The 60,948-nt window shown below is 35.5% G+C and overlaps 3 protein-coding genes across 5 annotated transcripts; 2 read left to right on the top strand and 1 right to left on the bottom strand.

The window, feature by feature from the left end:
• Positions 1–43,071: 43,071 nt before the first annotated feature.
• On the bottom strand, positions 43,072–51,142 carry LOC128207358 (N-alpha-acetyltransferase 20-like). The gene is made up of 6 exons (XM_052910235.1): positions 51,037–51,142; positions 50,780–50,804; positions 48,890–48,980; positions 48,412–48,541; positions 47,866–48,002; positions 43,072–43,856 (listed from the first exon to the last, which is right to left on the bottom strand). The coding sequence occupies exons 1-6, from the start codon at positions 51,087–51,089 to the stop codon at positions 43,771–43,773; spliced, it is 522 nt and encodes a 173-aa protein (XP_052766195.1). The 5' UTR covers positions 51,090–51,142; the 3' UTR covers positions 43,072–43,770.
• A 72-nt stretch (positions 51,143–51,214) lies between these two features.
• Positions 51,215–56,147, top strand: LOC128207601 (esterase LipI-like). Of its 2 annotated transcripts, none has more exons than XM_052910638.1 (8): positions 51,215–51,484; positions 51,711–51,849; positions 52,099–52,220; positions 53,788–53,888; positions 54,093–54,187; positions 54,957–55,096; positions 55,360–55,446; positions 55,998–56,147. In XM_052910638.1, exons 1-8 carry the CDS (start codon positions 51,265–51,267, stop codon positions 56,066–56,068), a joined length of 975 nt encoding a protein of 324 aa, XP_052766598.1. In that variant the 5' UTR covers positions 51,215–51,264; the 3' UTR covers positions 56,069–56,147. The 2 variants fall into 2 exon arrangements, with proteins under 2 accessions (XP_052766598.1, XP_052766599.1); XM_052910639.1 differs by lacking the exon at positions 54,093–54,187 and adding an exon at positions 54,454–54,548.
• On the top strand, positions 56,146–60,696 carry LOC128207599 (uncharacterized). 2 transcript variants are annotated; one of them, XM_052910637.1, is made up of 11 exons: positions 56,146–56,859; positions 57,009–57,116; positions 57,450–57,563; positions 57,776–57,934; positions 58,129–58,256; positions 58,403–58,502; positions 58,673–58,773; positions 58,953–59,113; positions 59,226–59,366; positions 60,271–60,409; positions 60,618–60,696. In XM_052910637.1, the coding sequence occupies exons 2-10, from the start codon at positions 57,030–57,032 to the stop codon at positions 60,405–60,407; spliced, it is 1,128 nt and encodes a 375-aa protein (XP_052766597.1). In that variant the 5' UTR covers positions 56,146–56,859; positions 57,009–57,029; the 3' UTR covers positions 60,408–60,409; positions 60,618–60,696. The 2 variants fall into 2 exon arrangements, with proteins under 2 accessions (XP_052766597.1, XP_052766596.1); XM_052910636.1 differs by lacking the exon at positions 60,618–60,696 and having other exon boundaries at positions 60,271–60,588.
• Positions 60,697–60,948: the final 252 nt, after the last annotated feature.

Genomic DNA, 60,948 nt, shown 5'->3' on the forward strand with positions numbered 1-60,948 from the left:
GCTGATTTTGAATTATTTTCTTTCAACCACAACATCATTATAGAATGCACTTCCGGAAACTGTTCGTTCTTCGACATGCCTGTCCTCCAAAAAATACAATCTTAACAAGAATAAACAATCAGTTTCAAATTTCTACTTTGAGGGCGATCGCAATGGAGCATCACACATGCAAGGCTGCGGATGCATTGTATAATAATCTTAATAAACACTTGTTCTCTAAAACATTATCAATAGCTCAAATTGTCAATGTGGTGAAATCGAGGATACCTACCATTTCTTTTTCACCTTTCCCCTTTATCGTGCTCAAGGCATCATCTATTCGACCAACTGTCTACTAGTATGCCTATGTCACTGCAAGTACTACTGTTTGGTTCAAAAATGCCACGGACCTGACCAACTCAACGATATTCAATCACGTTCAGCACTACATTCGCCAAACTAAACGCTTTTGATCTTCTTAAGATAATAAGAACAAACCAGATTCTACACCTGACCTAACCTGTATATGCGCTGGCCCGTCTTCCTGCTTCTTGACGTTTCTCTGTCCTTTGCTTCTATCATACTTCTAACGCATTTTGCTAATTCCTTAATTTGTCATTCACCTTTCACCTTATCCATCAAATTATAACGGTAACGAAAATATAAAAATCCTAACAATATTTACACCATAACAAGCAGCTTGAAAATGTGACAGAAGCGAGGCATATTATAAGCTTATAAGCTTCCTTCTCAATTCTGTCGTGATTTATTTTGTTTTGTGCAGATATCGTTTTATTACTTTGCCTGTATTATCATGTAAGCCAACTTTTTTATTATTGATTATGCTCTATCCTTGTGTATTCCTTAAAATGTATCGTTTGAAATAAATATTGTTTAATATTTATGCAAAAAGCTGCAGTAACAAGCTCAGTAGCAAAAAATTAAAACATAAACCCGGTTTAATGGCATTGGGTAAACGCCAAAGACATAGAACATAAAATCAATACAATATTTTCCATAATAGATAAGAAAATTGTGTTTTTTAACAATAATCCATTAGCCCTCCCCCTCAGTCTACTCCAAAACTGCTAATGGATATCATATTCCTACATAAAAATTGGTCTGCGATTCAGCTGACAAAGTAGCTATTACTGTTATTATAGGTTGACGTTTATATTATGGAAATACTATCATTGATGAGTTAAAATCCTAATAAAAGTAATATTGATTCTAATGTTTAATTTTAAGTGGTGTTGAATGATGATCATAACAACATTCCAAAAATACACTGGTAACCTAAAATGCAAAAAAAACCCGTATGAATCACGATTATTAGTTAATTCCATTCCTCGTCCTACTAAACAAATTTCGATTTTACTTACATCCCGATTAACTTCGATTAAAATGCATGTGAAAATACAGTAATAAAGTTTGTTAGAACTCTGGAATTAACCTCTTTTAGTCCATCAACAAAGTAGTTAATAATATTGAGAGTAAAATATATAAGTCATTTGTGCTTAATACTTATGACTTTTCAACGCTTTAAAAATCTATTCCACAGTATTTAGTAACAATCAAATTGACTCATCTCATCGAAAAAAACATTTGCTAGGGAGAAAACTACTTATATGGCAGTCAATGATGAAACAAGCTTTTTTACAGATCGGATAGATATATCTATTGGACATGCCCAGATGTTATTGAAGTATAAACATTTGTTCTGAATAATTATTTTCTAAAACTTGGTTCATGTTTATATAAACAAACAATAGGCATCTTTACTTGCCGATCTCTTTTTATACTGATATGAAAGTGACTGTATGTTGAAAATATCTAATTCTTGCTCTTGTTGATTAACTCAATAATACTTTTAGATATATTGACGATATTCTGAGTTTGGATAATCCGGTATTTACAGATAATATTAAATCGATATACCCTTCTCAATTGCAACTTTATAAATCTAATACATCCAATCAACGTAAATAAATCCTATTAAGATCTGCAACTAGAAGTAATGGAAGATAAATTGAATATCAATCTTTATGATAAGCGTGATGATTTTAATTTCAAAATTATTAATTACCCTTCTTTAGATGGGGATGTTCCTAGTTCACAATCATATGCTGTTTTATTGCACAGTTGATAAGATCCGCTAGAATATGCAGATATGTAAAAACAATTCAGCTCTCGCAGTAAACTTATGACGGAAAAAAACTTCTTAAAAAGGGTTTTTTAAATACCATAAATTAAAGAAAACTTCCTCAAATTTTGTTTCTGTTCATTAAAATATAATAGTAAAGTACAATAGTAGCCTTAAATTGCTGATTGCTTACAGATAACAGTTAAAAAAATCGTAAAATTAAAATGTTTCCAGCAACTGGTTGGGAAATATACTCAATGAATTGCTGATATCTTATTTAAGCCGTGGATATAATGGCAATACTTTGAAGAGTACTTGCATTCTGTTTTTTGTGAATTAATTTCTTATAAAAATATCAAGTTGAATATGGCATCCTTACATAACTAGGCTTTCAGTCCGTTGAGTTAATTAAAGATTTGCAGACTCGTGTTTTCTTTAAAACCGTTTTTCATCGTATGACGTCACTTTATTTCAAAATGTCAAAAGGGATCTTATTTGGAAGATGATTTTAGAAAATAAATATTTTTTATCATATCTTTGAAAAGTTTTTGCATTAGGTAATCTGAATTGTATTCCTTCGTCTGCCGATAGAGTTGGGGCCCCTATTCAAAGAAGTAGATGGAAGGATATCATAGATATGTATTAGTTTATTATTATTTGTTTTATTCTAAAGTATAAGATGTTGAGTTAGTTAGTTTATTTGATTTTTATGCCCAGATCTCTAAAATGTGCAAAATAGCAGCTAAGCAATTGAATATTCTTTAAAGACTAAGCGAATTGACAACCAATACTAACCTTATTATCTTTCAATCTTTTTATCAGATCCAATTTCAACTACTGTCCTGTCCTTTGGCATTTTTGTAGCAAGACCAACACATAAAAAAGGAAAAGATTTAATACAGAGCTTTAAAATTGTTTTTAATGAGTACACCTCCACTTCTTCATAGAGTTCAATTGTCAACATTACATTTCAGCAGGTTAATATACATTGCTATTGAAACTTACAAATGTCTGAGTGGTAGCTCACCACTATGTTTAAAACCTTGTTATTTTGAAGACATTTTAATCTAAGATACGAAAACTGTTAAGATGTTTTCATTAAGAACAACTAAATATGGGAAAAACTCTTTCAGCTTTGAGGCCAATCAGGTTTGGAAGGGCCTCCCAAAGAAAATAAGGTGCTCTCAAAGCTTCCCAGAATTAAGAAGGCTGATCCGCACCTGGACAGGTCCCTCTTGTAAATGTTCAATGTGCAAATAATACCTTTTTGCTTTAAAAAGAAGATGAAATTGAGAATTATAATATGTTTCACTGAATATATTTTGTCCTTTGTCTTAACGGAAAAGGAGTTTTGTTTTCAGTAGGATGGCTTACACCCACTTGACAAGATATTGCATTCAGATATCAGAAAAGATTTCAGCGGATTTCCTGAATATGGGATGGTTTCAAATATATATAACATCTTTCGAACACATACAACTACTTGTGTTTTTCTTTCGGCAAGTATTTTGTTAAGGTGTTACGACTTTACTTTTTCAATTAACATTATTTTACAGTGCTAGGTGTAATATCAAAATAACATGATAAATATAATACCTCCTCTAAGCAATACTTTCAAAGGATTTTTCCTATCATGCTAGATTAATAATTAAGGTTTTTTACCCACTACACATCGATGTACAAAGCTGTTATTCCCGTGTATATTTTGCTGCTTACTATTTTGGCATATGTATATGACTCCCCTTAGTTATACTTTTGAAAGAACTAACCATGTTACAGTGGTATATCAACTAGTGGAACCGTGCGCGTGTTGACTGGCCGTACAGCCGGAAAAACTTGTTGATAATATCACTGTTTTCAATGCTCTAATAAAATTCTACTATTTGAATTTTGAATTTTGTATGCATGGATATGATAACGAACTCCTTTTGTAAATACTTGCTCTAATAGGTGTTCATTTTAACATATATGCTTTTATTTCCAGGTCACAAGCTCATGGTTAGTTTATGTTTTGATATGGTATGTATGTCTGTTATTCATGTCGGTAAATAGCTCATTGAGCTTTTGTTGCTTGTTAACATACCCGACTTCTTGTTAACACATACCCGACTTGAAATAAAGATAGTTGTATCTTGTATCTTGTTTCCTCATGTTAATGCACATACTTAATATTTTAACCATTTACGTTTTTACTTTATTCGGGACTGTTGGGAAAAGAGTGTTGTTGTGCCTACACACACTAGTTTAACCCCCAGAATTTTTACATGTTTCTGACCGTTCCAAGGCGATACCTAACAATGCTCGATAACACCCTTAGTTTTATATATTATATATGTAGTGTGCTGTTTGTTGAGTTTTGTGTTGTTGTGTTTCTTGTTTGCAATTGTTTGTTTTTGTGTTCTGTGTCATTGGCGTTGACCCTGTGCCATTAAACAGGGGTTTATGTTTAAACTTCGACTATTGGATTGTTTCTGTAGTTTTTCATATAAATATTGATGGGCCGAAGTAAAACAAGAACAATCAACCCATTTGGATAATTCTAAAATAGTTTTGCATGGGGAAAAGAGTGCACACGCAGCAATATGGCTCGGTGACTATTTAAATGTACTATGCGCGTAACAGCGGTTACCTTACACTTATCGAGGACTACTTGGATGATTTATCACGGTTTTACTCTTGAAATTGCAGTCTTACACGAAACGCTGAATCCAGTTAGTAATTGTGATTATTAAAGACGAGTTTGAGCAAATATCAACATTTGCTGAAAGGTTCCAGCTGTCAGTATTCTAGTTTCAACACTCGTTATACAATTTATTTTCCTAAAGCGATTCCGTTTTACATTGAATTTTATACGAAAACCGAAAATATCTTTAAACGATTGTTTTCCATGCACAATAGATGCGGTTTCTGTTTGCACATACAGTAGAAACTACTTGTAGTTACCATGGACACAGACACGCATGCAAACGAACCAAATGTTTATCTTCGTGCAAAAACACGGTACTGTTACGTTCGATTTTCTCAGTTTGATAAATGGTTGCCCATTCATTTCATAGCTCACGTGGTCCTGTGTGGACGATTTACCCATGTGTTTTAATGATAACGTGCAATAATGTAAAACGGAAAAATAATAGTAATGTATTTACTTTGTTTTACCAATATAATATCCATATAGAAAATACATGTTAATCAACCGTTAATAATTTTGCTAATTTTAGATTTGTTTAGATTCACTTTCCATTTAGTCAAAAAATAGAAGTAATTCGATTTAAGATGAAATATCGAATGAGATGAAAACACAAAATCTCAATATATGCTTAAAGGTAGCCCTTTACACAATCACAAACTGATTTATAACCGAAATGAACATTCACAGACCTTACCAGATTATTCAGTATTGAACAAAATATAAATTATATGAAAAAAAACACACACAAAAAAACACATACCAATATCAATATTTGAGTAATATCTATATAGCAGACACTTTTACACTTATATCTATTGACATCTTATCAATTATTTTTTCAATGATGGTGTAAAACGTATGATATGCATCATACCGAAATAAAACTTTATCAGACAAAATGAATAATGACTATTCAGATGTGAACATTTTATATTCAGAAAATGTATCACATTAAGAGTATACCAACATGAAACACTAATATTAAAATCACTTACAAATTCAATTCCAATGCTATAAACTGCAAAGGTGATCAGAACTGGAAACATGATAAAAATGAATAACATTTCAGCAATTGTGACGCCTCTTTTCGTAGTAGTCATGGTAATTGTATCATGATATCTGTTGACACACAGAAAAATAATATAAATTCCATTAAGATTAAAAAGGTCACCTTTTATTTCAACCGATGTCATCGCTCTAGGGTTTTTATCAGCATTTTAAAGTTATTAGTTTAACAGTTTTTGAAACCACTTCTCAAACGTGATCATTGCGAAGTAAGTTTTATGTGATGTGAATGGATTGAGCGTGTAACGTTATGGATGAATATCAGTTTCTGTATGATATCGAACACAGCGACTTTGAAAATGCGTATATGAAAACCTACAGAAACAAGCCCAGTACCGAAAGTTTAAACATAAACCCCGTTTAATGGCACAGGGTAAATGCCAAAGACAAAGAACACAAAAACAAACAATCACAAACCAGAAACATTAACAACAGCAATGTATACGATATTAAAAGAACTAGGTATGTTTATCAAGGATTGTTAGGTACCGCCTTGGAACGGTCAGTAAAATATATAAAAATTTACTGGGGGTTTAAAACATGTTGTGTGGACAACCTCGTTCTTATCCCAACACTCCTGAATTAAGTAAAAACGTTAATGGTAAATCTAGTACGAGAGTTGTTTTTCCTCAACATGACCATACAAGTTGTGTTTTCTGTGTCAGTCAACGATTCATTAACTAAACATATCATACATATGTATCGTGTTACGTAAAGTTAATGTTGATTATTTTGGTAAATGTTTCAACCTTTTTAATTTCACATTTCTGTGTTTCACACAAAAAAATAATTCACATTGGTAATACATCAAATAGAAGTACTTCTTCTAATTGAAGTTAATCAATTACTGGCATAATGAAATACATAATCTAAAACATGCAATGCACATATATCTTTATTTTAAACCTACAAATGGCCGTAAATCTTGAACCCGCATTCACATTTTATGACGTGCAGACACATTTTACCAATAAAAAATGTTGAAACGTGTATTTAAACAATTCAAAGTATCTATTTTGAACTTGGGTTCCCTTTATTAAGCAATTACATACGTAATGGAAAGCAGATATAAGTTAGTTCAGCGTTGCACGTGCACGGGTAACCGGTAGCACATGTCAGCCTGCCATAACTCCAACTGCCTGGTACAAGTGAGACTTGAACTGCTTCTGTAGGTTATTATCACTATCTAGGAGCAACACACACAACCAACTTACGTACAGAAGTTGAATTCGCAATTCAAACAGGTTCTCTTTCTTAAGGGAGGATGTCAAAATAAACAGCTTTACAGGAAGAACGACAGTAATTTGTTTCAGAAAACAAAGATATTTGAGTTGTGAAACAGATGACCACTTGTTTATCGATGTAAATATTGAAAAATTTCATGATTGGTACTGATAACCTCGGAAACGTGAGGTGAAGTTGAGACATTGACTACTATGAACTACTAACCTTCATTTCAATCTTAGGAAGGAGCCTGTACAAACACTGAGATAGTTTTCAGTCTCACCTGCATTATTTGAGGTAGAAATGGCTTGTGACATGAACTCCAGAAATGAAATGGTAGTATTGTGCACATAGTAGATATGACCTTTACCTTGGATACAGTCAAACACAGTCTCAGAAAATATCATAACGCGAAAGTTATTCACCTTTCTCTTTAACACAGGCACTAAAAATGATTCTTGTTCAGTGTATTACTCAACCATACGCACTGTGGCACTAGCCAAAGTTTCAAATTGGGCGCTCGGAATACTCTATGACCAGATAAGGGATTGATTAAGGTAACATCATTGAAAGTCATCCAAGGTCAAGTTCATTTTTTTGCGCTGATGAAACAATAACAACTATGATAAAAGTAATCATATCAATTGGAGCTGCATGGAGAATGTCGATACTTGAATGAAGGAAATAGAAAGACAACTGTGCAACTCTGAAACCCTTAACATGCATGAATATCGTACATGTCATAGGAACGAGTGCCATGCAGGGCAAATCAACTTCTAAACAGAGAAGATACGGGATAAAGAAGTCCGTCTGTTACATAAAGGTTGACGTTTGCGATGGTAAATCTGCACTTTTCTCTTCCAATTATTTTGTCCAAATATTGCCATGTTTGCCATTTATGAAGCATTGCTAAACGCGTTGTACTCATACATTAACATTTCATTAAATATGAGAGAACTTATTTTCATAACATATTACAAAAAAACGTTTTTGGGCGCTTGTTTTAGTGTAAGAATATAGAAAAGACATTTCTATGTACGACCACCTATCTTATATATTGCAGTGCTTGACCAACATTTGTGAACACTCGTCGGTACGTGTTTCCTTACCTTTTTCTATGTCAGCAACTCGAAGAACTTCACCAATTTTAACGACGTTAGATTCTACTAATTGGTGCAATTATCATTAAAATGCTTCCGACGCAGACGGAACTAATTACAGAAAATCCTCCAAGGGATCATTAAATTCAATATTCAATTAATCGGGGTATGTTGTTCCATATGTTCCAATAGAAGTGTTATCATGAGGAATTAAGCGGAATTTAGTGTTATGCGGGTCTCTTCCTTTAAATACAAACTGTAAAGGTCTCAAAATGCGGAAAGGGCAAATATATGCGAAATTAAAGAAATATATGGCAATTATATATAGCTGAATATAAAAACTACAACAATATATACATGTGGACTTCGAGGAGTCTCGCGCGACAAGTCTTAAACGGTAAATCATTGATAAACATGAAAGGTTATTATACAATTTTGCTTAAAGTCGAAACCATATTCTGATATTATCAAAATATGTCGTATTACCAAATTGCTGGTAAGAAGTGACGCATGCACTATAATTTAAACTAGGATTTTGGTAAATAGTTCCTTATTTAACTGCAATTTCAAGGGATATCATGGTAAGTACTGTGAAGTCATGCATGCTCTATTTTTTAATTTTTTGCCGTTATCATTTTCCATTCAGTTGCATTCCCATTCAATATTTCTAAACCATGAACAGTCAGATATATTTATAAAAATGATTTGGAAAGAGAGTAAATTTACAACTACCGACTTGTTGTCATTGCTGGTCATCGTTGGTTGTAAAATGCATAAGACACCCATTATATCAGAAGCTGTGGGCTCTAGACAAATTTACTCGGCTTATGCCTCGCCTTGCAACTTAGTACGTATACACAGTCGAAAAGGAAATGGCAATTTGATATGCAGAATTAGTGTTCTTCGTAATAAATATGGCGACGGTTCCGTACTTTTTCATTTTAAAGAGAATATAGTTCGGTATGAAGTATTGAACCGAACCTAGACACAAGGTATCAATATACAATAGCCGTGTCATTTCATGTTGCAATATTAACAATCAAAACATGTTTGCTCATTTATAATACTTACTCTTAAAACAAATCGTTGAGGGAACACGTCGGCCTTCTTGTTAATCATGTTTCAAGATAGCAAGAGTTAATGTTCTCCACAATTCGATTTCACTTGCTGCATAATGGCTCTACCGGGATATTAGTGAGAACTTACGACAATACAGGTCCCTATATTAAACGGGGAAAATGTCTGTCAATTGAGGCAGAACTTCGTTGAACTTGACCTTGTACAAATGTAAGTAAGTTTTAGACATTGTGGTTCATTAATTCCATATTATTCAATTTAAGAGATCGAAAGGACGCAAGGACAGTTATCACACCTAAAACAAATAGTTTTGCATAGAGAAAAGCGAGCTCACGCAGCGATGGAGACATTGTAACTACACTCCATCTCATACACCGTTTTAGGTTTATCTGTTCACCGCATACATTTAACATGTGTACATATATAATACATGTTTTCATATAAAGAGAATGGATACAGAAAGAGAAAATAGCGTAAGATTCATGACTCATCAAAATACAATGGTTTTGACCTTATTTGCAAGGTGCAAGTTGCTTTAAGTGTCCATTACAACTACATGGAAACTGTTTAAATTGGGTTTATTTGGTACAGCTGATAGTTCTATAAGCAATAAATAATAAATATCCACATCTTATAGTTTGACAGTTAATAAAAAGGAGGTAATCGTTGGCATGTAAAAATAGGATGACGCATTCCATTCCATTAAAAGACAGTTTTTCAAGACATAAGATAAGTACAAAGTCTGTCTTAGAATCGGATTTTAGGGAAATTAACCACGGAAGATGGCTTTTACATGGCGAATGGTACCAATCAACTGGGGGGATCAGAGTCTGTAAACTACATTAATGGGCAGTTTCTAAATGCAAGAATGGTAGTCTTTCGTGATAAAACTAATCATTTTTAATTTCGAAATCAATATTTATGCGCGTGTAGACTTGTTTTTGGTTCACCTTTGGTAGAAGGACACAAGCAAACTGGTTCTTATTTAACCGTCAAATACAAGAAAATTGCACTTGCCTTGCTGATATAAATTTTATCTATGGTTGAATAAAAATATATGTTGTCTTATCTTAATGGGATTTGACTGGTTTGGCAACATACTCGGCCTGTATCCACTATGAAGAAGCATTGTACTTGGCCAGTATCCTCTATTAAAAAGCATTGGAATTTGGTCTGTATCCTCCGTGAAGATGAATTGAATTTAACCTGTATCATCCATGAAGAAGCAATGAACTTGTCCTTTATCATCTATGAAGAAGCATTTAACTTGGCCTGTTTCCTCCATTAAGAATCATTGAATTTGGCCTGTATCATCCATGAAGAAGCATTGAACTTGGCCTGTATCATCTATGAAGAAGTATTGAACTTGGCCAGTATCATCCATGGAGAAACATTGAACTTGGCCTGTATCATCCATAAAGACGCATTGAACTTGGACTGTATCCTCCATGAAGAAGCATTGAACTCGGCCTGTATCCTCCAAGAAGAAGCATTGAACTCGGCCTGTTTCCTCCATGAAGTATTGAACTCGGCCTGTATCATCCATGAAGAAGCATTGAACTCGGCCTGTATCCTCCAAGAAGAAGCATTGAACTCGGCCTGTTTCCTCCATGAAGAAGTATTGAACTCGGCCTGTATCATCCATGAAGAAACATTGAAATTGGCCTGTATTATCCATGAAGACGTATTGAACTTGGCCTGTATCATCCATGAAGAAATATTGAACTTGGCCAGTATCATCCATGAAGAAGCATTGAACTTGGCCAGTATCATCCGTGAAGAAGCATAGAACTTCGCCTGTATCTTCCACGAAGAAGTATTGAACTTGTCCAGTATCATCCATGAAGAAGTATTGAACTTGGCCTGTATCATCCGTGAAGTAGTGAGAAGCATATAACTTGGCCTGTATCATCCATGAAGAAACATTGAACTTGGCCTGTATCATCCATGAAGAAGTATTGAACTTTGCAAGTATCATCCGTGAAGAAGCATAGAACTTGGCCTGTATCCTCCACGAAGAAGTATTGAACTTTGCAAGTATCATCCATGAAGAAGTATTGTACTTGGCCTGTATCATCCATGAAAAAGCATTGAACTCGGCCTGTATCCTCAAAGAAGAAGCATTGAACTTGGTGTGTATCATCCATGGAGAAGTATTGAACTTGGCCAATATCATCCATGAAGAAGTATTGAACTCGGCCTGTACCACCCATGAAATAGCATTGAACATGGCCTGTATCATCCATGAGGAAGCATTGAACTTGGCCTGTTTCAACCAAAGAGAAGCATTGAACTTGGCATGTATCCTCCATGCAATAGTATTGAACTTTGCCAGTATCATCAATTAAGTAGTATTGAACTTGGCCTGAAGAAACATTGAACTCGGCATGTATCCTCCATGAAGTATTGAACTCGGCCTGTATCATCCATGAAGAAACATTGAAATTGGCCTGAATCATCTATGAAGAAACATTGACTTTGGCCTGTATTATCCACGAAGAAGCATTGAACTTGGCCTATATCAACAATGAAGAAGGATAGAACTTCGCCTGTATCATCCATGAAGAAGCATTGAACTCGACCTGTATCCTCCATGAAGAAGTATTGAACTTGGCTTGTATTATCAATGAAGAAACATTGAACTCGGCCTGTATCATCTATGGAGAAACATTGAACTCGGCCTGTATCCTCCAAGAAGAAGCATTGAACTTGGCCTATATCATCCGTGAAGTAGTATTAACTTGGCCTGTATCAACCGTGAAGAAGCATATAACTTGGCCTGTATCATCCATGAAGAAACATTGAACTTGTCCAGTATCATCCATGAAGAAGTATTGAACTTGGCCTGTATCCTCCACGAAGAAGTATTAAACTTTGCCAGTATCATCCTTTGCAGGCCAAGTTCATTGCTTCTCCATGGATGATACACGTGTAGATCTGATATACAATGTATCTGATGTATATGTCATGTAGACAGTACACATAGTATGTTATGTATATATCTGATATATGCGTAATTTAAGGAGACATGGTATTCTTGCATACCGGACATGTGTTTCCGGTCATGTGACCGGTGCTGGAAAAACTGATCTTACACCTTCATGTAAGATAAGTCACGGGCGACAACGCGCCACTTCTTATTTCTTTTATTGTATGGTTTAAGAAAAGTATGTTATGCAATTTCAATAAAGCGGATTCAAAAATATAAGTTTACAATACTTTTAATTGAATTTGAAAATAAATAATCGTAAAAGCGCGATTTTTAAAGGAACTATTGGACGTCGATAATGATTTAAAATTACTGCGCTTCATGACGTCAGTAAACAACGTCGCACGCGCTTTTTGGTGAACTGTACAAAAGTGCGCTTTCTACGTCAGTTTTTCCACAAATTCATAATTTTAGGTATGCAAGAAAAAATATCAATCATGTTTTTCCGGTCCAGATCGAAAAATCCGACCCTCAGGCACGCTGCGTGACAGGTAACTCGGCAAGCCTCGTTACCGGCTTACGCGCGTGCCTCCGGTCGGATTTTTCTATCCGTACCGGAAACACATGATAGATACTTACAGACAATACCCATGGTATGCAATGTACACACGTTTAGATCAGATATACAATTTGTCTTATATGATATATGTGTCATTTAAGGAAGCATTGTAGACAATACCCATATTAAATAAATTAGTCTTATATACATGTTCTACTCTGTTTATGTAAAATGTCACAAGGGGCTTCTTTCATTTCAAGTAAATCAATTAGTGGCATAATGAAATACATAATTTGAAAATTGCATTGCACATAAGTTACGTTCTCAATTAATGAAGTGCAGCCACATTTTACCAAAGAAACTTTTAAAATGTGAGCTTCAAACAGGTTCTTTTTCACGATAGAGGTTGCAAAAAAAATAACCTTTGTAGGAAGAAAGACGGGATTTTCTTTCAGAAAAACAAACAACGTTTTTGAGGTGTGAAACCGATGACGAATACTTTGTCAATATGAGTGTGTAATCAATATTTCAATTTGAATGATAACCACTGAAGTAATCGATAATATTATTTTTTTTATCAAAATAATTAAAAAAAATGTTTTAAAACGTGATACAAAGTAGTTCTTACCATATTCCAACTAAGCACGTTCATGGTAATCCTGAAAATGTTTAATCAATTTCTAACATTTGAGGCAGAAATATCTGGCATATTTTCTGACCAATGCAAGTCTCAATCTAAACATGTGTTTACTAACTTACCAAATACACATATGTCGACATCCCCAGAGTAATACTCAAAGACGTGCTTGTACAGATTTTATTCCAGATGTTGGATACCCCACGATAACCTTGTGAAACAATCGCTTTAACAGGTTAGACTGCATGTACATATGCAATTAATGCAACATACTTTTATACAGAAACCTGACCTTGCTTCGTATTACCAGTTTATATTTGTTTGTGACATGACACTTTGTTTCTGTCTGATGCATTTCATTATGCAACTCTATGATCACACAGTTTTAAACCTTTTTTTGCTAAGGCAGACTGTGTGGAATTTTTATGGTTTCAAACACAAATTGCATTATATTTTTAAAGAGTTTTTGCATTAGATACGCTGAATTGTATTCATTCGGCTGCAAATGGAGTCGGGATCCCTAATAGTAGAAGTGCTAGGGAGTTACCTTTTAGTTTATTATTATTTGTTTTATTATTTCGTTTCCTCAAGTTAATGCATACTTTGATACATTTACATTTTCATTCGGGATTGTTGGGAAAAGAGTGAAGTTGTGCACACAAACTGGTTAAAACTCGCGTAGCCTAATAATCTTGGATAAACACCCCGAGTTTATATATAAATATATATATATTATGCATGTTGTGTGTTTTTTGTGGAGTTTTATGCTGTTGTTCCGTGTTTGTGCTTGTTTGTTTTTGTGTTCTTTGTCTTTTGCGTTGATACACGTGCCATTAAACGGGGTTAGTGTTCAAACTTTCGACTACTGTTCTTGTTTTCATATAAATATTGACTGGAATTGCGCCTGATGTAAGTGAATACTATTTGACAAAGATACGCCAATACAAACGTAGTCGAAGCTGAGAAAGCGAGACTGTAGAAATTTCAGAAAGAACAGAATCGAAAGGAAAGAAATAAGTTGGAACCGAAGAAACGAGACAAGAGAGGAGAAGACGCCATCCAAAGAACAAGAACAAGTATAGCTAGCGGAAAGCAAAGAGGCGACAGATGAAGCATTCAAAACGCTCCCGAGTAATAACAAGTATCTCGTAAACAAACACGTCCGCTGGAGAACTAATCAAGAAAGAAAAATCTTAGGCCCTAAGAGACGCTCAAGTCCTGCAAGATCTTTGAAAGCGACTCACAAAACGTTGCCAATGTTTGAAGGTTATCATTCATTTAAGAGTATTTACATTCGTGAATGATATGATATTGCTTTCTTACTTGTTTTATACATTGATTTTTCTGATTTATTTCGACAAACAAATTCGGGATGTGGACAATGGAGGCAAAATAAATGTTTTCGTTCATACACCGTATGTTCATGCCCGCTGTGTTGTTGTTGTGTTGAAATTATTTGTCAGTGTTAGTCACGTTTCATCGCTCCCACGCAGTCTATTCGGTCTGTCGGAACGTCACAAGAAAATATTGAGTCGGCGATGATTGGATTTAGATGCCAAAAGTAAATTTTCTTAAATAATTTATCTTTTGGTGAAAGGAAATTTCGTCTTCTCTGACAATGGAAATCGCTTTAAAATTGATTCCTGATATCAACGTACACCCTAAATAAGGGCATAAACGACGTCCAAAAACCTGCATTCAGTGCCTAAATATTCGGATTTTTTTCAAAGAACAAAGTAAACATTATTTAGTCAATACACATATTTAAATGCTACTTAAATGAACATCATGTATTAAATATTTAACCTGTATATACATTTTATACTTCTCTGAAGTATTTGTATGTATATTTTCGGCGTATCCGAACTACTAATTTGTCCGAATTTGCATAATTTTAAAAGTACGAATCTGCTTCATTTTTTCTTCATTCTCATATCAAATGCTGCACAACATAAAACAATGACATTGTCAATTTATTTACTTTTTATGTAATTGGCATTGTATTTCGTGATTGACGATAAGACATAAACATCGTATAGTAGGTCTAGTGTTTAAAGATAACCCTGTCGAACCTCTTATAGGTTGACACTGGATTATTGAAATAACTGATAAAATTGTGTTAAAATGATATTGATATTTACATAATATGAATTGCTGGAAATGATATTAAATGAGTTTCATACAAAACAAAAAAAATACAAATATAAACTTAAATGACAGATTTTATACTAATATAAATGTGATTAGAATCAATATCATACGCCATGCTGCCACACAATTGCTTGACCATCACAATGCGGTGAAATGGGGTAGAACTAATCGAATGAATTGGGATAATGTCAGTAGTAAAATGAGGGAACGGAAAGACAACTGTTGAACATTGACACCCTCAACTTCCAACAACATCGTACAAATCATAGAATACGCAAGAAACATAAAATGCAATGCAAGTTTGCATGAACTTGTAATGTAAAAGGGCAGAAACATTCAGGAACAGAGGAAATCTTTGGTCGACAACAGGCCCGTCTGTTACATGAACACAATAAATAAATATATATGGTTAAATTGGTGCGTCTGCTCTTCTCACTTCAAATGACTTAAGATTTCACTAAAGTATAACAATTGTAATTAAACCATAAGGATCAAATCATTAACAAGATCATTGCTATGTTGGTCGTTATTGAAGCAATGTGAACGCATTTTACTTCCAGTTTTACATTAAATTAAATATAGGCTATGGAAAGAAACACTAATTGGTGCAATTTTGTATTCCAATGCTTCCGACGTACACCGAAAGGATTAGAACACGTGCTTCAATATACAAGTATACCCCTAATTTGATTAATCGAATTGTTGTTGTTCGAATTTAACGATAGAAGGCATTAATTTGTAATAAACTTAGTGCGGGTCTGTTCATTGAAAGACATACCATGTTAAGTGGTCACAAAATGCGGCAGCTGCAAAACTTGAGTATTTGTGGGGTTTTTTCGTGAATATATACATATAAAGTTCTGTCGAATATCTATTTAAGGACTACAACACTTATACACGTGTCGACTTCCGGTAAAGCTTACAATGTGTTACGATGTAATCGACGGGTCTAATGACAAGCAACTATTAAATTGGTTTCATTTCGCACTAGTATTACACTTGTAACATTCTTAAATGAAAGTTTGTGATATGCTTCCGTTTTAACCATTAGATCATGTCTGAGGAGGGACGTGTTGTTAAAGCCTCTGGCACAGGTATAATGGTTTAACCACCACCACATCTTGTCAATCCACAGGTGTCCATCTGGCAGTGTCGAGCAATTCTCTCATTCCCCCATCATCACACATTCATCATCATCATGATTTATGCGAAAAACCTTACCCAGTTCGACGTTATCATACACGCATTCGACTTTGTAATACATAGTTCTGTGACATAACGCAACATCTTCAATTGTAATCTGTCACCTTTCCAATGCTCGTACGTGTTTAAATGAAGATACATTATTACAAGACCAACCTAATAAAAATGCCGAGGACCCGCATCTTCAGAATGGCGAATCCGACAAACTACGATATAACAATACAATCAATAAGGAAAAAGTGCATGTACGACTTTCAAAAGTTTTAACCATGACATTCGTTGAAATTGCAGTTAAATTAGGAACTCTTTATCAAAAACCCTGGTTCAATTATTAGGCATGCGTCACGTCTTTTTCTGCATCCGCCCTTTGGGAAGAAACTTATACTTGGTAAATGTCAGAAACTGACCGTTCCAATGCGGTAACTAACAATCCTTGATAAACATGCCTAGTTTATATATATATATACCGGGTTTATGTTTAAACGTTTTGCTACTGAGCTTGTTTCTGTAGTTTTTCGCATAATTATTAGTTCCTAGGCAAAATATTACCCTAACCTTTCATGATTCTCTTTTGTAAAAGAGTCTGATTACAGCTATGAAGAATCAAAAGGTTTTAGACCGATAGAGATTGGAAACAAATCATATTTCGGTCGGCGTCCCTGACCTTCAAAGTTAATGAACATACGAACAACTTAATCATGAGACAACAGGTTCAGCAGCTCAGAATATTACCATTTTATTTTTAGCAAAACACTTTAATTGCACCTTATTCAACACCTTCAGCGTAAAGCTGTTATAGAAACAATTGACATGATGTTGCATCTTTCTCGTAAAAGTTGTTCTATGATTTGCCAGGTGTCCTTCTATGAATGAGCTGTAGTTGTAGAAGGGATGAAGTCCATTCTTGTAATATAAACAACCGTATGAACGAGCGTGCGGTTTGTCACAGAACTATCTTATCATACTCGTAGGGGAGTTCAATTCAATTGATGAATTCCATCATGTCTCAAGAACCGGATGTGTATGTGTGTTAGATTGTGTAACGACGAACTTGTAGGCATCAAATTGTGTGCGGATTTGGAAATGTGAAAGACACTACCAGTGTGACGCCTATAGATTAGCATGGAACGGTTGTGGGTAAACCATTACAACTGTGAAAGACTTTACACGTCCCTCCTCAGATATGATCAAATGGTTAAAACAGATAAATAGCACATACGGTTATTTCAACATTTTACGAGTTGAATACTGATTTCAAGGTTAAAGGTCATAAATAACAAATAATATTGAAACTAATGGTGAAAGAAAAACTCATTGGTTTATCATGTTCCAAAATAGCATGAGTTAATGTTCCCCACAATTCGATTTCATGCGTTACAGAATGGCTCTTTCGGGATATTAGTGAGAACTTATGACAATGCAGGGCCCAATACTACACTGGGAAAATGTCATGAAGTTGTGGTAGAAATCCGTTGTACTTAACTTTGTACAAATAAAATAAAGCTTCAAGCCTTATGGTGTAGAGTCCATATCATTGTAAAGGGCCGAATGGACACAAGGAAAGTAAACAAAAAGAGATAATTAAAAGTTCTGAAAGGTTTTGCATAGACGAATGCGAGCTCATTTATCAAAGAAGCCCAGTAACTATACCCCTCAAGATGTGTTCAGGACCAAGGATTGTTATGGGTATATATATTTAAAATGGCAATGGCAATCGAACTCATTTCAATAAAATCTGTACATATCTTGTTCAAATAGCAAGAGAATGAACACACGAACAGAACACTAACAGCGTATCTGATCGTTGACAATTGTATACGTTTAAAGAAAGCATGTTCCCATCTCAATGTTTAAACAGTTCATGACATGGGGTACTCGCCGGCATGCCTCATGATGATGGAAACAGGGCGACACATTCCAGTTCATTCCATGGGGTACACACCGGCATGCCTCATGATGATGGAAACTGGGCGACATATTCCAGTTCATTCCATGGGGTACTCGCCGGCATGCCTCATGATGATGGAAACAGGGCGACACATTCCAGTTCATTCCATGGGGTACTCGCCGGCATGCCTCATGATGATGGAAACAGGGCGACACATTCCAGTTCATTCCATGGGGTACACACCGGCATGCCTCATGATGATGGAAACAGGGCGACACATTCCAGTTCATTCCATGGGGTACTCGCCGGCATGCCTCATGATGATGGAAACAGGGCGACACATTCCAGTTCATGACATGGGGTACTCGCCGGCATGCCTCATGATGATGGAAACAGGGCGACACATTCCAGTTCATGACATGGGGTACTCGCCGGCATGCCTCATGATGATGGAAACAGGGCGACACATTCCAGTTCATTCCATGGGGTACACACCGGCATGCCTCATGATGATGGAAACAGGGCGACACATTCCAGTTCATTCCATGGGGTACACACCGGCATGCCTCATGATGATGGAAACAGGGCGACACATTCCAGTTCATTCCAACATTAGACACACAGACGACTGAAACATTGTCTTGAATGAAAATTACCGCAAAAATGGCTATTATATGGCGAATGTTGCCAAGCAACTGGGATCAGAGTTGCATTTATGAACAGTTTTGAGTGCAAACATTGTTGTATCTCTTAGAAAGAACTACGTTTACAACTTCGTGTTCACGATTTATGCGCTTGTAGGTCAGTTTTTGGTTGAACTTACGAGAAAATATGTTCTGATTTTAATGAAAAAAAGATTGCCTTGGTAAAATCCATTTCATGTATGGTTGAAAAAAATGCAGTCTTATCTTTATCGGTGTTGACTGGTTTGGAAATAAAAACATCACGTTTTGCGATTGGTGTCCTTGAGTATGACAACCGTGTTGGTCCAAATTTGTAATGAAATGCCGATGAGAAAGCGAACCAGATATAACTTGACTAATTCTGTTCAATTGCCTACAACGCTCGGGCAATTCGGACATGACTAGCTCAGCCGTCATTCAAAAGGTCAAATGAGTTGTCATTACTCCATTTTTTACAGCTAAAATGGTTCGGTACGTTTTATAATCTAGCTTGGATGAAATGAACATGCCGCTACTCTAATGAGTCATAATCACATGTTAATATTATTTCTTGGGGTGTGGTTGTTTCGCTAATACATGCAAATTTACCATGCCCCCGCTCACATGACTAAAATCATTCGATTTGGTTGGTCTCTTAACATTTGGCTGATCGATAAGTGTGATATTATCTTAATTTATTTAAATCGTTTGCAAATGCTATGAATATTTTTGTAAGTAATAAACTAATTTAAATGTAATCATGAATATAAATATTAATTTCTTAAGGTGGTAACATATTTTGAGGAGTTTAATTAATGGACTTTCCGCGTCACAGCGATTACCGTAGAAATATCGGAGACTAATGGGATTATTCAAGATGGGTTCATTCTTGATCCATGATAGTCTTTTACAAATATGAGTTTCAATTCAAAGACTTAACATCGAATTTTCTAGGAAAACAGACAACATCTACAAGTAATCATTCGTTCATGCACAAAACATTTGAAATATGCGGTTGATGTGTGGACAGGCACTACAAACACACAGGAAGTAATCGCATGGAAAAACATCATTTAAAGTTTACCTTCCTGATAAGCGATAAAATATGAAAGTGCACTGCCTACTTATTCCTGATATATTATATGAAATACAGCAATTTCAGTTGCTGAAAGCCTGTGCTGACCAACTCAATATTCATGCTGTAATTGCAATACGTTCGGATCTACATAAGACCCAAATGGTGGACGGCCAATGCAACCTCTATATTAGCCCAATATATATATTTGGGGCTTAAAACTATAAAATCATGTTTAAAATCTATTGAAAAGACATTTAACTGCACAGACTATACAAACATAGTTTAGTTTGATAGTTTATTCAGAAATATATGGAGTCAAAATGTCTATATTATAATTGGAGTACATTATATAAGTTCTTGATCGCGATTAATTATTGAGCTTTGGCAGCATTAAGTTTTGGAAAAAATGCATGATTTAACCTGGTCTTTAATAAAGATATAATTATGGTTGCATCACCAACACATTGAATTAACAAAGCATGATGAAAGTCAGGAGATTGTACATGCAGATTTCGCCCATGACTTACAAGTTGGGCTTGTTTCTTTGTAATTATACATGGGAGAGTAAACACCTTTTTAGTTGCCCTCTTACTCCCAAATAAGTTATACCTCAATTATAACAATTGTTTTAATTTATCAAAAAGGATTAATAAATTTCGAAATCAATGGTTTTATGACGGATACCGTGTTGAATTTAAAAGAAAGGTGCAGAAAACACGATATTTCTACCTCATGAGACGATAGTTTATCACTGTTAATCTTTAAGCATTCACCAGTCATTTAATATATGTGTGTTTACAGCTATCAATTACATGTTTACATTCTTATAATCAATTATTAATATTTTTCATAAATGCATTATTTAGTAAGTTGTTAAAAGTTGATCACTCAAAATGCTGTTTGTTATAAATGCGTATATATAGATTTTAAATACGAGTGTCACTTTAACATGCATATGCTCTTATAGTTAAGAAATATGCAAGGAATATCTGATAACATTTACATCTCTTGTACTAAACAAAAAGGTTCTACAAAGCTCTCCAGAAACGAAATTATTTTAATTTGAATTTTATTAGCTTTTAAAAAAAGTAGCCTTTGGTGCTTGTCCTGCTAGTGTATCAAAAATGTTGCGAAAACGCCAACAGTTGTAAAAATAATACCTAAGTACCAGGAATTTTAAAAGTATATCTTCTCCCTTTTATAAAACAACTATTATTGTTCCTTAACCTTCCATCTTTTCTTGAAATAATTATTACTTTTGTATAGGCAGAGTTGATAATTAACTTCCATTTATCAAAATATTTTTCAAATAACGCTATTCCTTTTCTTAACTTATTTTCAGATTCAGCCATAATTACTTTACGGTCAGCATCTAACAACAGAAACAGTTTTAACATACCCATATTCATATCATTGAAACCATTCAGCATAATATTATTCTATATCATCTAAATACATAGAAAAATATTTTTATAACATTAAACATAGTATCATCACCCTTTTTTTCAAAAGTGTATACCATATAATATCCCTCGAATTTCTTCGTCAAATCGACAAAAACTGCATACAATATATTTTTATACTCCAATAAATTAAACAATATTAAAATAATTACAAGTAATAAAAGTCCATGAAGTACAAAATGATTGTCAACAGTACTCATATTCTGCCTAAAACCTGCTTGAGCCTCACAATATACACATGATACTTTTCAACCCAACTATTTTATATCCTTTTATTCATTTCAGTTAACAAATTACCAAAAGTACTTAAACATGTAATTCCCCTGTCTCTCGAAAATACCCACTATGAAAAAGCTTATTAAACAAAATGCATACAACATTCAAAAAGCTATTACTAATTATACAATATTTATACAGCTCATATAACAGCTATTCAGGCTCGGCTTCTTTGCCACTATTTAATTGCTTGCATGCCTTAACAACTTCAGCATTAGCAAATGATACATTGAATTTGTTAAACATAGTATTCAATTATCCAAGTGCATGTATATCATGGATATCTATAATATCTTCATCAGGTTGTTAAAATTGAGTCTAGGTCATAAATAGCCTAAACATATTCCAGAAAAATCGTTATTTGTCAAATTTTGTTTTGACTGATTTAACAATTTTGAACAATTTCCAATACATACACGTGCGAAATATTTTAGATTTGCTTGTATTTTAATGATAAACACCTTGCCGGCAAACATTTCAACTTGAAAGGAATTTGTAGAACGATGCAAGGCTAAAATTAACTTTCATATCTTTTCGGTCAAAAAAGTATTTTTTTGGAAATGAACGTCACTTAATTGTTTGTTTATTTCGGTTGAGACCTATGGTGACCCATGTGGGGACCCCTTAAAGTCACGTGGTTCCTCACCCTGTATAATATTGCAGATTTTTTTTTATCCAAATAACATTGTTGTATGAGTCTTTATAATATAACACACCACTTAAATACACAATAATTTAGCGACCAGTGTGATGCCACTCTCGTTGGTTGATATCATGGTTACTTGGGTGCTGCAGGCGCCCGGGGAAATACACGTTGTGGGTCACCAGGGAGTCAGGATAGAGCCGTCTGAGGAAACACATCGGTTTTGACGATTCTCAAGTTGTTTTTCTTCAACATTTTTGTGAATATTCAAACCGCAATAAATCAGTCTTGTAATATAACTTGCATTTGTAATTTGCCACAGGGAACTTTTATTTTAAGTAAATCAATGAATAGCATAAGTTCAAAAACATATTGCACACATTTCTTTATTCTTAACCTACAAAATGCCTTATATCTCAAAATCACATTCTCATTTTTTATGAATTGCTTGCACAATTTTCCTATACCACTTGTTAAAGAATGTAATTGTACAATTCAAATAATCCATTTTGAACATGTGAGTACTCGTGTGCACGTGTTTTCATGTTTTAGCAATATCAGCATCTCGTAGAATGTTACCAATTTCAACAACGTTAGATACCACTAATAGGTGCATTTTTTATTCCGACGCAGACTGAAATAATTAAAACAAAAGGTAAGATGATCAATTATATCCAGATTTTAACTAATCGGGGTAAAGTTGTTCAGTGTGTCGGAACAGAAGTTTTTTAGTGTTAAAGAGGGCATTTAGGGGAAGTTAGTATAGTTCGTGTCTTCGTGTCTGAAAGAAGGACCATGTTAAGTGGTCTTAATTGAGTCAGCTGCATTCTGCATAATTGAGGAATTGTATTGAAAATATATTAGAATATGTTTTAGTCGATATACGGACTGCAATACCTAGAAACGTGTTTACTTTCCGCGAGTTTACGTTGAGCTGTGCTATATATCTGTTTTAACCATTAGATTATGAGGGACGTGTTGGTAGAGCCTGTGTCAAGTGTGGAATGGTTTATCCACCACCGCTCCGTGCCAATATACAGGTGTCAAAATGGCAGTGTTGAGCGGTTCTCTCATTTCCCATCATCACACATTCATCACTTTACATAACAATTTAAACTCTACCCGTTCGTCGATAACAAATCCAACTTACATACCCGGTTCGGGAGTCGTTTAGATCTCATCAATTGATTTGTACGTTTGTACAGACGAGATTATTGTATAAAGTTATGTGACATAACGCAACATCTTCCATTATATCATATCAACAACAGTTCTTATTTAGTAGGATAAACGACGCCAAGTCCATGGTACGTCTTTAAATATACACTTGGTTGGAAGACAAATCTCCAGTCGATTAAGCCGACGGTCTCCATCTTATGATAATATAACTCTCTCGTGCCCTCTTACAATCAACATTGACAAGAAGACAGTTATATAAAAGAAATTCACTTTTCCAATCAATTTTATTCTAAAAAGTGCATTTATGACTTTTAACATTATTAACCGTGACATTACTTGAAATTACAGATCCCTTTGTCAAAGATTTTGCCCCAAATTATATGGTAAGCGTTATTTGTGGGGTTTTTTTTTGCACTTGTCCCTTTTGAAAGAAAACAGAAAATGTCTTCGTCATAAAGGAAAATAATTATTACAGTAACCTTTAAAAGTTTCCCTTTTGTTCCTAACTAAGTGTGAAAGCGTTTCCAGTCTTAGACTCAACGACTCACATTTCGGCGGGAACCCGTCAGCCTCCCTTATCTTTAAAGTTTATATGCTCTGTCATACGAGTAATTACTCATGAGTCAACAAGCTCAGCATGCATCCTTTTATTTGCAACAGAAAGCTTTAAAATGCTTATCAAGCAACAGCTTAAGGAATTAGCTGTTCTAGTAACAATCGACCAGGTGTTGCATCTCTCTCCATATAGTTGTTGAATGACGATGACGACATATGTGAGGATGGGTATGGAGTAAAAGTCGCTCAACACCGCCAGTTTGTCGTCCTTAGATTGATACATTGTTAAATGAATTTCATTTAGATTAAATTTTGGCTAATTTGAAGGTATTTGGTCATTGAGAATAATTACTCTTAAATCTAATCGTTGAAGGAACGCGTCAACTCTCTGGTTAATCATGTTCCAAGATAGTAACTAAATGTTCTCCACAACTCGATATAACGTTTAACAGAGTGGATTTAATGGGATATTAGTGAGGACCCATGACAATGAAGGTCCCCATCTGAGATGGAGAAAATGTGATAGTACAAGATTTGAACTGTAGGTGTTGAAGGGATGAATTTCATCCTTGTAGACTATAGCATCAACTGGAAGATGTTGCGTCATGTAACAGAACTATGTTCAAAAATCTCGTTGGCGTGTACAAATCAATTGACGAGTTATAAACGTATCTCAAACCTTGTTGATGCGTTTAATATGTTACTTCGAACTGGTAGAATTTTAATTGTTACGTTAAGTGACAATGATTAATGTGCTAGCGATATAAGAGGGCCTGTCACATAGCAGTACCGGTTAAACCATTAAATCTGTGACAGAGGCTTTACAAACACGTCCCTCCTCAGACATGATCAAATCGTTAAATATATGTATAGCACATACAGTTCCATCAGACTTTTACAAGAGAAATACTAATTTCAGTGTATTTAGTCATACATAATATTGAGTCTTAAAACTAAATGTTTAAGGAACACGTCTTCTCTCTCGTTAATGATGTTCCAAGATAGCAGGAGCTAATGTTCTCCACAATTCGATTTCACGTGTTACAAAATGGCTCTATCGGGACATTAGTGAGAACTTATGACAATGCAGGTCCCCAAATGAAACGGGGAAAATGTCTGGAAAGTGTTGCAGAACTCCGTTGAAATGAACTGTTTACATTTTTAATCAAGCTTCAAGAAGTATTGTTTGGATTCCATATCCTTCACTTTGAAGAGCAGAAGAGATACAGGGATAGAGCACTACTCTAGAAATCGTTTTGCATGTAAGAAAGCGAGCACACGCAGAAAAGAAGGCTTAGTTACTATCTAAGTGTACTGCTTGCACCGGATATCGAGGATTTCTTGGATTAATCAAGACGATTTGCACTCTTGATTATTACAGTCTTTCACGAAGATAATTTTTGCTAAAGGAATTATGTTAAAAAAAGCCAAAGAAACACCGAGCGCTGACAAATGCATGCATTTAACTAGGTATTTTGATAACGAGTTCATTACTTAATGGGGCTAGACACCAGATGGTCCAAACATCGGCAAGTACAGTACTTCCTCAAGACAAGCTGAGAGCTAGTAGGAGGACGATAATACATCACCTAATATGGTTAAAATAATAAACGCAACGATCATGTTGCTCTTCCCTGATTGAATTAGCGCACAATGGTTTTACAGTCTAAATCATATATGTTTATGAGTACAGATAAATATACCGATGCTGTTTTTAAACTTACTGGGATTTACTTGGTAGACAACTTTTTTACATTGTTTTGCTTTAACAGTAATACATGTTTTCCCTTTTCAACTTTTATTCAACACGTGTAGAATAAAACAACAATTTGGAATACTTAATATGCACTGAATCATTATATTATGCTAAACTATATGGCAAAACTATTCAAACATCTGTTTAGGACTTTATGCGTTTTATAGTATAAAAATAGAATGAAAAAACATTTTTAAATATATGCATAAAATCGATATGTTCTCGTCTAGTATCGCTGATGAAATATGCTTTGTATATGCTATAATCTAATGTCGCAAATATTATGTATTAATAAGAATATTCATGATAACTTATATTTTATCAAAGTACAATATTTTCTATCTGTTTTTTATATTCTTGTTTACCCACGTATCTTGAATAGGCACTTGAAACGATCTTGTAGACAACCCTAGTTAATTTCGATTTGGAAAAATAAGCATAAACTGTGAAAGATACATTTGTCGTAAGCGATGTGATACATCAGTAAGTAAGATTCAATGCGTTGTTCACAACGATATCAAATTAAGGTAAAAATTGCATGGAAAATAATATAAAAAGCCATGCGATACTAACTAATCTATTTTATTTGCAATTAATATATTCGTCGGTTTAGTTCAAAACTACGTACAATCCGACATATTAGTGAATCGAAAAGTGAAAAATAGGATATAACTGCTGTCTTCTTGTCATCGTTGGTCTTTGTTGGTTTTAAATCAACACGAGACAGTCATTATATCATAAGCTGCGGGCAAATTTACTTCAAGCTCCGTCTTGCAACTTAAACACGTACGAGTGATTTGGAGTCTATAATCACTGTTCTTCAGAATACAAAAAACGTCCGATAACGTACTACATAGAGAATACTAGGTCAGTGTCGTGGATTGAGAAAGTTCATCTGGCAATGTGGAGGAATTTATTGGGTGGGCCAAAGGCAAACCCGATAAGTTCCGTAGCCGAGCCAGATAACTTTTCTCCATCCGAGGCACTAACCTAGTATTCTAATTGTCCTGTCACTTTGTTATTAAAACACGATATATTACCTTTGATTTCACATATTTTACCTTTTAAACAGGGGAGAACTGTTTGAAAATGCCATAAAATGTTTTTAGCAGTTTGGTATCAATTAAAAACAGAAAAGCTTTTAGAAGTGAAAACTCTGGAAACAGTCACCGAACTTTCATCCATTCGTGTAACAATTATTCCGCAAGTCCCGGTCATACTTAAAGATCACGCGTGCTTTTAGAAACATTCGCCACTTGTTCAATGGACTTAATTCATGTTGATATTAAAACATAAAGTGTTGGATTTTCAAAACTGCACCGGCAAATTATTTTTCATTTCTGCTCTAAGTGAGATGTCGTTATTTACAACAGAAATGGAGTTACCTGTCGTTCAATGTTGAACATGTTCAGCTGTTGCGGGTGGGGTAAGTGAACATGTAGATTTTTTTCTGGCCGATTTTCTTTGCCATGGTCATTATAACGCCGAGTGATGGAACTCTCTGGGAGATTAACTGTTGAGGTGGGTTGTTTGCAGACTATTGATATCATTCCTGAGCACTGTTTGTTCTTTATCTCTGACATATTTCAGAATAGAAAGTCCGCTTTTGCGGTCACATGACCAACTAACTGTAGATATACATCAAGTGGTCAAGTATCCTACCAAAGCAACAATTACATGGCACCTTTATATTGGATTTGTTGACTTGTATATCAGTGACAGGATAAAATGATCACTACAGGAGTCAAACATTCATATATAAACTCTGTTTGAAGTCACGAGGTAAGGGCACAAACAGGACTGAACGAGAAACGCAAACGTAAAACCCCCCAGACTACACACGCATCAAAATAACTGAATAAATTAATAATAAATATATAAGATATAGTTCGGTATACAATAATGAACCGAACCTAGACATGTGACATCAATATGTAATAGCCACGTCAGTTGATGTTCAGCACAATTCTGCTCGTCTTTCCACTAAGAAAACTTCAATGAAAAAATACAGGGACAAGCCCATTAGTCTCAAATTTAACAAATCCCGTTTAAACCATTTCTTACGTGTACGTGTATGTCCATATTACAAGGTATTCATTAATTAAAATACGTACACTTAAAACTAATCGTTTAAGGAACACATCGGCTTTGTGGTTAATCATGTTGCAAGATAGCCAGAGTTAATGTTCTCCGCACTTCGACTTCCTTTGCTGCAGAATGACTCTATTGGGACATAGTAATAGTAATAATATAGTGAGAACTTAAGACAATGCAAGTCCCCATTTGAGACAAGGATAATGTCTGTCAATTGTGGCGGAACTTCGTTGCACTAAACTTTGTATAAATGCACTTAAGCTTTTAAGCATTGCGCTGTGAATTCCATATCAGTCAATGTAAAAGGCCGAAGGGACACAAGGACAGTAAACACATCTAGAAAATTGAAGGTCTGAAGTAGTTCTGCTTACAGAAAATGCGAGCTTACGTTACAAAAAAATCTCAGTAACTATACTCCTAAATAAATTTTAATGACCACATTTTGCTATAGGTTTATCTTGTATAGTGCAAATGGAAATCGAATTCGTTTCAATAAAATGCTTACAAGTGTAGTTTATTTTTACACATCAAGGAATGAGTACAGGAAGAGAAAATTAACAGCGCATGTGAGCGGAACATTCAGGTACGCATCAAAATACAATTAGTCTAGTTTCCAGACGTATTTGTGTGCATTTTTTGTCCAGAGCGTTTCTCGGTATACTTCTGTTGGAGGGTATCTGATGTTCATTTTAAGCGAGGGTGGATAGATGGCATCTCGCAGATTACCATGGAAAGTAAGACAACATAAAAAGGCCACCTTTTTAACTCAAACATATATTGACTGTATTTCTGTAGTCAGTGATGTACAGATGTCAGGATTTCTAAATCTATCTATATATCTATTTTTGTAATAGTGACTTTGACACTAAGAGCCCCTAAACACAATCCTATGAAAGGTTCCCACAAACGTTTCTATATACCAAGTTTAGTCACAATATGTCAACCCTAGCTAAAGTTATACAGTAAAAAAACATTTTCTATTTTAGTTACAGTGACCTTGACCTTGACCATGACTCTTGGGGCCCAAAACATAATCCCATGAAAGGTCTCTATAAAGTCGTGCTATATACAAAGTTTGGTTGCAAGATGTTAACAGTAACTTAAGATTTTCAACAATTTTTCTATTTTAGTAACAGTGATCTTAAACTCGAATCTAGGGGCTCCTAATGCAATCTTATGAAAGGTCTCAATAAAGTATTTCAACATACCAAGTTTGGTCACCATATGTTAAACTTAAATTAAATTATGCGATACCATATGTGAGTTTGACGCCACCCTCATGCCGGCCGACCTCACCAACGCCTTACGTCATTCTAATAACCAGGTTTCACTTTGTGAAAACCTTGTTAAAATTATTAAAAATGTGTCTGTCAACAGCAATAAAAATGATTTCAAAAAACATTAAAATCAAAACATTAACAAATTCAAAAAATGCCATATTTTGTATTTAGAATTAATAGTTATGTTACCTTATTGCGTGATGGCCTTAAACAACTGTGTGAAGTATTAAGTCAATTGAATAAAGGGTATAGAAGTAATAAGTGAAAATCCCATCTTCCCCTTTAACTTTAACCAGACACAATGTGCCCTAAATCGTTTACATAAGTCAATCGAGGGCCTTGATTTCTATTTAGGATGAAATGAAGTTGTGTAACCAATTTGTAAGATGGTCGTCGATTACTGTGGTGTATTAAGTTCATTAATGAAGTTATTAGTAAAAATCCCAACTTGCCCTTCAACTGTGTATTAAGTTTAACATATTACCTGACATAATGTGCCGTTAAACTTTCACCTAAGTTCCTAAGTCAATCAACTGTGCGAAGTATTAAGTGAATTGAATGAAAGGTATTAAAGTTATAAGTGAAAATGCCAACTTGCCCTTAAACTTTTACCGGAAGCTGGAGCCGACGCTGGAGCCGACACTGACGCCGACAACGGGTGAGTAGTAAAGCCTTTTTATTATTCGAGTAGTCGAGCTAATAATTAAAAACATTAAATCGTATACAAGGCGACGCTCAGAGGTTAATCATTTGTCAACAAGATACTGACCAATCAAAAAGGAGCACGGCAAACGGAAGAGCAAGTGTACGCAATGACTCAAATCTGATCACTTTGTATATTATTATGTCCAACTGATGTTATAAAGCGCCTATAAATATATAAATATGTTAGGTTATATGACTGTGAAAATATACTTATAAAAATAATCGACAGAGCCTAAAAGTGAATGCAATAAATATAGAATTTTGGAATGTGAAAGGGCAAAGAAATTCTTGGAATCAGCAGTGTTTTTCCAAGGTGAAGTATATACAAGGATATGTGATCTACAGAATGAACATTCCGTTTTCGGAGAAGAGTTGTACTACCACAGCACTTATATGCGAAAATATATGACTATGAAAATAGTAAGTCTGATAAAACGACACTGTCTATGAAACGGCAGGCTTTTGAAAAAGTTATCAAAGACATAGATGGGAAAGTCTTCTCGGTCAAAGCTTTTGTCTTCAATAATTTGCAGGACAAAGCAATTAGAAATTCTGCTAATTTAGAGATACAGTTTAGCAATAGAGAAATGAGACTCATTTTGCTTTAACAATACACGATGTATGGCCTTCTTTTTGATTTCCTCGAAGCAAGAGGGTCTGCATTAACGGTATTTTCCAATGCAGGTAAAAGACAAACATTGGTAGACACAAATTCATCAAATGATTTCATTGACGAATGTGCTGAGACAATACGAAATGCCTTGTTGAATCGTGACTTTGATTTGAATGAATCTGCGATGCTGCCGATTTAAAAAAATCATGAAGGGATACAGAAATACCAGCGCCATTACAAAGATTTCTTGGTGTACTTTCGGCTCGATCTTGAATTATTTTACGATGATAATATTGCTGAAGTAATTGAAGAGAGAAATGATTATCCAAACCCTACGTGCAGAACATGCCATTACAGAAAAAGATGAAGATGGAAACCATTTTCCAAACGATATACTATAATTTTCACAATGGAAGCAGACGATCACCTCTCCATTTGATGACTTCAGAAGTTATTAATGAAAATTTCAGAGAGCTGATAACAAGTTTGAATCAATATGGCCTTGCAGTTTCATGCAATGAATTGCAACGGTGTCATGATGAAATTGCAAACTTTAAAATTATGCAATCAAATGGCAAAGTACCACTCCCTAGTATGTTTCATCCAGAGAATTTCACTATTGCAGCCTTTGATAATGTTGATGAAGAAGCAATTCTCAGTGGTATGACACAGTCACTGTTATGTTCCAAGACAAACTATAAGTGACAAAGAAAAAGCCGAACATTATGCCTGGCAATAAGGTATTAAAAGACAAATTTAGAATGCCAAGAAATTTTGGAATATTCAAAGCCTCTTAAAATAGTTATTCTTCCCACATGCTCCAAGACAAAATCGGAAATAACAGGCGCAGAACACATGAAACAAGATGTTGCTGTTCGAGATGTTGCATGGTCTCTTGCAGGACTTGATTTATCTGGCATTGGAAATAGAGCTCTATATCCATAGCATTATTCGCAAAAGGTACCATCCTAGAGCGCCTTCAACTCTCTTATAACCCAAGAAGATATTGGGGAAATGATAGTACGATATATTACGGTCCTTTTTTCTGTCACAGAATATGCAACCGTCTATACGCTATGAAGAATTTTCAAACAATCCTGAAAGACTTAAAGCAGAAACATCTTGCCATCACATGTGATGAGGGAGTCTTCCATATTGTAAGAGAAACAACCCTGAGTCGATGTTGTACATTTCACTTGGATGTATATAAAAAGCACCTTCCATGAAATTATAAATGATTTACTGTTTGCAATCATTTCTTCCATGATCTATACCTTGCAGGATTTAAAAGTAGAAAAGGCACTGAAACTGTCAAATGTAATAAAAATTATTGGTTATATGATTGGCACATAAGCAACATTTGTGACCACCTTGGGCAAAATGCATCTGTAACAAACCATTGAAAAATTCTCGTTGTTTAGCTGACGTGTACATCTTTATTACGAATATACGTTTCGCTATTTTGAGATCACTTTTGTCAACACAAATAACTTAAAAAAAAGATAAACATGGAATCTTAAATTTCGTAGGTTTGTTTGGTAATTTGATCTTGAAATTATCTTCATCTTGAAATGACATTGACCTTCAAATTGTCCTAAACCTTATGTGACCTCAGTGGGCACGTTTCTATGGTTTTAAACATAAATTCACATCATGAATAATTAAATAATAAAAATACTATATAACAAAGACAATTGTTTGTTTAATAAAAATTACAATTAGAAAAAACTGCAAAAATCAAAATCAGGTGGTTGTTCTATATTGGCTGGTGTATCTAGTTCATCTAATGTTGTTCTCTTTTGTATTATTCTGATTGGAAATGATTATAGGTTATAGAAATATGTTCTTATAAGGAAACATGGCATTAGTTTGTAAACTGTTGAAAACAATCATAAGTAAATAACTTATTTTTTAGCACTTTTTCACATTTCGATCTTGATATGACATTGACCTTGACCTTTCGTGGCCTTCAAAGGAATTTGTTAGAAAGCCAGACATTTGTACATAACTCACTACAAACATTTAAGTCAATAAATGTTTTTGATAAATAGCTATGAGTACAGTGAGATTAGGATGCTAACAGTCCATCCTCGCTAAAAATGCGCACAAATACCTCTAGGGACTGTACAAAATTACAAGTAGTGGATTCCGTAAAAGAAGTATCTTTCATGAAAACACTTTAAACATGCGTTTTCATCTTTTTCCAAAAGCATACAAATACTTCCTGTAACTTTATGGACAATACCGTTTATGTTGATGAATTTTATAAAGATTCCACCCCTTTCAATAAGTAACTGAACCAGTCTTGTAATCTTATCTGTATGTGCTATATGCCATTTCTATTCTTTTACTTCAAATCCATGACTGGCATAATGAAATAAATTATTTGAAAAAAAATGATGGCTTTACAAATGACTTAATATATTTTAAACCCAGATTCTTATTTTCTGAAATGCAGGCACATCTGTCTTGACTTCAATTATATTCAATAAGAAATCATATAATAACAGAATAGCAGATGTTTGTGAGTACAGTGCACAATTTTCAGGTAACCGATAGCACATGTCAGGCTGCCATACCTACAGCAGACTGGTACAGGTGAAAGGTGAATTGCTGCTCTAGGTTATCACTGGCCAGGTGAAACGATAACAATGCAACTTATTGCAGTTGTTGATTTTACAATTATCTAGTTAGCTTCAAACAGATTGTCATTTATAAGAGAAGTTGCAAAAATTAACAGAAAGAACGATGGCATTTTGTTTCAGAAAACAAAGAGAATCCAGTCATGAAACAGATGACCACTATTTCACCAATGAGAGTGTGGAAACATAATTTGAATGACAATGGTAACCGAAGTATCGATGATATATATATATAAATTTTTTTTTTTTTGAATTATTTACATTATACTTTAAAGCGTTAAATAAAGATGTCCTGACATGTACAAACTAAGCAGCTACAATTTCATTCTAAGGATGACCATGTAGAAACACTCTAATAGTACTCAGTAACAATTTTATATATTTTAGGCAAAAATAGATTGTCACTTGTGCTTGACAAACTAAATACTAGTATTGTACATAGAGTAGACATGACCTTGACGTCGCATACACTAAAACCTACCTTAAAAAACCTTAAAGAATTGTATATCGACACCATTTCTTTTTGTCACAGGCTCTGAAAACGATGCAGGTAATTGTTTTACTCCATCTTACGCATTGCAGCACTAGCCAAAGTCTCATGTTGGGCGCGCAGAAAATAATGTAACCAGTCTAGGGATTGAACTTATGTCTAGCTGAATATACTACGAACTGAGATGACCTGTCCGAATAACTGGCATCCTTTATAACCAATGCAGGGACGAACAAAAATGTGTTTACCAACTTACCTCCACGGCAACCTTGGTTAGCATGAAAATGTGTGATTTATATCAAATGCATTTCAACATACAGCTTGATACAGAAAACACCAATTTTCATAATTGTTAATACATTGTGTTCCATTAACATTTCTTTGTTATACACGTAAGTTTATATTTGATAGAAATGTTTCACCTTCGAGTAGTTATTTGAACAAGCGAGAGACGGATAGAACAGAAGATTAAAATCCGTAAAATACGGCAGATACGGAAGAGACTCAACACGGCGTAATGACTCAAATAAAAATGCTTCTGACTTGAGTATAATCCGGACAAAAATACGGCAATGCATACCAAACCCATTTTCGAGCTGAGAAAGCGAGACTATGAAAACTTACACAAGAGCAGAAGCGGTAAGAATGAACGTAGATGAAACAGAAGAAACGATACACGCTTCGAGAGAAAACACGACGGCGGCTTAAGAAAAAGGATATAGGATATAGATCGGAAGCGAAAGCAAGCAAAGAGCCAACGGATAACGCGTAGAAATGACGGCTTCTACACGTGCTCGAGTAACAACGAGTATCTCATAAAAATACACACTTTTGAGCAAGAATCAAGTCAGTAAAAATAAAATATGAAGACATAAACCACATAATTAAAAATTAACCGTATTTACTTTAATCTATCAGATTGTAATTCGATGTTAACCGTGGGCCCATGCCCGCTGTTTTGTTGATATAGTGAGTTTATTTGAAAATATAAATAAAAACAATTACGTAATGTCAGATATCAAACCGTGTAATGCTGCCGTTTACGGCGAGCTAGGTAAAGAACCATGAGATGTTTTGTGTTTGGACGGGATATTACGATATAAGTATAAACTTGTCAATTTTCTTGACAACTCAACACATAGATGTTTTTAATATTGTCGTACACTGAATGTTAACGAATCTTGGTGTTCATAGGTTAAAAATTGTACGATCATAGATTCAATTATCTTAACGATAATATGCCGATTACTAAGTAACAACGGTCGCAAGTTATTGAATGCGTATAAGACCAGCATATGCACAAATGGAATGCAACTATAAATGATTCGTCAAAGCTGTCCAAATACAAACACATCATTGTCATGAAAAATATTTTGATACTGTCACTAATGATAATCATTGACACGCTCTTAGTATATTGCGTTGTTCAGTCCATAAATTATAGAAGGACGATATAGGAATGTACATAGAGATGACAGAAAATGTGTCTATTGTAGTATGCATATGATTGAAAATGATTACTATTTTATTCTTGTATGCCCATTTTATAATGATATTAAAAATATATGTTAACCTAAATAGTATTGAAACTGTTCTTGCATGAATTGTAGTTTGTTAAATGCTAAGAATACATTCTTGATTCACAAACTTCTTATGTATACTTATATTGCAACTGAAAACGTACAAAAGCTATAACTTGATAGATACATGTTAACCTCATTTGTGTACATCTTATTCTGTATTCATACTTTTCTCATTACAAAACTGTTATAGTGCCGTCGTGAATGTGATTTTATGTATATTTTGGGCTAAGAACATGTTTGTTGTTTTTGCCAACCACAAGTTCTGATATCAGCGTTAACAGTTGTTGAGTTATAAGTACCGCGCGTCATGGCTCCGACGCTGTCTAACCGGTCTGTCGGAACGTCACAAGAAAATATTGAGCCGGTGCTGATTTGATTAAGATACCAAAAGTAAGCTTTCTCAAATAATTTAGCTTTTGATGAAAGGAAATAGCTTTCATCTTGTCTAACAATAGAAGCCTAAACAGCTTTCAAATTGATTCCAGACATCTAAGTCCATGGTAACGTTTTTCCTCGCATATACAGAGAAATGAAAGAGAGTCATATTGTTATGGACTATAATTACAGTGCTTATTGGAGCGTTGTAATATAATGTAAAAATAAGCCTTATTGATCTCACATCAAAATGCCTGTAATTATACAATAAAATAGCTTTGTACACCTCCACTTTAAATATATAAAGCAAATACCACAAGCTGGAAATTTTAATCAGTATTTACTCAATTGTTTAGATATAATATTCTAAAAAGGCATAGTAAATTTCCTGCTGTGTAGGAACAATCGGACAAAAGACAAGAACTAATTGAATCAATGGAATATGTTGGTAGTATAGAAATAAAAAGCATAAACTGTCAACATTGTAACCTTAAACTTGCACGAATATCTTACATGTAATAGGAACAAACCCCAAAACGAGGTAAAACAAATGTGCGTGAATTTGTGGTGTTAAAAGACAGAGACAAAACAAAGCAGTGGAACAATTCGGACAAGGGCCTGTCTTTCGCTTGAACAAAATAAATTAAATTATAAAAAAAGATGCGATTGATATGTCTGCATTTCTCTCTTCAAATTACTTCGTTCGAGTTAATTGTAAGGTATATTTATATAATTCAAATGAAACTAAAAGGGCCAAATCAATTTAAATGAAAACAAATATGTTGAAATTGAAGCATTGTCAAAATCGCTGCACTTTTAAATGTATATTCCATTAAATATAGGCTACCGAAAGAAACAGTTTTTGAACAATGAACACAATATCTAAAACAGACAACGGACCAATCAAAGAATGACGATTTTTTTTTTATATATTACAATGTTTGTCAAACACGTGTGAATATTCGTGCGTACATGTTTCACTGTTTTTGCAATATCAGCAAGTCAAAGAATTTAAATAAAAATATCAAACAAATCCAGATTCCAATTGAAATCGTGGAATAGTGTTCAGTATGTTATGTTGCATTAGACGTGTTATTAGAAAGTATTCAGGGGGATTCAGGGGTATTTAGCGTTGTGTGGGTCCGTTCGTTGAAGGACAGGAAAGTGAGCTCAAAAACAGGCAGCTTCAGCCCATATGAGTAGTTAAAGAACTGTCTGGAGAATAAACACTATCTATCAGTAGAAGTTGAATACATAAGGACTGCAATTATATATGCGTGTGGACTTTCGGCGAGTCTCACGATGAGCAACGATATACATAATTTGATACCCCCTTTAAGTACACTTGTAAACATTCAAAATAATAGTGTTGCTATACATCTGTTTAACCATTATCTCATATTTGAGGAAGGCCTCTGTCACTTGTGTAATGGTTTAACCACCACCTCGCCGTGCCAACCTGCAGTTGTCTAACTGGAAGTGCTGTGCGACTCTCAACCCGTCCTAGTCATTTAACAATGTATAAATAATAATGACAACCCTACCAGATCAGTGGCAGAAAAACCGAACGCACTCAACTCGTCAATTCATTTGCACACGTCTACGAGTTTGTTCAACATAGTTTTGTGACATAAAGCAAAAAATCTTCCAAAGGAGCTATAGCGTACAAGGATGGAGTTCATCCCTTCAACAATTACAGCTCATGCCTTGTGAGAAACGTGGCAAATCACAAAACAACTTTAACAAGAGAGATGCAACACCTGTTTGATTGTTTCAATACCAGCTTATCGCTGGAATTATGAATTGCCTGACTTACACTTAAAGCTTTTAGTTGCAAGACAAGGAATTAGTCGAGTAAATTTGCCGAGGCTCCGCAGCGTTTGAAATAATACTTACAACCAACTATGACCAAAAGACAGCAATTTTTGACTTTCCATTTCACATATATATATCGGATGGATCGTAGTTTTGGCAACATCCGACGGAAATATAAAGTGCAAATGACAAATATTACAAAGTATCGAATGACTTGTAATATTATTGTCCATGCAATTTCTTGAAATCACTGTCATATAAGGGAACTCGTTATCGACCAACCCGGTTAAATGTTTGCATGTTTCTGATTTTTTTTCTGGTGTTTATTTTTGGATGATTTACTTTGGGGTTTAGCGAAAATTATTTTCGTGTCAGACTGTAATGATCAAGATTTCTTAATTTATCCAAGTAGTCCTCGATAAGTCTTCGGTTACCGCTGTAACGCGTAAAGTACATTTAAGAAAAGTTACAAAGCCTTCTTTGCTGCGTGTGCTCGATTTCTTCCATACAAAACGATTTCAGAACTCGATTTTCTAGATGGGTTTACTATCCCTGTGTCTCTTTTGGTCTTCAAAACAAAACCTATGGAATCTAAACCACGACACATGAAGCATACGACCAATGCAAAAAGTTTATTTCAACACTTTCCAGACATTTTACCGTCTCATATTGGGACCCGCATTGTCATAAACTCTCACTGAATATCCCGATACTGTCATTCTGTTACACATGAAATCGAATTGTGGAGAACATAAGTATTGCTATCTTGAAACATGATTTAACGAATGTCGACGTGTACCTTCAATGACTAGTTTTAAGAGAAACTATTATAAATGAATACCTTCAAATTAATGTTCCAATTGTATACTTCTGAAATAAGTGTATGCGCTAAATAATTTTGTTCATGCTTTTCGATGAAATATGGAGTAACAACAATGAAATAACAACAGTGAAAATATCAATCTGATTTAATCACTTCCAACTAAGGAGTGAAAATATCAACTTTAAGTTGGGTTTAGGAATTTATGTTGCCAATTATATTTGATATTCAAAAAGGTTGCAACTGTTTAAATTCAGATGTTGTGGGAAATAAACATAACGTTTATTAGAAAAATATTCATCCTCATTTTTAAATGTTTTATTGAATTCCATTATTGCTGGATGTTCAAACACTAGCTTTCGTACTAAACAAATTACAGACGAAAACAACTGCTCAAACATATGTATCAAATATCTTTTTAAACTTTATGACTTTGTAAAAGACTTCCCGGAAAATTCACACAACAAATAACCAAACACACGCCTACGAATTTGTCAGCTGCCAGCGTTGTCTTCACTCTTAAACTCGGAAAACTATTTTAATTACAATTTTAATTCACATTTGTTTTTGTAACACGTTTGACCTTTCCACTTTTCATTCACTAAATAGCGAAAAGTGCAATTTGGTCATGTATTCATGCGCTGTTTAATATAAAAGTACTTAAGTGCATTAACTGTTCTTATTTGGAACATAAATGCATCAATAAAAGTTCATTGGTGAATGTTCATAAAATGTTTGCACTTAAACACGAGTAAATAATGAACTATAAAAATACCTCTTGGCTAACTATTACTATTATAAAAAGGGGGGCATTTAGGAAAATAAAATTAAAATACCAATAACACTCAGAATTTAGTGATTTCAGTGTAAGATCGTATTTTTTCTTTCTTGATAATAGAACTCGCGAAAATATGATTTTTCTATGACAATCGTGAAATAAAATACGATTTTACACTGACAAATCAATAAATATCCTCTGTATCAAGTGTGAGGAGGAACATGCTTGTAAAGCCTTTGTCACAGATGTAATGGTTTAACAACCACCGTTCCGTGCAAATCTACAGGTGTCAAAATAACAGTGTTGATCGAGCGACTTTTACATTCCCCAATCCGCACACATTCATTATCATCGCTTTATATAACAATTATAATCCTACCAGTTCGTCGTTAAAAAAAATCTTACACACGCACATGGTTCGTAAGACGTTCAGCATTCCTGAATTGATTTGTACACGCCTGCGTGTTTGTTCAACATAAGTGACATTATTTATGTGACATAACACAAAAGCTTCCATTGGATGCTTTAGTCTACAAGGATGGACTTCATCCATTCAACAAATACAGCTCAAATCTGGAAAATCGTAAAACAACTATTACGAGATGCAAGACTGGTCGATTGTTTCCTGAACAGCTTATCGCTGAAGGTGTTGCATGATTTGCATTTGAAGCTTTCTGTAATAAATGAAATGATAAGATCCTGAGAACTGAACCTGTTGAAACATGACTAAGTAGTTCGTATAAAAAAGTACACGTACATTAACTTTAAAGGTCATGAAAACTGACGAATTTTCCCCGAAATGTGATTTGTTTCCTACGTCTCTATGTCTAAAGTTGGAAACACTTCGACACTTCGTCGTTAAATCAACTCTCATTTACCACAGGGAAACCTAAAAAGCTGCTGTAATATTTTGCTTTCGGGAAGAAAAGATATTAAAATATAATCCTACAAATTTTTCTTCCCAAAGGGCAAGTGCAGAACGAGAAATGACGCATACATTATAATTAAACAAGATATCCTAATTTCAATGATTCTAATTACTTTTCAAGGCATTTCATGGTAAATAGTATTGAAAGTATTTCATGCACTATATTGTTATACATGCATTTGTCATTTTCAATTGATAGTTTGGCGGATTCGCCAACCGAAAAATAAAATAATTGAGATCTTCTTACCATCTTTGGTTGGAAAAAGACCCGTCATAATAGCAGAAGCTCTTGCCCTAAGCAAATCAGATTTCTCGGCTTAAGCCTCGTCTAGCAGCCAAGTATAACCATTTAAACACGTACGAGGGATTTTGCGTCTGGAGTCCGTGTTCTTCAGAATAAATTTGTGTTCGTTAACGTACTTTGTCATTTTTAAAGAAGATATAGTTCGGTAAGAGGTAATTAACTGAAACTAGACATTTCTCATCAAAATGCAATATAAAATAGCCGTGTCATTTGATTCGTCGACGAACACATATTCTGCTCGACTTTCCTCTAGTAAACCATTGCTAACGTGTCCATTACAAGGTATTACATTATGTCCGTATGGCGCAGTTGTCGGTCATTGATGATAATTACTCTTACAACTTATCCTTTAAGGACCACGTAGAAACCCTGATTATTCATGGACCAAGATAGCAAGAGGTAAATGTTCTCCACAATTCGATTTCAAGTGTAACAGAATGGCTCTACCGGGATATTAGTGAGAACTAATGACAGTGCAGATCTCCAATTGAGACAGGAAAAACGTCTGGAAATGGTGGCAGAACTCCGTTGCGCTAGACTGTTTTTTTAATTATTTTTTAATAAAGATTTAGGCTTTGCGGTTAGGTTTGCTTACCTAATTTGAAGGGATACGAGAACAGTAAACCCATTTAGAAAATCGAAATTTCTATATAAAAAAGCGAACTCACTGAACAAAAAAAGGCTCTGTTTAACTATATAAATGTACTGTGCGGATAACATAGATTACCGTGGACTTATGGATGACCCTGGGATTAATCAAGACGGTTTTTAACTTTTTACTCTTGACAATCAGTACTTTCACGAAAATGAGTTTCGCTTCCAGAAATTACACTGAATTTTATACGAAAACAGAACTTATCTATGACTTATTATTTGTTGATTTACAAGTGCGGTTGCTGTTTGCACTACAAGCTCCTTATAGTAACCATATAAATACACGCATGGAAATGAAAGAAATGGTGATATTCGTGCGAAACAGAGAAACTACGAAAGTGACTTGTTTTTAAAACGGTAAATGAAATACCCTTTAAATAATTCCATTGTCAGAATATTACTACCGATTTGATGAATAAAGGTGCTCCAGCCATCAAACGGGCTCACAGTGTCCTGGATCGACATCAGGATTTATATACTTTTGAAGAAATTTGTTTGTCGTTAACATTAAAAGTTAATCTCTTGAAATATAGCAACTGGCCCTCACTCGGTGAAATATATTTCGAACATACACTTAAACAAAAAAGATCCCTTCTTATTACATGCCTTAAATGCATTTAAAATAATAGGTTATGTTAATGGTTGTGTTAATGGCTATGTTAATGGTTGTGTTAATTATAGTGTCGTTGTTGTTGTTGTTTTTCAGAAACGCGCATCAAAGTGTGTGCGAACGAAACGTCCGGAAATGACGTCGTAGAATTGTGTCTCAGCCCTGGACACTTTAGTTGTACGCGAGAACGGGCTAAATTTTCAAACCGTTTATTTTTCTTTTAGTTTATTCAAAGTCGCTCGATAGACAACGTCGTGATGTCTCTTGACACTGAAAGTTTTCGGTTTCTTTTATGCTTATTTTTGGACTATTTTGGTATTTTAATTTATTTTGCAAAATACCCCCTTTTTAATACCCCTTTGCTACCGGACCACCCGTGGGACGCCCTCACGCGCAGTGTTGATCGACGATGACGTAGACTGGCGTTCCTGTGCCGTCTTGTGGTTATATAGTTCTCCAAGAATTTCTAAAGCTTATTATTTTCTCTTGTTTCAGAACAAACATTTTATAAACATTCATCAACAAACGTGTAATGATACATGTATGTTCCTAATAATAAAAGTTAATGCACAAATTATCTTTAAATTGAGCAGGGCATCAATACATTGACAAAATTATACTGATCGTCATTTACTGAAAAAAACATTTGCAAAGAGATCAGCCTTATTCGCTTGTAGAACGGTTGTTTCCAAGATGGGGCAAACACCACGCTTCGTTGTTGACATTTAATGTGTGGTGGGGTATTTTAGTTTATCATAAAATTGTTGTGTGATTTTTCCGTTCTAAAAGTTCGTTCCAAAAAGTCAGCAGCTTGAACATCTATTACATTGATGATATTACATAAACAAATTATGTTCAATCAATTGGTTTCTACGAAAGCAAATGTTCGAGCATTCAGCTCAAAAAACGTTTGAATAAATGGGATTGCCATTTCCCTAATAAACGGTAAGATGTGTTTATTTCCCAAACATCTTCAATCAAACATATCCAATCCTTGAGCAAAATCAAACTATTATTTCACATAATTTACTGGTTCAAAAGTTTGATCGAAGGGGAGTAACAACAGCTGATTTTAAAGTAGCATTCAATCATTTGGCTGTATAGTACTACAAAACAACTTTTTGAAATGTAATGACGACTTTATTCTTTTTATTTGGATAACACAAACATAAATGGTTTATTTGTTCGTAAGGATAAAAAGCAAACCAATATAATATCCATATAGAAAAAAAAACATGTTTATAAATCGTCCCTTACGGTAGCTATTAAAAAACACACCTTACATGCATTATTCATTTACCATTTATCCTTGAATAGTATTTAATTTTAATTTTAATTTATAAATGTAAAACATGATGAAAATATGAATTAAAATGAAAACATCTCAATTAGTGCTAATCATAGCCCTGCACCATCCCTGTGATATAGAATTGAATAGAACATTGACCGTCCTAATAAAACCTTATTGAAGTATATCAATTAAAAGATTAATCAAAATTGTCACAAAGCAAAAATATATTTTAGATCATTCAAATTTGAAACCTTCATATTCAGACAAATATCATATTAAAATAATACCGACATAAAATACGACATAAAGCTCAACAAGTTAATAACCAAAAATGCTAAAATCACTTATAAATTCCATTCAAAAACCAATAAACTGCATAAGCGATAAGACCTGGAAACAGAATAAAAATACATAGCATTTCAGCAACCAGCGTGACGCCACTCTCTTCGTCGTCATGGTAACTGTATCCCGGGGTGGGTGCCCGGGGGTGGAAGCGTTGTGGGAGGTATGCGGGAGGGTACAGGGCGGTGTATCAATCTAGCTCTTCAGGTCGGACCGGATGCTGCAGTGGAATCACAGACTGCTTGTCCACGTCACGTGATAGGGCCTTCCGCATGTCTGCAATGGGAAAAGTAAACATGTTAATATCTGCTGACATACAGAGATGCAATCAAAAACTTAGAATAAAAAGGGCACCACAAGCTAATGCCATCTCTCGTCCAGTTCTATCAATATTTAAGGCATAAAATGACAATTGTTGAAACCACAGTGATTGGCTACTCACATGCATAATATGATCATCATCACTGCCAAACAAGTGAGGTGTGAATACCTTGATCGCTTATAGTTATGGCGGAATACAGGCTTTGCATGATAACAAGGAAACATTTACTCAAATTCTTTTTTATAATATGAACATACAAAATGCGGATTCCGTTGGAGGTGTATCATTTCATGACAACACTGTAGACAATACCCATGGTACATGTACGTTATATACATAAGTATAGATCTGTAGACAATACCCATGGTATGTGATGTACATACGTGCAGATCTGTAGACAATACCCATGGTATGTGATGTACATACGTGCAGATCTGTAGACAATACCCATGGTATGTAATGTACATAGGTGCAGATCTGTAGACAATACCCATGGTATGTGATGTACATACGTGCAGATCTGTAGACAATACCCATGGTATGTGATGTACATACGTGCAGATCTGTAGACAATTCCAATGGTATGTGATGTACATACGTGCAGATCTGTAGACAATACCCATGGTATGTGATGTACATACGTGCAGATCTGTAGACAATACCCATGGTATGTAATGTACATACGTGCAGATCTGTAGACAATACCCATGGTATGTGATGTACATACGTGCAGATCTGTAGACAATACCCATGGTATGTGATGTACATACGTGCAGATCTGTAGACAATACCCATGGTATGTGATGTACATACGTGCAGATCTGTAGACAATACCCATAGTATGTAATGTACATACGTGCAGTATGTAATATCCATAAGTGCAGATCTGTAGACAATTTCCATGGTATGTAATGTGCATAAATGCAGATCTGTAGACAATTCCCATGATATGTAATGTACATTAGTGCTTATCTGTAAACAATACCCATGGTATGTAATGTACATCAGTGCAGATCTGTAGACAATACCCTTGTTATGTTATACACATACGAGAGAGAGGTTTTTTATTATCTTCTAACCATAGTATACAAATGTGTCCTGTTACCTCAGGATGTTGGTGAGTTTTGATATTTTACCCTATTCAAAAAATTAATCTCTACATAATCTAACTAGTATTTGTAATATGACACAGAGTTCTTATATTTCAAGAAAATTTATCAGTGGCAAAATGAAGTACATAATTTGAAAATTCATTGTACATTTCTTCATTCTTAAACAACAAATGGGCGTAATTGCTAACCCAAATTCTTTTTTATGAGCTGCAGACACGTTTTCCCAATAAATCGTGTTTAAATGTGTATTTAAACAATAAACAATTCAAATTTTCTATTTTGAATAAGCAATTACATAAGTAATGGATAGCAGATGTACAGCCTGTGCACAATTCTCAGGTAACAGGTAGTACTGTACATGTCAGCCTGCCATACCTCCAGCAGCAAGGTGAGAGGTGAAATGCTGCTGTAGGTTGTCACTGGCCAGGTGCACCACTCACAGTGCAACTACTTGCAGTAGTTTATTTTACAATTCTCTTGTTTCAAACAGGTGCTTTTTCATGAAAGAGGTTGCCAAAATAAACAGCTTTACAGGAAGAGAGATGGCATATTGTTTCAGAAAAAAACAGAGATTTGAGTTGTAAAAGCAAGGAGTACTACATGTATTTTATCAGTGTGAGTGTCCAGGCATTATATATGAATGATACTGGTAACAACTTAAGTTATTGATTATAATTGTTTTAATTAAAACAAGAGCTGTGAAAACTGCCCTTGATTGGGCCTCGTTGAATGGATAGCCATTATCAGAGCACAAAAAGATGTTTATCAAACATCTATGCCCCCCCTAATGGCAGCCTATAAGTCATATGTCTGTGGGGTAGTTTATGGTACTAGCCAACCTCTACACCAAGTTTTAGGATAGTGGTTCCGTGGTTCCAATCAACCCCTTTATAGTTTGTAATGATTGGACAAGGTTTAATTTTTCAAGGTAACTGTGGCCCTGAATTTTGACATGCTGACCCCAAAATCAATAGGGGTCATTTGCAGATTTATGACCAACCTCCCTCAAGCATTTTCTATTTTTTAAGCAGACAAGTTTTTTGCATTTAAGGTCACTGTGTCCATTGACCTACTGACCTCAAAATCTATGAGTCTTAATTAATAGTCAACTGCTGGTCATGACCAACCTCCCTACCAAGTTTAAGAATCTTAGGCCCTAACATACTCAGACAATGTTTGGTCTACTGAAGGACAAAGAGATTGACCGATCAACCCATATGTGCAAAGTTATACCAACCCTTCTTTGTAATAATAATTAAATTTCCTATATAAAATGTAAAAATAGCCATTACAACGTCCAACAAGAAAATTGCTGGAAGATATGGATGCTTCCCATACGCCCATTTTCTATGAATAGGCAGAAATTGTAATACAATGTGCTGTTAGAAGGTAAATGGTTGTAGCATTAGTATACACAAGTTGGAAAAATTGAGAACATGGAAAGGTATGGGCAGGTTTGAGAAATAAATCTTAAAGTAAATTTCAAGACATGAAATAAAAAGCAGCCATTGAAATTCAGAAATACCCATAAATATCGCCCGTAATATCTCCGACTTTCAAAAACTATAGTTTCAGGGGAAATTACTTAAAAAAATGCAGGACAGAAATATGGTTCTTAGGTTATGCACTTTCTCTTAGGGCTATTCCAGTAAAACATATAACCCCTGGGGGGAAGGCAATTATTTGAATAGTATAAGGATGGGTGTGTTTTTTTCACAAATTTGGACCCGAAAAGGGTTAATTTGCTTCTGTAGGGGGCTGGCATAATATAAAGTGCCTTCCCCCTGGGGGTTAAATGTTTAAATGGAATAGCCCTTATTGCCATCTATTTACATTTCAAGTTTCATTTCAATTCATTCAGTATAACCTATTTCCCAAGATATACCCCGGATAAGTACACATTTTCAAAAAATATCAGGTAAAGGGAGATAACTTAAAAATATGCAAGGCAGGGCTATGGTTCTAGTGCAATGCACTTTATTTCAATTGTCATCTATCTATATTTGAAATTTCATTACAATGCCTTTGGCGTTTTTTCAAGATATGGCTCATGAAAAAAATGGTAAAGCGGAGATCACTTTATTAATATGCATGATAGGATAATGGTTATTGTGCGATGAACTACCTCCCTGACATTGCCATCTATCTAAATACCAAGTTTAATTTTAATCCCATCACTAGTTTTGAAGACACCAAGACATGGATGTGCAAACACTAATTATAAAAAAACGGTTTTAAGGATATCACTTAACCAATATGTATGATAGGAATATGGTTCTTGTGCACTGCACTTCCTCTCATTGTATATCATCTATGTGGTACGTTTTATTTCAAACCAATTAATTGTTTTGAAGTTATTTTGCTGACAAGAGTGTGCAAACGGACGGATGGACTTACAAACTGACAAAATGGCAACTATATGCTCTCCCTTCGGAGAGCATAACTAAGCACCTTCAATTCCATCGTAAGAATGAGCATGGATAATTATTGTATTAGTCCTCGGTCACAATTGCAAACATTTGAGGCAGAAATGACTTGTGACTTGTGCTTAAGAAACTTAGTACTAGTATCGTACACATAGTAGACATGAGTTTGACCTCAGAAACAGTCAAACACAGTCTCAGAAATTTGTTCTGAGATATTTGTCCACCTTTCTTTGTGTCACAGGCTTTGAAAAGTATTAGGGTAACAATTCTAGCCCAAGTCCTAAGTTGACAGCCAAATATTAAAGGCTCAGGTAAATATGTGTCCAATCTTGGGTATTCCTCCTAGCAAAATGTCTGAGATTACCAGCTGGAATTTTACATTCTGACCAATGCATGTAAACCTGAACATGGGTTTACCAACTTACCAAATGCATCTTCATCAACATCTCCAGAGTAATATTCAAGGACGCGTCTGTACACACTGTATCCAAGTTTGTTATACATCTCCACAGCAACTTTGTTTGACACTCGCACAAACAGATCTACGAAGTAACACTGCTTCCTGTTGGAAACAGGTTAAAATCATAATATCCATGAAAATAACTCATTTGTGCTAAATAATCTTCATTACATACAGAACACCATTTCACGAGTTATTTTGTGTCTAATAAAAACACTTGTATTTGTATGAGTACAAGTACAGTACCTATTAATTTAGCATATTCATAGTTAAGTTGCTAATATTTTGATACATATAGTTGTTTTATAATTTATTTGTTTGCCTATAAAGAGTGCATATTCATATACATGGGTCATGTTTGCTAAATTTAAAAAAGACAATTGTATTGTTCAATATATTTTCATGAAAAAACTTTTTCTTTATACAGGTCTACTCTGCTTTTGCTCCATTTAACCTTTCATGATATTCATTTTATTTTACAAACAAATAGATTTATAGACATATTTCTTACTTTTCTGAGATGTCCTCCAAGTTTGTCATAAGTTTGCCGGCCAGTCCAAGTCTGCGAAACTCTGGGGCAACAGTAAGGGCTGTCACATGACCATGCCATAGCTCCTGGCTACCTTCTGCCTTGCCCATAACTGAAAATCAGGAATACAAATCAATCACTTGAACAAGTTTTCAAGTAAAATACACATATTCAACGTTAGTTATTTTAAAAGCTCCAGCTAGGTTTTATCAGAAATCTTATGTTGTAAGTGGTCTAAATTGAGCCTTTGTCAAATGTATCAAATCCTAAAGTCTCGACTGAGAAGGCCTGACATAATTTGCTATGGAAGCTTCAGAAGACACTCTGATAGTTTTGAATCATCACCAACTTAACAAGAGGACTACTGGAAGTTTGAGATAGCTGATGCCCTAATTCTCATAAGGTAAAGCACAATACTTTGACAACCCATTCAGACTTACTGACAATCTTTGTAACTTACTGTATCCCATTATCTCGCCTGATGCTGACTCAGCCACCTGGAAGTATTCAGGCCAGTGGGCCAGGTACTGCATGTAGAACGGCAGTCCATACTGAACACTTGGTTAAGGATAACAATGGTGAAAATAAACAATAAACTTTACAGTGAAGAAGTTTAAAGAAATACCTTCGAAATTTGATATAACAGTACGCAGCATTTTGGAATTGCTTGAAGTTTGTGCTTCTTCCCAATAGATGTTAATACTCAAGACAGTTTCACACTTTGGCTTATGAGGGAAATAAATGAGGAAAAACTCAACACCACTCAGAGACCAGCTACTGCAAATTTAACATAATATCTGCAGAGTCCTTTGAGGTCTTGGTTTTCAAAACTTTTCTAGCAAAGGTTCAGGTCAGTCAGTCTGTACGAAAGTCATTATTACATTGCAGGACACAAGGTCCTGCAATACAGTCTACATTGCAGGACCGGACCAGTTTTTGCAGGACCAAACATTTTATGTACATTTTTGTTGAAGTCAGGGCTTTCAACAGGGTCTAAACCCAATGGTCAATGACTCTTAAAATCTGATTTTCAAGAGTCAAAATCAGATCTTCAAGTGTCATTGTCTGTGTTTTTCTAAATACATGGTCTCACTTCTTAATTATAGTTTTCATCTGTCGTATGATGGCATTGCATGGTACATGATTATCTATTAAAAACTAATACATTTATACATTTTTTAAACTGATATAGACATGGTTTAAAAAACTAATACAAAATATATTTAAGCATTGTTGTTTTTTAAACCATCGTACTAAGTGAAAAAGCAGAAGGTATCCGTTAATTTGCATAATGGGCGGAGTTATCACGTCATTGAGTTTGAGTGCTGCTAATTAACATGGAAACCGATTAGATTCTAGATCGATAATCAGTTGTCATTGCGGGTGTTAATTGCTCTTGACTTTAATTGATAAAAAGACATTTAGATCATGTCTTGCAAATGATTAATATTACAAATTTATGATGCTTCATTTTCGGGTCATTTACGATTTTGAATGCGTCAAAACCCAGGGAGCTCGGGTCGATAAACGCCCTGATTAAGTTGGTTTGATAAAGTAAACATAGGTTAGTTAATAAAATTAACAAGATACACGTTTGACACATATTTATTAAATCATTTTGACCCAAAACTTATTGCCGGACAAGCGGGCCTACAATATAGCTGTGATTGTCGGACCTCGTCATTTATTACTGGCAGGAGCCGAGGTCAGAGCCGAGACTGGTCAGTGGATGATAACATTATATTTATACCACCCAAATAACTAACTGAATGGAACATGAAAAACTAAATTCACTAAGTTCATAAAATTCCAATGAGTGACCAGTAAGGCTTAGTCTGAACTACATACAGTGCAGTAAATAAAATAAGTAAAATAAATGACAAATTAACATTTGTAGGTAGAATCAAATAACATAGATGTTTTGGTCTGTTGATAAGGCTAGAGCTGTAAGCAAACTGTCAACAATAGCCACATACACTGGAAAAAGGACTTAGATGTAGATTGTTGCTTAAATTGGTTTAACATCTGATCATTAAATTGAAATTATCATGATGATGTGTTCAAAAGTAACTTTGTCTTAAGAGCATTCTCTCAAATATATCAATTTTACTTTACTCTGTGTTCAGTGGTCGAAATTAGCACAAGCCGACACGCCCTGCACTGATTAAATGCTTTGACTGTGTGTTTAGTCAGAATTTTGGAATGATATGTCACGTGTTGACCTATTGAAATAATCTGACGATACAAAATGTAAATGGTATACTTTATGTTATCAAATATCAGTGTACACAGCGTAACCATGACTAGAGTAAGTAGTGATGACCAGTCATGTTGCCAACACAAGGGATACAGTTTCTGTCAACGGATCTAGGTTACTGAAAAAGAAAACAGCCGATTTTAGATTTAAAACATATTTTGATTGTAATGCTAAACGAAAATTAATCAATTACACAGATAAAGAGTTAGTTTAAGTACACTGCCATCCGAATACAATGTATCCGAATGGACCGCACTAGTAACAATTCAGTTTTATCGAAATATCTTTATTGAATAACTGAACAGTGTCATGTGTGATAACACTTGTGTTAAATTAAAACATAAACTTACACTTTATTAAATTTAAACAAATCATCACATGTAAACTGTCGTATTGTTGTCATTGTGTTTGTTTACACACAAGTTGCTTCCCTTTGACATATTATTCTCAAGAAAATGAAAAGAAAACTTCGGTTACACTTCACGAATATTTTTTGTCATTCTAAATGTTGACCGTACTGTGCAAACATTGATCTAGCTGTACAGATAAACCGTCGTTGCAAGCTCTAATAATTCAATATGTCGTTTAATTTTGAAGAATTTGTCAATAAGTACAAACCGCACAAGGAGACGCTGGATTTTTTCCTGGCGCGTGCAGCGGATGGGGTACAGCCATACTTTGAGATCGGGGTGGATAAGGCAAGACAGGCTAGCATCGAGGCGTCCGAAAAGTATGGAGGAAGTGTTGATTTGGATGGGAAAGAATTTGAGCTTACAGTTCCGTCGCCTTACAACAAAGGTACGTAAACACTAATACATGACCGTGAGGGGAGCTTAAATTTGATAAATGTTTTCCGAAAGGGAAGTTCACCGTGTGGCAGAGCTTTACACTGGTGCATCAGAGTAGCCCTCGTGATGTAGCATTTATGGTAGATATATATATATATATATATATATATATATATATCATATAATAGCAAAAACTGTTGACCGATTGTGTATGTAGTTGATTGTTCTTTTTGCAGATGGTATACAAGTGACTGTGTACGCACCTTCATCGTGCAAAGCCGACGACAGTCCCACAATTCTGGCGTACTTTCATGGCGGCGGCAACGTCATCGGTTGCAGGAAAACTCACCAAACCATCTGTAAAATTATAGCTAAGTGGGTTGAAAAGCCAGAGCATCATTATAAGCAAACCCTGATCATACATAATAAAATAATAGCTCTTCGGCGGTACATGTCTACGCAATTGATATTAAAGTTTTCAGCCGCAACCAGGTTTACCTAATTTTAACAGTTCAAATCATATACCAGTTTTTTATTAGACTTCCTAGTACGGTTTCAATACATAACACTATTTTCGTGATGTAGATGTCAATTGCCACGATGAATGTTTCTATCTTGATGCAGGGAGTCTCCGTGTATCGTGGTGAACGTAGAGTACCGCCTGGGCCCCGAGCATCGGTTCCCCGCCAACCACGACGACGCAAAGACCCTCGTCCAGTGGCTCGCAAAAAACAAGGCCGCCGTCGGTAATATCAATGCAAAGATATTATATGGCATATGTGCATTGTCCATCTCTTCAGTAATCGGTTTTGGCAATTTGATTTTGATTTGTTATATATACCAATTATATCTAAGATAAGTTAATGTTGTATTTACTGGATGTGCCAAAATACGTTTAACACCAATGTATACGTTAACATAGTATGTATCATACGTTAACATAGTATGTATCGCCTATCTACCAATGTATACGTTAACATAGTATGTACCGCCTCTACCAATGTATACGTTAACATAGTATGTACCGCCTCTATCAATGTATACGTTAACATAGTATGTACCGCCTCTACCAATGTATACGTTAACATAGTATGTACCGCCACTACCAATGTATACGTTAACATAGTATGTACCGCCTCTACCAATGTATACGTTAACATAGTATGTACCGCCTCTACCAATGTATACGTTAACATAGTATGTACCGCCTCTACCAATGTATACGTTAACATAGTATGTACCGCCACTACCAATGTATACGTTAACATAGTATGTACCGCCTCTACCAATGTATACGTTAACATAGTATGTACCGCCTCTACCAATGTATACGTTAACATAGTATGTACCGCCTCTACCAATGTATACGTTAACATAGTATGTACCGCCTCTACCAATGTATACGTTAACATAGTATGTACCGCCTCTACCAATGTATACGTTAGCATAGTATGTACCGCCACTACCAATGTATACGTTAACATAGTATGTACCGCCTCTACCAATGTATACGTTAGCATAGTATGTAACGCCTCTACCAATGTATACGTTAACATAGTATGTACCGCCTCTACCAATGTATACGTTAACATAGTATGTACCGCCTCTATCAATGTATACGTTAACATAGTATGTACCGCCTCTACCAATGTATACGTTAACATAGTATGTACCGCCTCTACCAATGTATACGTTAACATAGTATGTACCGCCACTACCAATGTATACGTTAACATAGTATGTACCGCCACTACCAATGTATACGTTAGCATAGTATGTAACGCCTCTACCAATGTATACGTTAGCATAGTATGTACCGCCTCTACCAATGTATACGTTAGCATAGTATGTACCGCCTCTACCAATGTATACGTTAGCATAGTATGTACCGCCTCTACCAATGTATACGTTAGCATAGTATGTACCGCCTCTACCAATGTATACGTTAGCATAGTATGTACCGCCTCTACCAATGTATACGTTAGCATAGTATGTACCGCCTCTACCAATGTATACGTTAGCATAGTATGAACCGCCTCTACCAATGTATACGTTAGCATAGTATGTACCGCCTCTACCAATGTATACGTTAGCATAGTATGTACCGCCTCTACCAATGTATACGTTAGCATAGTATGTAACGCCTCTACCAATGTATACGTTAGCATAGTATGTAACGCCTCTACCAATGTATACGTTAACATAGTATGTAACGCCTCTACCAATGTATACGTTAACATAGTATGTACCGCCTATACCAATGTATACGTTAACATAATATGTATCGCCAAATATATTTGCATGTTAATCCAGGTGGCGATGCTGGGAGCCGCCTTGGTGTGTGTGGTGACAGTGCGGGAGGCCGCATTTCCGCCGTCGTCTGCCACGAGGCCGCCGACATCATAGACTTCGCGGTTCGTACAAACAAAAATTGCTCATCCATAATTATGTGGCGGTTAATAGGATACACATTGAGTTTATCTGACTTTAAAAATGAACGAGTCATGAACAAACAATTCCCATTGACATATTTTGACGTTTTAAAAGTTAATATATATATTATATTTTTATTGAATCTGAATATGTCAAGTATATCAAGCTTTTATATTTGCCCCCAGGTGTTAATATACCCAAACGTATCATGCCGATTCGAGCACCCGTCAGTGAGTGAGTTTAAAGACGGTCCTGGTGTCACATGGACAACGATAGAATGGTGACTGTTGAACACAATATGCATGTTTCAGAGACTCTTTGATCGACAGTGGTCGTGCTTTATATCGCTAGTATAAATCTGTTTACTAATCTAGTTTGGATGTTTTGCGCTAAAATGTAATCGGACAGACGGGGCCCTTGGAGTCTTCAGAACTGTAGATCCATTCGTTTGTACACATGGGTTTATAGCCTTCTTTCGAGTAGCGCGCTATAGCTCAATTGAACTGCTATATTTACATCATTCTGAAGGCTCGAACCTCGTTGCAGGTATTAATCTACCCGAGTGTCGGACTAACGAACCCCTTCCCGTCGATCGAAGAGTTCAAGGATGGACCTGTACTATCTACACCTATTAGAACATGGTTTTATCATTTATCTTAAAATAATTTGCTGCACATAATTATCTGCATGCATATTTATTTTTGTTGAACGCTTTACCCACTTTGGCGTGCATGTAGTGACACGTACATTTATCTGTTGCGTGCAGAACACTGCACCTCCTTAGTTTACAGCGTTATCGGTGGACAATTCCTTAATTAAAAGTTCCTCCACAACAATTCCCCAAGAAGCCGACACATGCTGACTTAACTTATGTCACGTTTGTGCATATTTTTTATTTCTTTTTCATGAAATACAATATTGGTGACTTTTTAATACTACTTTTAAAAACAGTTTCGTAAATAACTATTTATTTCATTCATTTTTGTCACAATTTAATATATTATATAATAGCTATACTATAATATACTTAGTTCTAATGTTCACGACAGGTTCATGGAGAACTACTTTGAGCGGAAGAGCGACATGGGAACACCGCGCGCGTCGCCACTGCAACACGCGGACTTCGGCAAGCTTCCGCCGACCCTGATCATTGTGGCCGAACTTGACCCGCTCAGGGACGGTTGCCATGGTAAGCCTCGTTTTTAGCAATGATATTCAACTTTGATCTTATGTTATAAATTGTAAAAACACATTTACCATAGTAAATGGGGAACATGCAGTGCAGATGACCAAGTACGTACATATTTTTTTTAAAGAATTAATTTCCGCCTGAGTATTTTCATGCTCCATATGTATTACTCTGACCAGCTTACTTATTATAACAATGCTCGTATTGTATACATTAAAACTACACTAATAAAGCCACTATCGTATATTCTCTCTGCCTTTCAGCGTACGAGGAGAAGCTCCGGACGGCAGGTATTCCGGTGGAACTGCAAACCATCAAGGGCGTCCCACATGCTTTTTGGAGTCTTACAGGTGCGACTACATCCGGCTACCCTTGAAAATTAACCTTAGGTGTCTAAAGTGTAATGAACGATATTAAGCTTCGCATCGATCAATATATAATAATAATATTATAATAACACATGCTTGTTTGCAATCAATGCATTCAGGGCCCACTCCCGGCGAAGCCAAGTGGGCTAATCTTAGCGTTCATGGTTTAATCCCGGCAGAGGCCAGTGGGCGCATCATATGCCCGTTCATTGCTCAACCCCTTCAAAGGCAAGTTGGCGCATCATGGCGTTCATGGCTCAATTCCGACGGAGTCTTAGAAGTGGGCGCATCATGGCGTTCAGTGTTCAGTCTCGGTTGAGCCCAATGGGCACCGAGTCATGGCGTTTAGGGTTCAATCCCGGCATAGCCCAGTCCCCGGAGCGCATAATGCATGTTTAAGTTGGTGTTCATAGAAATTTACGTCACGGTTGGTTCGGTTAAACGTGATTTACACTCGCTGTATGAATTCAAATACATTCGCTGATCAATAACCTTGAACTTTACCAATGACTTGTCGTCACTGTATTTTTCAGGTGCGTTCAGGGAGACGGGGAAGGAGGCCCAGAGCTATGCGGTGGACTTCATCCGAAAATTCAAGGCGTGATGCAGATCAACGATTTTATGATCATTTGATGCAGTGTTAACTTTTTGTTCATGATATTTCAATAAACAGAAACATTATAGACTGCTAATGCATCGTTCTGTACTACGCGGGTTAAAGAGATCCTTAATGTGAGGCAGAATGTGGGTCATTATCGTCATGATAACAATGAGCTCTACCTATTCAGAAGTACTCAGCTTGTACTGACACAATCGTCATATAATAAATGTCCAGTACTGTGTCAAGTTGCCGAAAAACGATCAGCATCGATCAACGCCATTATTAAAATTATTGTCTAGGTGAAGACTGGATTGTATTGTATTGGACTGACGGTCAGTATGTTTCATACATGATACTAGTATCATAACAAGCAGGGGTATAGCATGGCTGTATGCGATGTGTAGACTGAATACTTCAATTGAACTTGGGGACATGCCCTTTAAAATTCATTTTGCTAGAAAATATGGTGTGCGTTTTGGCATATGTTGTTTATGTCTTGTTATTGAAGAAAGCAGTTGTCAACACTTGCATTTTTACGTTTTATCTCTCAAAATGTGTAGGCTGAAGGTACGCCCCTGATTAGTTCTTCAAGTTCTCGTAATAAAATATTGTCATGAAAACTGCGCTATACTCTTTAAAGCGGGAAAAATGCATACTTGTCTCCCGTGTTAGCGTTCTAATGTTTATAAATTGGACTTAAACCGAAAGTACTCTGCCTGTTTTGTGCTAGATAGCAGCCCATCTTTGGCAGATCTGTAAATCCTAAGCCCATCATTGGCATTCCTGTACATCCTGTAAGTAGAACCTGTCTTTACTTAATAAAGATCACAAAATGTTCGGATTTATTGTTATTTAGATAATTGTTAATATGAGATTTATAGTAACGAAAGAAAACTGTATTTTCAATAATTTTCTTGGTATACATGGTACTCTCCCCTATTAGAGTAGCACCGCCGTGGTACGGATGGACGACGGGTTGTATCAACTACAGCCTTTTGTTGTCCCGCAGTGGGCGCAACACCTGAACAACATACCCAAACATATTGTGAAGGTATGGTATGATAATTAGTATTGTCCTACAGCAGCAGTTTAACTATAAAGCTATACTATAAAAAAAATCGGAACGTTTATAAACAAAACTGCAGTTAATAAGACTCCGCGGTTCCTTCGTTGGGTTTAGTCCGATGGGTTTCGCGCAGCTTGCTAGCTTAATAGCCCGAATAAAAGACAAGAAAGCGAAACAAATCTAGTATTCGATTTTGCTCTGGGCTTCTTTATATGCGTTATGTGTTAAAGGAATGTGTACAGTGGGATGACTCACTTCTTACTGATAAAAACACCTAAATCATCAACATACCATTCGATTTTATTTTAACGTATATAGCTGTCTAACCTAAGGACGCCAATCCACAAATGGCGGCTGCCGGAAGTGCCGACCGGATTTGACGTCTACATCAAAAGAGATGACCTTACCGGCACTGAACTCTCCGGAAATAAGGTATCGAATACTTTGTTTGAAGAAGTACGAATATAAAAGAATATCACCTCGACGTCGAATAAAAATGTACGTGTTTATTTGGACGATTACATATTGAGATGCCTCGAACATAAATATTAAATAAAATGTAGCCGTTATTTCCAAACAAACCCTTCGAAAGTACCATCATCCTCCGTTATCAAGCAAAACACTATATATCCAACTGGTTCCAGGTACGAAACCTGCAGATTCTGTTCGCGGAGGCCCTGGCTAGCGGCGCCAGGCACGTCGTGACCGGGGGCGGACCTCAATCCGGTCACTGTCGGGCCGTGTCCATCGTGTGTCGTTACCTCGGCATCCAGCCGCACGTCGTGATAGAGGGTGTAGACAAGGTACAATCAACCTGTTATAAATTTATTGAATTATGGCTTTCTCAGAGAAAATATGTTGGCAATCTAAAAAGATAGAGTATCCTAGTGTCAAGATGACCGCCAATGGATTAAAGGTGGAGTTTGTAACCGAACATATCAGTCCTCTGTAAGTAAATGTAGGCATTCGATTTTCGACCTGTGCCTGTGTACTCCAGCGTGAGGACTTGGGCTCGGCGGGGAACACGTTGCTGTACCGGCTGGCGGGTAGCCAGATCTACTTGGCACCGTACGAGGGGTACGAACACTTCACTCGCAGGGTCAGGAACATGCAGAAATACATCAGGTTATTTTGTTGTTTTCATTTAAGCTAGTTCGACCATTGGTATCCTCACACTTTTGTACTTTTTGGTTTAGTGCGTAGTGTTATGCGAGCGTGCCCGTCCGTTGCTGCGTTTAATTCATCCGTGGTTTATTTATGTCTCTCGCCAGCGATCATTACCAGGAGCCGTGTTACTGTATCCCGGTGGGTGGCTCCGCAGTGGAGGGCGTGTTTGGATTTGTCGCCATGTTCCAGGAGTTACTCGAACAGGTTGGCACAGCAGATGTGTTACTCCAGACGTTTTGTATTTAGTCATTATTATTGATAATCATTTCTAATTTCTGGGAATGGATTTCAAAAAATAAATATTTTTCATATGTTTAATTCGTTTATAATAAACTCATGCACAAACGAAAATTATTTGGTAAATGTCCGTCCAGGGTTTGCACGAGAACTTTGACGACATTGTCGTAACCATAGCTACAGGAGGTACGGCGGCTGGTCTTGCACTTAGCAACTATTTAACGGGATCAAAACTAAGGTATTGACTTGAAAAGGCATTTCGACATTAAGTATTCTCTTCTAATGTTCCCATAGCCTGAACGCATTTACCTTATATTAAATATCATTTTTAAGATGGATAATTGTCCGTGTTGCTAACTATATTAATTTATTCAGTTATATCTGCTGGTTGACTTTAAGTGGACCCATGTATTGTAGGGTCCATGCCATGACGATCGCGCTGAGAAGGTCGGAGCTTGAGGAGAATATTGACCGCCTCCTGACGGGACTGGGCGCGGGTGTGAGGTGTGCGGACATCCTTCATGTCATAGAGGGACATGTCGGTGCAGGCTATGGTACCGCATCCACCGACGTACTGGGTTAGTGGCTCGTTGATATACTGAAATATATACGATTTTATGGTAATAAATGATTTGTTTTGGTATAAACATTGCAACCATTGTGAGTTATACGCTTTTCACGTACACACAGAGTATATAACCCGGGTGAGCTCGAGCACGGGAATTCTGCTGGATCCCTACTACACGGGTAAGGCCGCTCTTGGGCTAGCTAGGGAACTGAGGGACAACCCTGGTAGATTCAAGGGAACACGTATACTCTTTGTCCATACAGGTACAACATGTTTGATTTTGATTCAATATATAAGTTTTAAAGCTGCACTTTCACAGATACTAGTATAACAATTTTTACAACTTTTTTATGTTTTGTCTTGGAAAGAGCATTTTTGTGCGTAAATATCTGCAAACCAATGATATATGATTGCTGACTAAGAATCAGATCGTAGATTTTCATATTTCCGTTCGAAAATTAATGTTTTATGCCTTAAACCGTTACTAACGGTTTAAGAAAAATGCAAAAAAACATCAATTTTTGAACTTAAATTTAAATATCTGCGAACTATTTTTTGTCAGCAATCTTATCTAACTGGTTTCAATGGATTTTCGCAAAAATTGGCTCGTTCCAAGATAAAAAATAAAAAAGTTGTCAAAACGTTCAATCTGTGAGAATGCATCTTTAAGTAAAAACAATTCCGGGATATTGATTAGAGAAGTTGATGATAATTGTACGATAATTTATAGTATGCAAAGTAGTTTTTAGGCTGACACATTCGGAACTCCTCGGCCATTTTCGATCGAAACAACCTCGGATGTATGCCGCTACATCAGTAAAAGTAGTTCGTAAAATTTTGAATCATATTATTAATTAAATGTAGTGTCTTAGCTTGTATTTCTACATCTAAGTTCAAATTAATTGCCAGTGAAGTGCATTATTGCAAACATCATTCAGTTTCCCGACAGTTTAGTCATAGAGTTTAACTGCTAAATTGAAATTATTACGCGATCTACATGTACATGTACTTGCAGCGTAGTTAAAGTGTACCGATTTCTGACATTGTTAACCACCCATATACATCCGAGGTTGTTACGATAGAAAATGGTCGAGGAGTTCCGAATATGACTGAGAGTGCATGTGTTTTTGCTTTGTCCCTATAAACTCTTTAATTGAACCCGTCTAGGTGGTATATTCGGTTTATTCAACGGCGAGATGGACCGCGTGGTGGATTCCCCCGGAAGTCCCACAAATAGAATGACGTCATGGCTCGTGGAGGACCAATCCCCCTTGCAACAAACTACTCACACAACGCCCAGCTAATTGTATCTAACATTACTTTTAAATTCGCATATATTGCAATATTGAGCCTCATAATGTTAACGATTTATTTGTATTATTTTACGAAATAAAATCAATTTATAATAATTCTGAATCAGTCGTTTAGCGTGCATTAAAGTTTTTGCTTAAAAATAGTGCGCGGACAACAGTAATTCGATCATTAGTACGAAGTAGAATTCTTTACTATTTTAGCTCACCTGAGCAGAAAGTGTTGATCTCACGTCTTGATAAGGGAAGTAGTGTGTGTGTTGGAGGGGTAACTACGACCAAGCGGGTATATTTAATGTTGTTTTACCTTTTTCTCTAAAATAATAATATCAACAATAGAAAAGTTTTATCCTAGGTCAGTATGTTTGTCTTGAAGAAGCATTATAAAATAAAAATAAAAATATGCAAACCCGTCGAGTGACAGTTAATGGTTTGGCGGATAAAATCATGAGATGTTGGGTACAGCAGATAAAGTCTCCGACCCCTGGCTGTAATCATGCGATGTATGTTACGGCTGTAATCATGCGATGTATGG

The sequence above is a fragment of the Mya arenaria genome, chromosome 11 (genome assembly GCF_026914265.1).
Source record: "Mya arenaria isolate MELC-2E11 chromosome 11, ASM2691426v1".
Classification (NCBI taxonomy): Eukaryota; Metazoa; Mollusca; class Bivalvia; order Myida; family Myidae; genus Mya; species Mya arenaria.

What these genes read in the sequence shown, in the direction of transcription:
- LOC128207358 (XM_052910235.1), bottom strand. Translation starts at nt 51,089, where the DNA reads ATGACAACAATACGACAGTTTACATGTGATGATTTGTTTAAATTTAAT. An exon ending in TTGTTTAAATTTAATAAAGT is followed by an intron (nt 50,805 to 51,036) that starts GTAAGTTTATGT and finishes TTTCTTTTTCAG; the next exon opens with TAACCTAGATCCGTTGACAG. An exon ending in TAGATCCGTTGACAGAAACT is followed by an intron (nt 48,981 to 50,779) that starts GTATCCCTTGTG and finishes CCAAGTGTTCAG; the next exon opens with TATGGACTGCCGTTCTACAT.
- LOC128207601 (XM_052910638.1), top strand. Translation starts at nt 51,265, where the DNA reads ATGTCGTTTAATTTTGAAGAATTTGTCAATAAGTACAAACCGCACAAG. An exon ending in TCCGTCGCCTTACAACAAAG is followed by an intron (nt 51,485 to 51,710) that starts GTACGTAAACAC and finishes TTCTTTTTGCAG; the next exon opens with ATGGTATACAAGTGACTGTG. An exon ending in TGCTTTTTGGAGTCTTACAG is followed by an intron (nt 55,447 to 55,997) that starts GTGCGACTACAT and finishes TGTATTTTTCAG; the next exon opens with GTGCGTTCAGGGAGACGGGG.
- LOC128207599 (XM_052910637.1), top strand. Translation starts at nt 57,030, where the DNA reads ATGGACGACGGGTTGTATCAACTACAGCCTTTTGTTGTCCCGCAGTGG. An exon ending in TACCCAAACATATTGTGAAG is followed by an intron (nt 57,117 to 57,449) that starts GTATGGTATGAT and finishes TAACGTATATAG; the next exon opens with CTGTCTAACCTAAGGACGCC. An exon ending in CTGAACTCTCCGGAAATAAG is followed by an intron (nt 57,564 to 57,775) that starts GTATCGAATACT and finishes AACTGGTTCCAG; the next exon opens with GTACGAAACCTGCAGATTCT.